The sequence below is a fragment of the Platalea leucorodia genome (genome assembly GCF_965183815.1).
Source record: "Platalea leucorodia genome assembly, chromosome: 13".
In the NCBI taxonomy this organism is placed as follows: Eukaryota; Metazoa; Chordata; class Aves; order Pelecaniformes; family Threskiornithidae; genus Platalea; species Platalea leucorodia.
The window spans coordinates 11,699,941-11,768,710 of NC_138835.1; the positions used below are offsets into that span (position 1 = coordinate 11,699,941).

The window sequence follows — 68,770 nt, forward strand, 5'->3', positions numbered from 1 at the left end:
GGGGGGAGGCAGCCCTGCCGGCGGGCACGGCTTCGCCCAGCTCCTCGGTGAGCGCGCTGCACGCGGCAGGCACCGCGCCAGCATCCGCAGCGGCTCTGCGGCCCCAGGCGGGTCTGCTTTCCATCCCCGGCAAAAAAAACGCCTTGCGCTGCTCTGTGTCTGCTAACACCACCCCGGGGCGGGAGGTAGCTCAGCACCGCGTTCCCTGTGGGTTTTCCAGATCCTGCTCCCTGCAGGACCAGGGGAAGATCTTCCCCGACGGTGATTTTCTCAGCCCATGGGCTGGTTTCTCGTTTACCCACCCCAGGCAGCACAGAACAGACAGGAGCGAATAAATAACCCAGCGTGGTGCATCTCTCCTGGGGACTGCAAGATGCCGGGTACCGCTCGCTCGGGTGAGGCTCGGGCACCTCCTCTCAACACGCGGTCCCCGGGGCGGGAGAGGGACGCATCCGTTCCCAGACACTGGTGTCAGAGGGATGCTGGGCTGCGGGGACCCCCTGCACTCACCCCTGGGGTGGCCTCAGGGTTTTGTTTCCCTGGATTTTGCTCCCCAGCCCTTGAGCAAGGCCGGGGGCTGTCCTTAAGCCGGAGGTCACCTGGCTGTTGGCTGCTGCCTGTTCCTGGGTGGAGGATGCGGCTGCCCCCTGAATCCCGTGGGATGCGGGGGGATCAGTGCTCCATGCTTTGGGGGAAAACCCCTTCTCCCAGAGGTGTTTGCTAGGGGACACCCCTCCGCAGCCGTATGATGAACACAAGCCAGGGCATTTCTTCAAAATGTGTCTGACCCACTGCGGACCAAAGCCCCGGTAGGGTAGAGCGGGACAGGATAACAGGAATAGGATGGAAGTTGCTGCTGCCCTGAGGGGCCGGGGGCGATTGCCCGCAGCCTGGCGGGTACAGGAGCCGGGACCACCGAACGAGGCTGGCAAGCAGCAGACAGACAAAAGCGGTTCTGCATGCTGTCAAATTAAACTGTGAAATTCCTCGGCGTGCAGCATCGCGGACACGGAGAGTTAATGCAAGGCTAAAAAGTGATTAGTTAAACTCGGAGAAGAAAGAATATCCATCGTAGACACCGCATCGCAAACCACCGCCTCCATGCCCTGACCGCCCAGGGCTCCGGGGCCGGGGAGACGCTGCGATGGGTGCTCTCTGTCAGCGTGAACAGGCGGCATTTGGGAGTGAGGGAGTTACCTTTTTTGTTTCTTCGATGGCCACGCTCCCTTCTCAGGTTTTGCCCTCAAAAACAAGGGTGTGCCCGTAATGCTCAACTATTTTAAGACCACTGGGAGCCGGCTGCTTCCTGCCGGTCCCAAGCGAGGCCGTTAAACAAGCAAGGAGCGACTTTCCCGGCGGGAGCGGGGCAGAGGGTCCCGCGCCCATGGCTGCGGGCTCACCTGGCCGCCTCGGGGCTGCCGGCAGCTCTGCCTTAGCTGAGCGGGTCCCCAGCGTCCTGTCACCCCTTACCGTGCTCTCACACGCTGCTCGTTTTTATAAGGGCAGGTTTAGGTTCTTATCCCAGCGTGTTTGTCCTTGCCTGTCTTTTTAATGCCCAGGCGTTGGGTAGGACCCTAAACAACCATGGACCTTGTAGGGCGGCTTGTGTGTGTGCACACGTGCACGTATGTGCCTGCGCGTGTCCCTTTGGAGGCAGGCGGAGCAGCGAGACGGAGGGAGCTGCTCGCGTTTGGGGTGCACGCGGTGATGGGTGCCTCACTGGGCAAACGATGCCCCTTCCACACCCGCCCATGAGCTAGAGGGTGAGATATGGGCTGCTCAGCCGCACGCTGCCATGCCATGGGCCTGCAAACACACGTGCACACCTCTGCATATGTATGTGTGTCTATGTATTGTATCCATACACACATATACAAATATCTATACATTAATATATAGGGGTACATCCCCTCCAACCTCTCTCTGTGGGAAATCCCTGCTTGCACTGCTCTGCTGCAGCAGGGCCGTGCTCGCCCTTGGGCAGGCCAGCTCCTGGCCAGCGTCGCAGCAATGCACCCGCCACCGCGCCTCGGTGTTTGCACCGGACCCGGGACGCTGCCGTGCCCTGATGGGGAGGAGGGCACGGGGCGGCGGGGAGGAAGACCAGCAGCGCAGAAAGGGAAATTGCAGGCTTTAACCACATGAATGGAGCAAACCGCCCTGAAACGCTTCCCAATTCAACCGCTTATCCCCTCTCTAACCCCGCTTTTGTGTGGTCTCCCGCACGGGCCTGAGCGGGGCTGGAGAGCCTCCCGTGACCCCCAGCTCCCCACAGATCCCCTGGGGACGGGATGCCGCTGGCTGCCCTGCAAACCCCGTCCCGCTTCTCCGGCCGGCACGGGCCCAGCCGTGATTTACGGGGAGGAAGCTGTGGCAGCCGCAGGCCTGGCTGCAGTGAGGAGCCATGCCACGGTGCCAGTGGCAGCCAGGCAGAGGGGACTGTCCCCAGGGAAAGCCACCCCGCTTGGCCTGTCCCAGCGCAGCAGGGCTGGGGATGTCCCCGGGAGGGCAGGGAGAGGAGAGCGGCTCCCGGGGGCGGCTCCTGGCCCGGCCCGTGCCCTGCTCCTGCCCGTGTGCGCCCGCTCGCCCTGCACAGCCCCCGCGGTGGGCGCGAGGGCTGGTGGGGCAGTGGCGGGAGCCTCGGGGGGCCGAGCCCCGTGGCTGTGCACCGGGGGGCGGCCCATGGGCCGCAGGCACCCCTGGGACCCCACGTGTGCCACGCCACGGGGTGTGTTGCCCCCCCCCCAGAACCCCACGCAAAATGCGGGGTGCCAGGGCCCCATTTGCACCCCGTGCTGCGGGGAGCGCGGCACAGCGGGGAGCGCCGCGGGGAGCGCCGCGGGGTACAGCCCCCCCCGGGGCCGGCAGCAGCCCCCCCAGCGCTGCCACCCCGCGTCCCCGCCGCCGCCCAAACGCGGGGTGCGCGGCCCCGCGGGGCGGCCCCAGCCACGCAGCGCCGTCTCCCGCGCCCGTCCCACGCCGCGGGGCCGCGCTCCGCCCCTTCCCCTCCCCTCCTCCTTCCTCGCTCCTCCTCCTCCTCCTCCCCCGCCTCCCGCAGCCGGCGGCGGGCGGGCATGGGGCGCGGCGGGCGGCGCTGAGCGCGGCGGCGGCGGCGCTCCGGGCGCTCCCGCTCCCCTTTGTTCGCGGAGCTGATGGCGGCCGGGCCGGGCAGCGGTCCCGGGGCACCCAGCGAGGCGGAGGCAGCCCACCTCTGCCGCAGCCTGGAGGTGGGCACCGTCATGACCCTTTTTTATTCTAAAAAGTCGCAGCGACCCGAAAGGAAAACTTTCCAGGTGAAGCTGGAAACGCGGCAGGTCACCTGGAGCCGCGGCTCGGAGAAGATCGAGGGAGCCGGTGAGTGCGGGGAGCGGCCGGGAAAGCCGGGAGGGAAGGGGAGGAAAAGGGCTCCGGATCCCTCGGGGCGATGGGTGCGGGGCGGCCCCGGCCGGAGCGGTCCCGGGGGGCCGCTGTTCGCCGGCTGGGAAAGCGGCGTGAGGCTCGGTGGGGAGAAAGAAGGGGAAAAAAACCCAAAAAAGCCCCACCCGCAGCCTCTCTGTGCCCGGCGTCTCCCCGCGCAGCAGCCGGGGGTGGCGGGGAAGGTGGCGGGGAAGGTGCCCGGTGTCGCTGCCCGGGGCCGGCTGCGGCCGCACGGCCAGCGGCTGCGGCGGGGGATGCGCGGGCCGGGTACCGCCATGGCCGCCCCCGCCTCCCAACTTTCTGCATCCCTCTTCGGCGTCAAACTTGCCCTGGGATGAACGAGGTGCCTTTTCCCGGGCGGTACCTTGGCGAACAGCGCCTCAAAGCCATACGGAGCCTCAAAAGGAGGCAGGATTGGTTGGAGCCCTTTTGGGGTTGCATCTCGGAGCAACAGATGAGATGAAACGGAAAGGGCAAAAAGCAGAAAAACGAATCCAAAGTATTATAATGCAATTCCCTCCTGTCCCCTTCTCCCCTTTGCGCATCTGCCCCAGGAGGATGGCACGGGCTCAGGTGGAGCGCGGTCAGCGTAGAACCGGGTCCTGCAAACCCTGTTTGCAGCGGCGGCTGCAGTTACGGGCAGAGCAGCCCGCTGCCTTCGGTTTCCCGCGCGTGATGTGGACCTCTAGCACGAGGAGGGCAGGGGAAAAGATTCGTAAGAAATGTGAGTGTAAAACCACAAAGATGGGTGGGAAGGGGGAGAGAGCAGGGAGGCCCCGCACTGGGAAACTTTTAACCTCGGCGTTGGTTCCCTAGGTTACTGCTGTTTCTCTTAAATTACCTTTCCCGCCCCCACGCACGCCAGCGCGAGGACAGTGCCTCTGTTTGATGCTGGAGGCGAGGAAGAGGGGACGCGCACGAAGGCGATGTGACGTAAGTCCTGGCGCTGGCCTTGGCGCGGCGGCGCGTTAGCGCTGGCCTTCCCCGCGTTGAGGGATGCGACTGGGGCGCAGCGAGGCCCTGGAGGGGTTGTCGTCTCTCCTGGCAGGTGCTGCTGGCCCAGGGTGGAAAGGTTGGATGCTGTTAGTATCGCCAGGGGGCTCAGGTGAAGAAAGGAGGTGGAGATGACGCTCACGTCTCTATGGCAGGACCACAAAATGCTGGTGCTTCCAGTCTGGGGCTTTGGTTTGCCTTGAGACCCTTGGAGTCCTCTAGCTTTTGCCCAGCAGCGTCCCCAGGCAGATCTGGAAGGAGCCTTGGGCTCCGTTAGCATCACCGGGACGTGAAGCTCCCCCGTACTTTTAAGAGTGGGCTCTAGGAGCTTTGAGGCAGTGGGAGAGAGTGCGGCGCTCCGTTGGCTCTGGGTTTAAGTTGCTCTTAAACTAAGGCAAAGCACCCGTTTGTTTTGCTGGCGAGGCACAGGTTTCTGGCAGCGCCTACAGACCCCGTGGGTCCGTGGCCCGTGGTGGGACAGAGGTCCCCACCGATGTCTGCGTGGGCGATTGTTCCTGTGGGCAGACCTAAGCCCGTGCTGCGGTCCGTGTAAGGCTGGCACCTTAACTTCAGGGAAATATAGAGAACTTTAACTTCTGTTCCAAAACTGTGGTGGTTGGCGGGATGATAATGTCGTGGCTGCGAGGACTTCTTGTGCTGTGCAGACAGCCAAGAGCAGAGCAGTAAAAGCAGAGAGCGTGTCCCAGGGACCGAGATGATCAAATTAAAAAAAATAATAAAATCCACAGGTTTCTAGCAAAAGAAAAGCAAGAGTTGGGGAACATGGGACAGCCAGTTCCCTCGTGTTCCTTTAAATGTCACAGTGGAAAATTACTTGGGGCTCCTCTGCGGCGCCGCAGGTGAGTTGGCTGGCTGGTAGCCATGGGCTCTGGGCTCCCCAGCATGTGCCTCCCAACGCGCGTGGTGTTCCTGCGGTGCGTGCAGCCCTCCAGGGAGGCAAGGTGGGCCATGCTGGAGAGAGAGGACGTGAGCCCAAAGAGCCACCATCTCTTCAGCCCCGTCTCTCTGATGCCAGATGCTTTCCCCATGGCCTCCTCTCTGCACCTGAGCATCTCACCCTGTCCTCAGTCCCCTCCTCTGGTGTCACCCAGCACCCTGAGCAGCACCCGTCCTCTCACCCTTCTTCCTTCGCAGGGCTGAGAAGTAGAGCTTTGCTTTAACGCTTCCTGGACAGAAGCGTGGGAGCTCCAGGTGGAAATATCAGTTTGTGTACACAAATAGTGACTGTGTATCTAGGCAGGCGAGGCAAAGCCACGCGATCAATGGCCAGCAACACTAGGTTGTTGGCCAACTTCCCTATTTTTATCTGGATGTGCTTTCTGGGTGGAAAAAGGATGCCTAGGAAAACCCAGGTGTGTAACAGCTCTGCTTCACGTGGCAAATACACTGATGTATTCCCCTCATGGCTCATCCACCCCTTGAAGACCAGCATTTTCTGGCACAGCATTCACATGGCCGGGGTGGGAACCAGAGAGGGAAGTGATCTGGAGTCAAGCGAATCACTTCCAGTGCGGGGCAGTTTTAACCATGAGCAATGACTGACCCAGCTCTCCCCATGAAGACAAGCCATGCTGGCGTGGGGAGCAGGAGACTGGGGCTGGCAGGAAGACTGGGGTTTGCTTTTCATGGCGGTACTGGTTTGCCCCTAACTTGCAATGTGAGCGAGGCCACGAGCAGAGGAGAGCAGCCAGCTCTCAGGAGGTGAGATGTTCCTTCACGCGGAACAGCATCTCCACCAGACAATGTCTGGGGGTCTGCAGGTCAAAGGCTGCTCTGTTCATGGGTTGGTAGCGAATGTTCTTGTGTTTCTTGAGGTATGGAGACCAGCAAGGAGCTTCAGAACCCCCTGGACACAAGTTAGTTGTCTAAGTAGGAATGATCCTGGGTTTTTATCCATTTCAGAACCGGTGAGTATCCACGGTATATCACATATGGAGATCTCGGACTCAGGGCACGTCTGTGTAGATGGCCATGTCTTGGAGAGGTATCTGTCTCCATGAACACCCAGCATGGAGGATCTGCGCTCCTTTCTCTGCACCTGGTGGGTTTTGCAGAAACGAGATGCGTACTTGTCCCAAGGAGGGGTGGGCAGTGCTGGGGGACCTGGCTCCATCACTGACCCTGTTGGGAAGAGCACAGCCCCCATGGCTGCAGCTCGGGAAGCCTCCTGCTGCGCAGTAGGCAGTGCACGAGAGGACAGAGGGTCAGTTGGCTCATCCCCAGGTGGCCTCAGGCACGTGGGCTAAAGTCGTGGTGTGCCAGCAGGAGAGCGCTTCTGGGCGCAGTCACAGCCATCGTTCCTTGGCGTGGTGCCGCTCGTTTCAGAGCTTCGACATCACTGTGGGTGGTGTGGTGGAACTGCTGCCTCCCCAGGATCTGTGGGTGCTTGTCTGTCAGTACTTCTGAACTCTTCTGAACTCTGGGTGGTTGCAATAGTCAACCAGTTGTTTGCCTTCAGCTTCATGAAGAGCTACGTTTTGGTGGTGCTTGGCTTTCTGGTGCATGCTGACCTGGAGCTTACAGGGGAGCAGAGCCTGAGCAGGCTTCAGGTCACCCCACCGCTGGAGAGGAGCACGCCTGGAAGAACGTCCAGGGAAACCCCCATCCTCCGTGCCTTTGATGCCCCAGCAGCGGTGTGCTGTCGGTCTGAGAGCTTCTCGCTGACCGAACGGGTGTGTGGCTGCCAGCTCCACTGGCCGTGCTGCTTGTACTCGGAGGTGCTGGGACATCTTTTGTTTCAAGTTACTTACTGAAGCGAGCGGGATCTGAGCTGGCCTCTGGAAGGAGCTTTTGGCACATAAAGACAAAGCCCTTAGTGTTGAACAGCATCTCTCAACAGCGGTGAGGTTGGACCGGAGGGATGCTGACCAGGGAGTAGCTTGCGTTTGATGGGTTGGGTGGCATCACCACACACGCTATAGATGTCCAGGCAACCAGCCAGCCTTGCTGGCCACCATCAAACTGCCCAGCCTTGCCTTCCTGCTGCCCCCGAGCTGAGAGGTGTTGGGGTCGTGGTACCCTGGTGCTGAGAGGAGGGGAGAGCTGTGACAGCCCTCTTCTTCGTCCCCGTGCTTTGTGACCCTTGTGTAGCGCTTTGTGAGCGTTGCATAAAGAGTGACCTTGTGTGTTAATTGCCAGCGCGCGTGCCCCCCACTCCTCCCCGCCGTGAGCAGCTCTGACTCAGCCGCGGGCAGAGCAGGGGCTCCAGCCAGCTGCGCTCCCCGATGAAGAACCTCTTCTGTTGGAAAGGACCCATCTCCTGCTCTTCGTTAAGCTCTTCAGCTCGCTCCAGAGCGCTGTGGCTCTCCATGAGCAGAATCAGCTGAGGAATGGGGAGGAGGGGGCAAACTTATCTGTGCGGGAAGCCTTTTGCTTTGAAAAGTGGTTGCCTCCTTCTCCTGTACTTTTTCAAAATTCAAACTGTGCAAAATGCAATCCTGGTTTGTGCAAAAAAAAGTCATTTTTTTCAATTAATATTTGTTTTTATCCAAAAGGGTTTCAGCCAGCTCTAATTACCAATGCATTGCTTTCTTGCTCATCAACTCTGCAGAGGGCCTGGCTGTTATGATGGGAAGAGCTCTAATAATTTTCTGTTCTTTTTGTTAATCACCCAAAGCGAAGTAGAGCTAATCCCTCAAGTCCGTTGTCTTTTATGCATTTTTTTTTAAACTTCCTGTGTTACATAATTCTCTTTTTAATATAAAAGGGTTTTGCATTCATAACTTCACATGCTGGGGGGTTATAGGCCAGCTTCTAATTGATCTGTTTGCCTTGAAACACGTCAGAAAATTCAGAGAGTTTGCTCAGAGAGCGAGCTGAAAATTTGGAGCAGATGTTTGGTTTATGGGGGGGGAAAACCACCTCGAAAAAACCCTGGTTGCATTCTTGCTTTTAGTGAAATGAGTTCAGTCCCGTGGAGGTGGAGAAAAGCCGTCGCCTGTGTAAAAGAAAAGGCAGGAACTGTAAAATGTTAATACAAAGTGACTCTGAAGGGTGGCTCATACCCACCTCTTCCTTTCCAGCTATCTGCCTCTTTCGTTAGTCCACAGAGGCAGAGGGGTTTTTTTTCCTTTTTTTTGAGGCCATCTGAATAAGCTGAGGGGCTTGGAGCTCTTGAGATGCGAGCGAGCCAGAAATGGCTTTCAAGGATAAACAAGCTTCAGTGTCGGATCCTCTCGGGGTGCAGGATGGCTCCTGCCCCGGCGGGTGCCCCTCCGGCTCCGCCACCCCCCGGCCGCAGGATGCGACCCCTCGCAGGGGCAGGGGCTGGGAGGAGGGGAGCTCGCTCCCGCGGCGCCTCGAGCAGGGCGTGCAGAAATGGCTGGTGTGGGAAGGTGGGAGCGTGGCTTGTGACCATCGTAATGGTTAAAGCTTCCCCTGCTGAAGCTCTGCTCTGGGAGTTTCTTCAGTGAAGGGTTTTTTTTGGTTTTTTTTTTTTTTTTTTTTTTTTTTGTCGTTACCCGTCCCCTTCCTGCTTACTAGGGTATTTGTGTTAAACTGGGGAGAGCGAATGGGGTCTGCTCTGCCTTCACCTCCAAACTGAAATAGCCTCTTTCCCTCGCTTTACATCCCTTTGTCATCTCCTTTCCCTTCTTGGTGGCGTCTTGCAGGAGGAACAGGTTAGAAGACCCCTACTTATGCAGTAGTAAGACACGTCATGTATTACCTCCTCCCTTGGCATCTCAAAAGCTTCTCTGCAACCTAGAGGGCAGCTAGAGGTTAGCTGGCTGGGAGACCTGTGCTCCGCTCTGGTACCTGCACCCACGTTGTCTGTCCGTCCATCTGGTTCCTTCATTTGCCAGTCAGCCATGTGGAAGGTATTGGCTTATGGGTTTTAAGCTCACTAATTAAAACGTGCTGGAGAGGTTTTGCATAGGACTGATTACTTCTCAACTACGCCGAGGGCCTGAGCGCTCCAGGTTTTTCGGGGCAGAAGCGATGCAGCTTGGCTTTCTCCCTGCCTGCAGGCAGCCGCGTTGGCTGGACACCATCTGTGGTGAGAGGAGCATCTGAGTAAGCTGGATGTGAACATCTGGCTTTGCAGAAGAGCACCTCGCGTGCTCGGTGCCGTCACCTCCCATCTCTGGGAGTTTTGTCGTTGGATTTCATACAGGACTTCTAACGTGCCCCATCTCGGTGCTGAGCCAGCAGTCGCCCAACCCAATCTGTGATCTTTTTACTGCTCTTTGTTTTAGCTCCCTTGCCTGCACAGTGGGGGTAGTCATTCTTATCGGCAAACCGTTTGCTCAGCTCCATTATCTAATCACGGTAGTGTGCATTGCGAACATCCCGAAGACATGCTGGCTGTTAGCGATGCCCATCGCCCGTCCCTGCGCGAGCAGGCGTGTGACCTTCTGCATATCTTGCAGATTGCAGATGGAGAAGAGGCTTGCCTGCAGTCTCAGCGGGAGTCTTGGGGGGAGTCGGTGCTAAAGTCCCCGGCCCTGAACAGTGCTAAGGTCCCCGTCCCCAAGCGTTGCGTGTGGTAGAGCAGGCTTGACCACCGAGTTGCCCCAGGGGTGCAGCCTTCATTTAATTTTTTGTGATCCTGGGAACTTGGGCACTGCTCTTTGGGGGACCTTCCCCTCCAGAGAGTGCTGGGACTGTTGTGTCCCTCGGGAAGTGACCCAAGTGACACCGCTGCACCGTGATGGGCAGTCTGGCCGGGATGTAAAACTTGCCAACACTTGGGATGGAGCAGGAGCTCTGTGAGTACAAGCGCTCAGTTGAGACTGCCTTACAGTTTTGGCTACATCACCCAAGTTTCTGCTTGTGTCCTGCCCTGATCAACTGCAGCAGCTCAGCCCGTGGATGGTAACTTCTGAAGCTGCTGGAAGTGGAGCACGTTTGATTGTGTGTCCATCTCCTCTGTCTCTGCCAAAGTGGGATCCCACTGGGATCGGCGTTGCAAAGGGTTTGTGCTGAGCGTCTCATCCAGGCCATGAAACTGGCTGGCAGGAGCTGTGAGACTTCTTCCAGATCAGCCCACCATTGAGCGTGGGGATTGCCCGTCCTGCATGGCTGCAGAAATACAGCAGGACCACACAGTTGGTGGGCTGTAGTTCGTTAGATGAAGGGGCCACCAGCGATAGTCTCTGCTTAATGACAGGTCAACCAAAAGCTGGGCTGGTGGTTTGGGTTCAGAGGTGTGTGACAGTGCTTCTCGGAGCCGGGTGGCCTGGCTGGGGCTGCAGCGAGCCCCTTGTGCTGCGCCCTCGTTCCTGAACTGGTGCAGGTTCGGCCGGACCTGGTGTAAAGCGCAGGATGAAGGAGGGGTGCGGGGAGTCCAGGAAGAGCTTGCAGCATGTGGTGAGGAGGTGTGGGGCTTCGATCGCAAAAACCCCGTGCAGCTCGGAGTTTAAACCATCGACTGAACCTTGTTATACAATTAAAGGAAATGTCTGAAGTCAGTGGAGAAGACTCTTTTTCTTTTCTAGTGTGCTCTGAGGTTTAAGGGCAGTAGAAATCAGAAACTGGTGGAGCTTAAATTTTGAAGTCCTTACAATGCTTTTGAAAAGTTATCCCCCGCATCCTCCCTTCTTCCCCTCGGCCAGACAAGCTTGGAGAGTGGATGGTGGAAGATGATGCTGAAATAAAGCAACTGGAAGGATACCTGTCTAGAGAAGGATAAAAGAAGAACGGTTTGTGTGTTCAACAGATGCCTGCAGCTGTACAGAGAAAATGATTTGGTATCTGACAGCCAGGGATGCTCACAGAAACCTGCGACCGTCCCAGCGAACACGTACCTGCGCGGCTTGTCGGCTCACTTGGTCGCGGTGCTTGCTGCTGCTGGCTCTCTCCTGCCAGTATCGCCTATGAGATCGGTTTAAGATCGAGCACATCCTCTGCGCAGTGACTGTATCCTGCCGTGCACGGGGGCGGGGGGGTGATCTCATGGCTTTTCCTCCGCTCCGATGTCCCTGCTCATCTGTTCCGTCGAGCGTGGTTTCTCTGCCGGAGGTGTTACATCAGGCAGCGGCGGCAGGGTGTCTCCCAGACCGGCGAGAGCCCTCGGGAGGGGGACACGGTGACAACGGCTGTTCCCAAAGGGACTCTGCAGTGCTGCGGAAAGCTTTCCTTTGAAACAGTTTTAATCTTTAAGTTTTGAGGATATTCATGTTGCACAAAGAGCTGTTTTACATGGAAAAAGCTTTTTGACACTGATTCAAATGAGAAACTTCCTCATTTCTGAGAATTTTCTGCCTTTCTGAAGATCCCCCAGCACTTGGAGCTGCAGGCAGGGCTGTCTGCTTCTGCCTGACGGCTGTGCTGGGCCCATCCCTCCAGTCCCAGCTCTCCTTATCTCTGGGCACCTTGCTGCCTCTTTATATATCCCCATCACATATCAAACACCTTGATATATCAGGCGGTGGGAGGACACATGATTGTGGAGCACCCAAAAAGCCAAGGGCTGGTGTCTCTAGCAGAAGCTGGCAACTCAAAATCTGTAGAAGTCGGCAGAGCTTTACGACGCTGACAGCCCGTACTCTGGAAGTCTCTGTGATTTTTTTCAAACTGCTTTTCAGCTCCATCTCTGCTGCCTGTGTGGTCTGGTGGCTCTTCAGCTCCATTTGGACCTGGGGGTCCTGAACTGGGCTGGCTGGAGAGCCGTGGAAAGCCTTCCAGAGTCTGGAACGGACTTCTCTCTCCCTTGCTTTCCTCTGTGGCTCCTGCCTTCTGTTTGCAGACACTTGTGGTTATGAGGTTTTGGTCAATCGTGTCTTCTCGTGCTGTTAATACGGTGCCCCAATGCACGCCTGCCTGCCCGCAGGCAGGCAAACCCACATCGTTGTTTTAAAATTGTCCCGGCAAAGGTCGTGGTCCAGCATGTGAGCTTCCATGAACGGGATGCTTTGCTGAGCTGACTTCATCCGCTGGCCTTGAGGGTGAAATGGCTAACAGCCACGGCAGAAGGGGCAGGACTGTGCCTTACGGGTTGTTTTTTCTCCCTAACCCATTACAAACTCATTTATTTTCTTTTTTTTGGAATGTGACTTCTTTTTTCTGCCTTGACACATGAAATCATCATGCCCAGAGCTATGCTGCCTCGTGTTTGCAGCTCAGCCTCTCTGCTCACCACTGGCCTTTACCTGTACGAGGGTGCGTGCGAGACTGCTGCGTTCCCGCAGATGTGGTCGCTGCTGCCTCCCCCACTTGGGGGAGCGACCCATGGGGTAAATTGTCCTCAGGGACCGAGGTTGCCTCGGGTTGTCTTTCCCCTCTAGCTTCCAAACCCATCACCCAGGAGCTGGATGCTGTGGTCCATCCCGCTGTGCTGCTGGCATCATGGTGCCTGGAGGGATGGGTGCGGGAGGGCTACCACGCTCTCGGTGGCACACAGCGATGCTATGGCTGCTCCGCTGCCTCCTGACACCGTGAGCTGCTCCAATGTGGCAGTGTCCTGCTCTCCATCTCTGCTGGAGCTCCCCCGATTCACTCTGTGGTGTGTCTTGCTCCTCTTCTCCCAGGCTTGCGCTGTGCAGGGCCCCATCCTGCTCCATTTGAGCATCTATCCGTGCTAGGGCCAGACCGGCCAGGGTTGGAAATCGTTGTCACCGAGAGGGGATGTCAAGGAAGGCTGTCGCGGCAGGCTGCGCCCCGCGGGGACGCTGGGTAGAGCAGCTGCTTGAGAGTCTTTTTCCTGTTTACTTGCTCCCAGAAGTGCCGGGTGATGTGGTGATTAAAGGACATCCCTCCTGCGTGTGCCGGCTGCGTCCTTCATCCCTCCTCCTCACCTTCTCTGGGGGTGTCTGCACGTGCGGTCCCCAGTCCGTAAGCCAGGCCAGGTAACAGGGATGGCTGCAGGCAGGGGCTCAGCCGCGTTGGGAGCACGGGATGTCCAAGAGGACTTTAACCCCCTTGGCACCCTGCCCTGTAAGCCCTATAAATCTGTGCCCCATAAATCTGCTTTCCAGCTGGCGGAGAGGTGGGGTGGGGGCTCGCTCGGTTTGTTTGCTGAGCGTTTGGACTCTGCTTGACATGGTCCTTCTCAGCGCGAGTGAAGGGCAGGCTCTCATGCTCCTGGGCTGCATCAGAGCAGAAGCAGAGCCTGCTGCCTCATTTCTCTGAGCTGCCGTGCTCAGGTACCTCTGCCAGTGCCTGTCCCACCGGTGTCACTCATCCGCCTCTGGTTCCTCTGGCCGGGATCCCAGCGTACTTTGGATACTCCCCTCTCCTTCAAGCCTGCAGTCCTTGTCCTGCTAATCCTTGCCAGCTCACAGCCCTCCTCAACTTCAGAGGACCAAAAAGCTGTCCCAGGTCCCAGAGCAGACCCCGAGTGGTGCCAGGCTCCCCAGGCTTGCTGGGCAGCGGGGAGTTGGCTCTGCTGGGACACAACGGGCTTTACATCCCAGCAAAACAGCAGAAAATGTTTTATCTTTTTTTTTTTTTTCCCCTCTTCGGTGTCTCATATGTCACTTAATGCCTTGTGTCAGCCTGTTCTCAAGGTCTTGCTGCTGGTTGGAGTATGTTCCCCGTAATCCCCAGCAGCTCAGGCTCTGGGGCATGTTATGAAAAGGCCTAGAGGTGAGGGTGTGAAATTTTGGAGCATTGGCACATTGGGTTTAGTATGAACCATGGAGCAGGTCAGTGTGCAAGCAGTTGGAGGTTCTGAGGACCAAATAAATCCCAGGTGAGGTCATTAAGAAAAAAACAAACCCAAGTGGTAGAGGAGCCTGGTGTGAAGACCATCACCAAGAGCTCCTGCTTCTCCCACGTAAACTGAAGATAATGTCTCCTGCTAGGGTGGTGTGTGGCTTAGGTAATATCTGCTCAGTGCCTGGAGATCTTCAGTTGGATGGTGCTGTAAGAAGATGCTATTGACTGGTTATCAACCATACTCTTGCCTTGGCAATGGAAGGTGAAGCTAGCACCATCAGTGGTCCCATCATGGTTAGTGCAGATAGAGCAAAACTGGTGAAAAGGGAAGAGGAGATTAATTTTTTCCATTTTTAACCACTTTGGGACAAAGCAGGTTTGATTTCACCAGCAGCTGCTCTGGTAACTCTGCCTCTTTCTCTGGTTTACGGTGCGGTGGGAGGCAGGGACTTGCACGGAGAGTCCGAGGAGGAGGTGACACGAGGAGATGCCTCAGCTACTCCCTGCATTATCGGTGGAGACGGTACGGCCCTCTGGGGCCTCTCCCACAGATAATGGCACACAGGGAGATCTAGGGGAGGGCACACATCTGGAAATCACATCTGTGCTTCAGTGAATACTCAGTTCTTGCTGTCTCAAAACAGCTTTTGAGTTGAGCGTGGGGGGGCCAGAGGTCAGGCTGTTCTGGTGACCTCAAATGGCTCAGCAGCAGATGGGATCTTTATCCTATTCGTCTCTTCCCAGCTTTACCCTGACACTGAAGAGCTCAAGCCCTGGCAGGGACAGGAACAAGCCGTCTCCCTGCTGCCCATTGAATGTCCTGGCCAGCAGTCATCTTTGCTGTTAAATCACTGTCGCGGAAACTTGACTGCATTGACTGGTGGGATGGATGAACACTGAGTCGTGGCATCTGAACATTCCTGGCATTTGCTGCCAGTGTGACAAATCTTTTCTGTCCTTCAGTTGTCACTCCTCACCTTTGTGCCCTGTCCTGGGGACAGTGTGTGGTCACTCTTGTCGCCATTTGCTTTGTGGCGGGGCATCACTCCCCAGGCATGAAAGAGTCAAGAAGGCACCTATGTTGGGTGCAAAAACCCCCAAAGAGCTCCAAGGAGAGCTTGCTGCTGTTGGACACCCAGGTCCCCAGGTCCACCTCTGCCAGGGCTTCCTCGTTGGCCCTGCCAAGCTCCCGGCTGTTATGCTGTGAGCTGGTGAGCTGTGCCTTTGACTGCCTTGTGCACTCAGGAACTGCCGGATTGCCATGTCTGCCCTTCTTTGCTGCTTGTTTTTTTGCCAGTCTGCTTGGTCCCATGCCCTTCCCCTCCCAGGCAGCACTGGCAGTGGGTAGGAGTCCTCCAGCTGGCTGAGAGTCTGGGGACATCGGCGACCCTGTAAGCTCAAGGAGAGGGATGCGGGGATATTGCACGCGAGTGCTCCCTGTTGGGCCCTTCGATGGGAGACACTTGCGCAGGGAGCAGCTTTCTTGAGCATCTCACCCCCTTCCGTGCCGAGACGCAGCGCTGTGTCAGGTGCCCCCATCGATCCATCCCTGTCCTCTGTGGCGCCTCTCAGACCTCTTTACCGCTGCACGTCTGCCCGGGAGGGGGGGAGAGTGGGAGACGCAGGCTGGGGATGCTGGGCTCTCAGATCCTCAGCTTCTCCCATCCTCCCACCGTTTTATTGTGCTCCTGTAAGGTCATTACACCTCTCGCCCAGGCAGGGCTGAGGGGGATGGAGCCCTCGATGCCACAGAGGAAAAAAGGTCACCTTGGTGGTGGCTTGCGGAGCCATCCCTAGACAGACCGTCTGTCCAGAAGCACTGATGCCGAGCTTCCCCTTTCCATTTGAGTCAGTGGAAGCTTGTGCCTCTCAAACAGACCAGGCTGATGACTGAAGGGTGGCTCTGCAGGCTGCCACCAGCCTTATTTCATCTGGGGAAGGGACACGGACTTCTTCAGGGCAGCATCTGTGCAAGCAAAACTGGGGCTTTACCCTAGCTGGAGTCGCTCTGCTTGTATTTGGGGTGGAAACGTGCTCCCGTGTCCTGCGTGGTGACGGTGCAACAAGTGCAGGGCTCTCACGGGTGCCAGCCTTGCATGTGGGAGTGGATATGGCCAGCAGCCCCAGATGCCCAGCTTGGGATTCAGCACAATCCAGAAATCCCAGTACAAAACCCCACAACTTCACGCAGACAAAATTTCCATGGAGGACAAGAGAGAGCCCTGAAGCATCCCAGGAGGAGGACTGCTGGGGCCCTCACCTGGTGATGGCCATCTATCTGCCTGTCTCCATAAGCTCCCCACCGCTGCCCTCTCAGAGCTGTGCTGTAGGGACAGGGTGACACGTTGTTCCCTCCCCAGGGATCGCTGGTGTCCAGCAAGGGGGGATGTTCATGCTTCCCAGACCCAGCACTGAGCTGGGTGAATTCTGCACCATGAACGGTGACTCTGCTTTCATACTTTGCAGACTAGTTGTGCTGCTTGGGGTTCAGCCCTTCTCATACTGGCTATCCTAAAATGGGGTGCCTGCACCCTGCTGTAAACAGATAAGATAACCTCTAAGAGAGACCCTAAACTGCAAAGTGTTGGATGATGGGAGGGTATCTGGGGGGAGATATCAAATGGGCTCGCCCTGTTCTTTGCTCTTCCCAAGGTGTTCCCTGCTGGCTACCGCAGAGATGAGGTCTGGGCCAGATGTGCCCTCTCCAGTAGTCATGGAAGAGATGTGTCTCCTAAGAAGTTTCTCCCCACCTACCTTGTACACTTGTGTAGGGCTGGACTGGAGTCCCCATCCCTCCTTGGACTGTGAAGGGAGCCCCAGTGACTAGGTGGCATGGGATGCTCCGTTTGCATTGACACGGGAGAAAGCTTGGGGGAGACTGGGAGAGCCAGCAGAAGTGTAGCATCCCACGTGAGAAGTTCATCTGCTCGGGGAAGAGAGCCTGGCTGTGGGACCAGGGCGATGCTTGCTTATTGCACCCAGCAAGCTCCCCTGTGTGCCCTGCAAACACCCTTGCCGAGAGCAAAACAGCCTCAGGGGAGAGAGCGGAGAGCCAGTCCCTCCAGGGGCGTGGAGGTGTTCCCTGTAATAACCCTGCTAATTAACTGTTGGCCATTAGCCGGCCTTATGGCAGGATGCATTGGGGGATGTCTCCTACTCCCATTTCTCCCAAGCCTCTCTTCCTCCCTCCTCTTGCCCATGGGACGTGGAAGGATCTGGGGACCAGGGGGCTCCTGGTGCTTCATCAGGGGCTTGGGCTGTGACTGCAGCAAGTGACCGTGTCTCGGGATCGGTGTCCCGCCTCTACTCCTTTGCTTTATTTGGTGTCGTGGTTTCTTGTCTGGCTTTGGGATGGACATACTGGTGTGGTGTTTGTAGCAGAGCCCAGTTTGCTCTGGGCTCATAGGCTCCCCTGGTGACACTCTCTCCCTGTCCCCGCCGCTCCAGGGGTACCACCAAGGGGGCTGTGCAGCGGAGGCTGGGGAAGGAGCTGGAGTGCTTTGCCCGAGGCTCTGCAGCCCGCCAGAGGTAGAGATGGATCCAACGCCACCTTCTCAGCTGCGCTGGGGCCAAGCGGTGGTGATGGACATGGTGGCAGCGCTGGCATGGAGGTGGCTCAGGCCAGGTGGATCTGAGCATGAAGTTGTCCCTGGGAAGGCTGAGAGTGGAAACTGCCAGCCTTTATGTCCCTGGTCTGTGCTGGGCTGTGGGCAGAAGCTGTGAGATAGCAGCATCCTGCTTCGCTCACTTGGGGGATCAGCTTTAGTCTTTTAACTCATATTTTCTTGCAGCTGAGAGTAAGTGGGAGAGATGTGCTGACAATACAGAATAGGCAGCTGCCAGCCCGCAGCTGCCTCTGCTTCTAGCATCGGGAGGATTTTGTGAGCTCTTGAAAGCCACCTGCATGGCTGGTGGAGCAGCAAGGTCTGGGTCAGCCTGGGGAGAGGTCCGCAGTGTCCTGTAGGAACAGGGTGATGTCTGGGGAGGACCTTTGCCTCCCCGCTCCAGCTCGTAACATGGGCCTGTGGGATGGAGGAGGGAAGGGTGGCTCCTCGCATCCTCTCCTCTGACCCACAGAGCGATGCAGCTGTGTAGCATCTCCTAATCTCCCTGCGCATCTCCTCTAGTTTCCTCTGCTGTTGATAAGGATTTGGGGGGGGACAGGGGAGAGAGGAACTGGAGCTCAGAAGCCGCAGGACACGTGGCCCAGGGGCGCAGCACAGGCAGCGGCAGCCGGAGGCACGGGCAGGAAACACCGGTGCCCGCAGAGCAGCCGGCACGTCCCTGCGTGCCCCGCGTGGGCTGCCTGCTGCGCGCTGCCGGTGCCTGGGCAGAGGTGCTGGCTCCCAGGGCGGTGTTTAAGCTCTCTGCCAAATCATCCTGTTCTGCGCTGATTGACGGAGATCGTTGAGAGGTGAGCCAGGATCTGAGTCGGGATCCAGGCTAGTCCCAGTCATCCTGGCTAATTGGGAGTTCCCCGTCATCCCATCTCCAGCCCATTGAGCTATTTTTTTCGCAGCATCTTCTCTCCGGAGGTGCTGTCTGCATGGATGTTGCTGCTTCTAGGGTAGAGCTAATGCGACAGTTGCTTCATAGCAAAATGCAGTGGCTCGGAGCAAAAATTGCTGTTTGCTGATGCAGGTAGCAGGTGAGATGAAGCAACTTGCTGGAGCAACCTGAGACACAACTGGGCCGAGTCCAGAGGGGAAAATAGCTTTACCTGCATCTTCTGAGGCAGGAGAAGTACCTTCATATTGCAGCAACAAGAGCAGCGGGACCCAATGGGCCCCTGAGCACCAGGGTGGCTGTGTCCCTCCCTGGGACAGTAGTGGAGGTGAGACAGCTTTTTACAGGGGTTTTGGTGCCTCACTAAAAGGGCAGCATGGCCATTTTTAGTTCATAGAGGATGAGGGATTCACCGGGGCACAGGGCGCTGCTGGTTTGGTGTTTGTGTTGGCCTCCATGGATGCCTCAGCCATGCCTCCTGCCCTCTGAAAAAGTAGTAAGGTCAAATTAGAGGCCTCAGCTGGTTTCTCGTTGTCCTGTCTGGATAAGCCATCTGTTAATGGCATGGGGTTGTCCTTCGGAAACCTGATAGCTGATGCACAGCAACGCTGATGGCAGGCGCGGCAGCGAGTGCGGCCGGGAGGAGGACGCAGTAACCCCATCGCTGCGTTTCTGTGCAGAGGCGTTGAATTCACCATGACACTGTCTGCCTTAGTCTCCTCTATTAAGGGAAGCCTGTGGGGTTGAGAGGTTGAGCTATCGTCTTTCTCAAAATGTATACTAATGAGAGACGCATGGCTCTTCCCTCTGAAATAGGTTTCTAATCGGTGGGGTTACTGCTTTGCTTCTTGCGGAGGGGCTAGAAAGTGTGGGACCCCACTTTTTGCGCTCATTGTGGGTGCAATGTGCGTTTTGTAAGAGCCGCCTTAATTTTTGCAGTCCAGCCAAATTCAAGCTCAGATAGTTACTGTCTGCCCGGTTCCTCCGGCATCCCCGGTGGACGCAGGGATGGGTCCGTGCGGGAACAAAAGTGGGGTTCGCCCGGAGCTTTGCAGGCGGAAGGGGCTTGATAAATAGCGAAGGGCAGGCGGCGGGGCTCCAGACTGCGAGGTGCTGAAGGCTCTGGCCTCCGTCCAGCAAAGCACTTAGTGCACGCTCAACCATTCCCCTGAAATCATGGGGGATTTTGGGTCGTTTTTTTTTTTTCTTTTTTTTTTTGCTGAGCGGTGTTTGGTTGCAGTCAGCAAATCTGAAGCGTTGAGTGGGTGCGGAGCCTCCCCGGGCTGGGCAGGGTTGCTGGCGGGGTGAGAAACCAGCTGGTGAACCCCAGCACGAGCAGGCTGGCTGCAGTCCTCCTCCAGACTCCTGCAGCTCTTGATATCTAGTGCTGGCCTGAATATGCGTTTCAGGGGGCTTCCATTGAAATATTAAGAGGGAGATGGTGCTACTCTGTTCTCCATGCTGTTGCATAATAGATTTCTCTTATTTTTACCCACATGCACATATGACTAGTGTCTTTTTTCCCTCTTTCTCCCGTGGCAGCCTTTCCCTGGGAGCCTGACCACCCAGCGCCCCTTCCAGTGATGGGAAGCCTAGGGATGACCAGAGGGTTGTGCTCAGTGGGATCCACAATGTTAAGTAGCAGGAAGACTTTTTTTTTTTTTTTAAAAACTCTTTTTCTTTGCCAGAGTGAGTAGCCTGGAGGCTTTTCTGCTGCCCTGGGGCAGGATCAGTCAAGGTCGAGCTGGGCTGGGAGTGACCATGTGGCTGTCCCCAGGGAGTCACACTGCACCGAGCGATGCTTGTTGAGGTGGTGGGTGTTTTCTTGGAGGCTGTCCCTGATAAATCCATCCTGGAAGGTAATCTGGGCTAAACCCTTTTTTTGTCAGCTTTTTTTTTTTTTTTATTTAATCAGTTTTACAACTTTCCAAAAATCTGCTGGAGGTGGAGATTTTGCAACCCTTGGAGCCGATTCCAGGGTGTCCTTATCCTTACATGTTACAACACCCTATCCATCAGTGGTTAAACGAGGCTTGGACAAAGTTTCAGTTTTAAATGACTCTAAGGGTGGATCTGGTTTTCATGTAACCAGAGGGTAATTTGGTTTGGTTTGGTTTTGTTTTGTTTTTTTTCTTAAATGGTGCGGGGGGTGGATCTGGGGTCAGTTTTTTCTTTCTGATACAACCCACTCCTGCTGAAGGGAAGGCTCCTTGCCCAGAAATGTGACCATGTCCTTTTTTTTTTTTTTTTTTAACTGCTGGAGGCAAATGGAGGGCCAGGCCTTTCTGCTGGTTGTAGGATGGAGGGAAATTTGGGAGGCTGTGAAGGGCCCAACCTGTTTGCATGGCCACAGCACGGCTCAGCGTGCAACGTGGAACCGTGTGAGGAGCTTAGAGCATCTCCGGGCTGGATGGGCTTTGCTGCCTCCTTCCCAGAGCCTCTCCTGGCTGCTGCCTGCACGCCTGCCTGGGAGGGCTGGAGGACGGCCAGCGTGCTCCAGGCCTCCCGTCTCATCCGCTGCTCGTCTGTCCTCGCTTGCTGCTGGTCCCTGCTCTGAGATCTCAGCCCTGCCAGACCGCAGAGGGGTTTATGTTCCAGCAGAGATCGTCCTTCTACCTCTGCTGTTGCTGTGGCACCAAGTTCTTCCTCCTCCTGCCACTATCTGCATGGGATGAAGACCAGTTTCTACCTTCTGCTGTGACTGCTGCCTTCCACAGCATGGTCTGGGAGAGGGCAGCTCGGGGAGGAGATGTGGCTCACCCCAGTGACAGGGGACTTTTATCTTTGAAGGATTTGTCCTGAATTACCTGCCACTTGTTCCTCTGCCTGGGCATGCGTATGACCCACGGTGCTGGGACCCCACCAGATGCTTATCACCTCATCTTTGGCTGCGTCCCTGGTAGGTCTTTCCCAGCAAGGACCCATGGTGGGACTCGTGGGCTGCTGTCATGGATCCCATGCCACCACTCACCTGGGGAGCCTGCTGGTGCTGAGGGTGGTGGAGCGATGGTTAGATGTCATTTCCACTCTGCAGTTCTCCATTCATTGCACTCGTGGAGAACCTCTGCTGTGCTTCCAGCTCACCTCCACTCGTCTGCCCTGTCCTTTTTAATTTCCACTCCCTGCTCAAGGCTGGCTGCCAGGTTCCCCTGCCTGCCTGCCTGCCTGCCCTGGGGGGTCCGGGCTCCCTCCACAACCCTCCCTGTGAGTTTGCAAAGCCGCAGGGCTCTGCCCGAGTGAACGCAGGCGCTGGTGAGCAGATCCAAGTGCGTGGGATCAGCAGCCAACGGCACTTGCTGCAGCAACCGCGGTGGGAGCGGGCTGGGGGGGCATTAAAAGACAAAGGTGGCCCAAGGCTGGGAGGGCAGGGAGGCTGCCGCAGGCGCTGGGTTTCCTGTTTACCGGCAGGAGGGCGGCTGGGGTGTGTGGAGACAGCTGTGTTTGACTTGGGGCTCTTGCACACTGCGGTGGAAATAGTTACGGGTTGGAGTTTGGTTTATTGTCTGGAATAATGTGCCTGGCCGTGGCGGCGGTGGGAACAGGCGGGAGGATGGGGAGGGTGGTACCCGGGTGTGGGAGAGAGGAGTTAGCGCAAGCCAGGGGAGGGCAAGGGGAGATGGGGCTTGTAGGCTCTGCCTTCATTGCCTGCAGGCCCGCAAGCTGGTCGCAAGCTTGCCTTTCTGCCAGTAGCAAAGGTGAGGTTGAGCAGTGCTCAGCCCAGGCTGCAAAACCCACCCGCAGCAGGTTTTGCACTGCTCAGCTGTGAGCTGCTGCGGCAGCGGGCCCTGGCTGGTGCTGTGCAAAGCTGGGGTTACCCCCAGGAGCTGCAGCAACTCGTGGAGCTGACACAAGCAAGAGAAAACCCCAGCGAGACCTGGGGTATAGCAAGATGTCTTCATCTCTCCTTCCCCCACACGTGGTGGCTCCCTGTCCTGCGCTGGCAGAGGGGTGCTGGAGGGAGGACCTGGGGTGGGATGGAGGCAGGGGCCGGTGCAGGGAAGCAGCGTTTCGGCGCTTGCTTGGTCGGGATGGTGGTGTTTCTGCTTGCTGTGCTTCTTGCCGCGAGTCATTTCCTTCCATGCTGCAAGGGGGCCGGGAAGGTGTTTGAGGCAGTAGAAACAGTGGGGTTCGAGAGGCTGATCTGCTGCTCTGCGGCAAGAAGGAGGGCTGCACAAACCAAACCCTAAACCGTCTTCTCCCCGGCGCATGCAGGCATGTTTGGGAGGATGAGAGAGATGAGCAAGCAGCTGCAAGCATGCGTGGGCTGGAGGTTTTTACCCCGCTCCCTCCGGGTGTGCGGTCCTCGCAGAGGCTGCCCTTCGCCCTAGGAATTCCCTGCGTGCTTCTGTCTTTGATAAGCACCTTGCTTGCTCCAGGGCTCTCTCCATTGCGTGGATTTTAGGTATGCAGTTTGTAACAATAGCTCTGTCTTACTACTTATTTACTAACCCGCCAGTGCTCTGTGCAGCGAGAGGTGAGTGCAGGGCATAGTTAGCACGCTGTGGCGTCGCGAAGCGGAGACGAGACGCTTGCAGCGTGATGCAAAGGAAGGCCATTAATATTTTGGCACCTTCCTTCAGTAGTTATTTCCTGGTAAACTACCATGAAAACCCAGCTGCCAGTTCTTTCCCACTGCGTTGGTCAAGCCCTGCATCCTTCAAAGACAGGATTAGTCTTCAGCCCTGCTGTGCACGTCCTGGATGCAAAGACCTTAACTGTGATATGGGTTTTTAAGGGCTAAAAGAACATGCTGTGTCACTAAGGATGTGAGCACACGGGCAGGTTACAGCAGGGCACGTTAACGTTTGAACTTCCAGCCAGCTCATTTCCAAAGGGTAGGTGATGCCTTAAAAAGTCCCACCCTTGCTTATTTTAGGGAACTTGTCTGTCCCCCCTTTGCAGCCCCAAGGAACTGGGTCTTTCTGTGCTCTTGTCCCGAGCTGATGAGCTTCAGAGGGTTATTGCAGTGGTCGGTCTGGATACGCCCTGTGGCGGGCAATGAGCGGGCTGCCATCATCTCCAGATGCGCACCCACGGTGCTGCACGGTGTGTCCTGCCAAGAGGATCCCGCATTCCTCGTGTAGGGTTTACGAGTCTCCCTGAAGTCAAGCCCTGTGTCTGGCTTGCCGTGGCGTTCGTTTGGAGCGAGCATCGTCTCTCGCAGTGCAGTTCAGTGCTGTCGGCTGCTGCGGCGGGTGATGAGCAGGTCGCATTTCTGTCTAGTTTTAAACTGCAGTAAATCGAAATGAAAGGCGAGTCGATCCACAGTAAGTGCAGTAAGTGGAGTTTAATTGGGATGAATTACACGCCAGGTTTGCAGTAATCTCCGTCCCGCATTGCTCAGAAGCATCATCTGCTTTGGAAACGTGACTCAGAAATGTTGTTATTTGATTCCCCTGAGCATTTGAGAAACTATTTTTCCAGGAAGCGAAGATTCTTGGGTTTGGTGTTTTTTTTTTTTTCCCCCTGTTGCTGTTGTTGTTTTCTCTTTGTTTTATGGCAATGAGAGTCCTTTCCCAGAATTTCCTCCGGGGAGAGAGGCTGCGAGATGCTCCCTTACCAGGGTCTCTTCAGCTCCTTCTCCTCGCTTGGCGTTTAATGCTCCGGCATGCTCACAGCTGCCCTTTGCAGAGGAGCACAGCTCCAAGGTGGCTGGTTGGAGTTATCCGCTCCTCTCCTCCATGAGCCACAGCTGAAACTGCCAGGGTGATGTTGTAGCTGCACCATCGGATTCCCCACCCACGCCTGTAGCCAGGCAGGTCCGCCTCCTTGCCAGCCCCATGCCTGGATTTGCCCTGCCGTTCGCTGCCAGTACCTGCCTGGGTCAGCTCTCGCCACCCTGGGCTGTCCCTTATGGTCACACTGCTGCCTTACACTTGGTCACCTTTGGGTTGGCCGACCAGGGACAGCTGCTGAGGTGTGACACCAGCCCTGTAACCTAAGGTGTATCCTCAGAATGATGCTGTCTCCGTGTCCCAGAAGCCTGATGTGATGGTGGTGCCACCGGCCCTGCCCTAGCCATCATCTGGTGGGCACCATCTGGGGGTTTCATCTGACCATGGCTTGGTTGCTTGCAGTTCATCTTGCCCTCTTCAGCCATTCCCTGGAGGAAGCATGTTGACATTATGGATGTGCATGAGGATAATAAACATAAGCACAGCTCCCTGAAGTCACCAGCTCCAACTCTGGCCAGGGTAACGTGCTGTCCAACTGAATTACCAGCTTCATGACCCAGCACCTTGCAGTCTCCCATATGGCAAGAGATGCAACTTTCTGAGCTTTCCTCTGCAATCTGGGCTTGCCCCCTGACAATAACCCCCTCTGCCACTGCCACAGGTGCAAAAAGAAGCCATATTTTTTTTTTTAAATAAAGTCCATGGGACTCATTTTATGTGTACGGTACAGAACTGTGAGAGGTGGGTGCCCTGAGCTGTTATCCCACCTTCCTCGGCTCTAGTTCTGACCAGCACCTTGCATATGTTTAGGTTGTTGATACCAGACCTCCCTGGTGGTGTCTGTAATTCAAATGATCCAGAGATTTGGCTATTTTCATGCTATTTCTGGTGTTTTCTCTCAGGAAGTTGCTTGGCAGTGAGGTGGGGAGGGGGATTCTGCCTGGAAGCACGGCAGGGTCACTGCAGTCGAATCTGCTCCAGAGCTGTGCTAGATCCACCACAACTGGATCTCCAGAGGTTGGGCTTGGTTGATCCTTGCACTGTGCTTTCTTCTGTGGCCTTCTGAACATCACCCAGAGGTGATAAACATGTCATTTCTCTTTGGCTAGGGAAGGACAGTTTTCTTGGTGAAGATGGCGTGTGTATGAAGGCAGGGACTGCCCTGGGCATCCCGGTAGTGCTCAGAGGAGCTGGGAGAGGGGAGATGCCAGAAAATGCAGACATAATTTAGGGTGAAAGTGGGGAGGAGGGAGGCAGGGGCACCATCAAGTTGTTTAAACCAAGAATCAACTCAAGTTTCAGCATCTAACTTGAATTTGGAGAGGAGTGGATCTTAAATCTATGGTGTTTGTAAGACGCGGTAGCTGCAAAGAGGATTTCATCCAGCTGGGCAGGAGGCTGTGCCCTCAGAGGCTTCACCTCTGTAGAAAAGCTTTCTTTAAAAAAAAAAAAAAAAAGTTGCTGCCTTGAAAGACAAAAAAAAAAAAGTGCAGTTTGCAGATGTATGTTGGGAGGAAGAGGAAAGTGTGAAGTGTAAAGCTAAAAGGCGAAGGAGATTGCAGTAGCGGTAGCGCTGCCCTCTGCTCGTTGTGCCTGGGGATCGCCGCAGCTGAGACATCCAACCGTCCCTGGGGGACCCGGAGGCAAACGGGGGGGCGGTGGCTGCGGAGGCTCCCTAGGGAACCGGTAAGACAGGGCTGTGCTTACAGGCTTGTGTGTGTGCAGCAAGAGAGAAGTGCAAGGTAAGCGGTAAGGTCTCTGTGCTGCTTTGAAAGGTTGAGGAGCAAGCTGGGGCTCTTGAAGGGCTTGTCAAAGGTGAGAAGTGCGGGCAGCTTCTCTGGCAGAGTAGAGTCCCTCTACAAGGCACCATCCCCAGCACCTGCCCACCATCCTCGGACGTCTGGCAGCTCCCTGCCTGGGCCGGGGCAGCCGTCCCATCCTTGCTTTCCAGCATAGCCAAGGAAACACAGTTTGCTGTTCAGAGCCTGGTACCCCAGTGCCGTAGGCATGCCTGGGTCTGCCATCATGTAACGGGTGCTAATCCAGCTCTTCAGATGACTAAAATGCTTTCTTCATGCCCTTCCTTCTCCTCCATCTTCACAGGAATTTCAAGCTATTTGCTGAACTCCCCTTTTGTTTTCCCTTTCTCTTAGTGGATATTCGTGAAATCAAAGAGATTCGTCCAGGAAAAAACTCACGTGATTTTGACCGGTACCAGGAGGATCCATGTTTCCGACCAGACCAGTCTCACTGCTTCGTTGTCCTCTATGGCACAGAATTCCGGCTGAAGACCCTCAGCTTGCAAGGTAAAGCACTCGTGCCCCCGGGGCTGTGCCAGGGCAGGGTTGGGCAGGCACCTCATCCCCACAGGACCCAAACTTCCAATGCATCCTTCCACGAGTGAGCTGGAACATATCCCTGGGCAGATGCTCTTTTCATCACACCGAGGAGGTGTCTTTGGAAGAAGATGACACCGATTCTCTGAAGGGTACATATTCAACCCCTGGTTAAGTCAGTTAATTCGCCTGGTACACCCGAAAGTTGGGTGAATGGAAGCCCCTAGTTCAAATGCGTGCTTGAGATCAAGTGTTTTCTCTCAGCTTGGCATGTTGGCGTTCATCAGCTGCATTGTTGTAACCGGTCCCACGCACGAAGTGGTAAAATCTCGCTCACTTCTGCTTTGAAATTCTGAGCGAGAAAATGTTGCCAGCAGCAAACGGTAACTCACGGAGCCTCGGTACCTCTGAGGTGTTGGTCTCAGCTTTCCTCAACGCCTTGTCTGTTGACTTAAGCTGGACTTGGAGCACCCAGCCTTATGTTTTGCTGTTGAAAGAGGGGAGGTTTATGCTATTGAGTCTCCTCCTGTTCAGATGGAGGACAGGTGATTATAAAATCACGGGCTGCAGTTCAGCTGCTGGACAATATCTTTTTCTGCTAACAGTACGCAGTCTTGTGTCTTGTTTAAACCCATGTAGACGAGCACTGATGGAGGCAGTCGTGCTGACTCCTCAACATCCATGGCAAATGTGCCTTTTGGCTAGTGCTGTGGGACACAGGGACAGAGACAGCACTTCTGCCCTCGGAAAGGATGGAGCTGCTGACAGGGAGGCTATGGAGGAGCTGGCACACATTCCCAAGCAGGTGCTGGCCTGTCACCCAGGCCAGCCAGAGCATTACTGCTTGGGGACAAAGATAACCCGGCAGCTCTTGGGAACTGAAGGGAGGAGAGAGCATGACATGCAGGGACAAGGGGTCCAGCCAGCCACGGGCATCACACAGGAGGGGAGCAGGAGCTCGGCTGGGAGAGGAGCCGGCCAGAGCATCTGCACAGGAGCAAGCTGTTATCAGAAAGGGGATGAAGGAAGGAATAGGGGATATAAGATGCTGGGGACAGTCGCAGGAGGTTTGGGTTGGTGGTCAGCTTCTACATCCCTTCCTCCCATTTCTCCTGTGCACTTTCTGCAGCCACTTCCGAGGACGAGGTCAATATGTGGATCAAGGGGCTGAACTGGCTGGTGGCAGACACTCTAAGGGCTGCCACCCCCCTGCAGATTGAAAGGTGAGGAACGTGCCCTGCACTTGTTTTCTTTTTTTTCCCTTTTCTGTCCTTTTTTGACAGAAAAAGGTGAGCACAGTGACAGCGTCTCCTTCCCTCTCTGAGCCGCGCTGACCTGGCACTCCTGCCTCTGCGCTCAGGCTTCATCCCATTGACCTGCTGTGCTACATCGTCCGTGGCCAGAGTTTGATCTCACATGCATGCAGGGAGAAGGAGCTTTACCACGAAACAGATGTTTTTATGTGTGCGCGGCCTGTATTATCTGTAGCAATTCAGTGCAGAGGCATGTAGAAGAGAGTACCTTTGATTTTTTTTTTTTTTTTTTTTTTTTTTTTTTTGTCTTATGTGTGGACTCACTTTCAGGCAGGGACAGTTTTAAAGGGGGGCAGGTTGCCTGCATGAAAATAGGGTAGGCTGCCTCTGGAAGGGGAGCAGAGCCAAGTTCTCTGGTGGGAAGGAGGGCTGTGGGAGTGGACGGCGTGGCGTTGAGCATCTTCCAGAGACAGTGGCAAACCAAAGGGGCTTGTTGTTGAGGAGCCGGGGCTAAGCGTGTGCGTGTTTGTGCCCTTCCGTGTAGGTGGCTCCGGAAGCAGTTCTACTCGCTGGACCGCAACCGGGAAGACAGGTAAGAAGAGAGAAAACGCTCGCTTGCACAGACGTGCACATTCACAGAAGGGTTTGAGCCAGAAGGGTTTACTTTTGACTTGAAACCCTAGCCTTTGCTTTGGATTTTTTGTTGGGTTCTTTAAGTTTTTAATTTTCATTTCCAAGGAACCTTAATCCAAGTCCCAATACTTCCCTAGCTAATTTTCACTGAATTAAAAAAGCATAAAAAATTTGTCTTGTTTCCCTGACCTACTTCCCAGCTGTAACACCTTGAGAGCCCATAGCTGTGAAACACCTTCACCGCCCGCTGGCATCACTCGAGGAAGCAGACACCGAAGAGCCAACAGGCAGCTCCGGCCACCCCGTCAGGGCTGAGCTGGGTTGTGTTTGTTACTCTCCACCCTGTTTGCTTTATTCTCCTCCTCTGAGGCCCATGAGGCCATGGATCATCCCACTGCTCGGCTTCTAGGCTGATGGGCTGCAGCAGGGCTGCTGGTTGTGGGGTTCTTGGGTGAATGCTTACTGATGTCCTAGCAGAGGAAATGTCATGCTTGAACCCGTCGTGAGAAGATAAGGGAAGGGAATTGGGTCATGACCCATCATGAGGAGATAACCATGCTCTACTTTCTGCCACCGCTGCTGTCGCCTGCTTTCCCTGGCAGCCGGTCTCCTCTTCCCGCGGTGCTGTTATTTGCCTCCTTTCATCCCTGGGACACGCTTTTCCCCCGTGATGTTAACTGAGCCCATTAGCCTTTCAGCATTGATTGCCATGTTACTGTGCTCCCCCGGGGCAGGGGGATTCCTCCAGTCCTGCTCTGGAGAGGGCAGTGCTGGAGGCATCGCTCACACATCAGCTCGTGCCCCCGGCTGCGGTGGAGCACCTGGGTCCCATCTGCCCCTCTTATGTGCCCGGGTGCCCAGGCAGGGCTCACTGCAGAGCACCGGGCAGATCTCTGGGCTCCAGAGCATCCTCCGCTTGGTCCCTGCCAACGCCATTGATCTCATGCTGCTACCAATTTCCATGCTTCACCCTGAGCCCTGGAGTCCTTCTCATCCTTGCAGCAAGCTCCTGCCAAGAAATTCACCCCACAAACCAAGCTGTCTGTGCCAGGGGCACGCCACTGGGGAGCTGTGGGTGACCGCGGTCAGACAGGTCAGTCCTGTGGATCGGCAGGCGAAAATCACTGCTCTGTACTCATTAGGAGAAGCAAGCAGGTCTTCTCATCCCATTTTGGTCCCCGCTGCTGTGTCCCTCCTTCCCAGCCAGGACAGGCAGACAGCCCTGCTGCGGGCAGCCAGGGGTTAAATTCAACCTGTCTGCATCTCGGAGGGGAGCAGAAGTGTGTTGCATTGGGGAAATCCTGCTGCATTGGACATTTTTGCCTTTGCAATGATTTATATTGTGGCGTGGCGAGAGCACCGTTGGGTGCACAGGGATTTTGCGGAGGAGGGATAAACCATCGCAGAGCCAGAAAGGGAAGGAGAGGCGCCTTTAATCTATTGCAGCTGCTCTGCATGCGCCATACACCTTTCAAATCCAGGCTTGGATTTTATGTGCGCTGTACTGGTTTTCAGTGGTGACCGGGCGTAATATTTCCTAATTCAGCAACGGAGAGCGCTGAGGCAGGTGCAGGGGTGGCTGCGTGGGGGTTTTGGAGCATGAATGCAGGAGAAAAGGAAAAAATTGGTCCTTATCCTCATCCTCATCTGGTTATACAGTAAATTGATGAAATGGCATCCCAACAGGACAAAGGAGATGATTGCATGTATAGATTTGTCTGCCCGAGGCATGGTCAGCAGAGCTGAAAGCCAGCCTGTTGCATCTCTCTTTGTTTTTCTTAATATCATCTTTCTATTAGCACTTTGTGGTGGACTTGGCAGTGCTAGGTTAACAGTTGGACTCGATGATCTTAAAGGTCTTTTCCAACCTCAATGATTCTATGATTCTATGATTTAGAATTAAGGCAGCAAAATATGATACATTCCTTACCCGTCAACCAGGAGGAGGGGAGAGGTTTCAATGCCAACTGCTTAATTAGCAGAGCTGCTGCTCCAGCCCAGGCAGTGAAAGGAGCAAAGCAGCATTAGAGGGGGAATGCGGAAAGATTTTTGGGTCTCCCCATTTTACAAGCATCTGTGTGTTTTCTGCAAAGTAGAGGCAGCGGTTATGGGGCATATACATCTCTTGGATGAAGTCTTTGCCCTTATGAGGCATTTCAGCATTAACTTTGGTGTCGCTGGGCTCTTTGCTTTTGCTTCTCAGCCTCAAAATGGGTTTGAAAAGGGAACAGTGAGTTGTGTTTTTTTTAAAAAAGACTTCTTTTGCAAACCATTCTTGGTCCTTCCCAGAACGGGCAGGTTTTTGGCAGCTGAAGAAATCGTTCCCGGTGTTCGTGTACCCCGCGCTCGCCCCGCGCCCCAGCCTCCTGCGTCGGAGCCCTTTCCTTTCCGCCTTCTCCCGGCTGGGTGCCTGTGCATACCTTCCAGCACGCCGGCAGATGTTGGCTGTTTTCACTGGCTGCTGGGCCTTTGGGTATTTGTTTTTCCAGGGGAGGTTAGGTGGAAAGAGGAGGATAACAGGATGCTGGGGGTTTTTTCCTAACTGCTGCGGAGGAGAATGTTTCACCTCTGGCTAGGAGAGCTGCCCATGGCTGGGAGCAGAGTTACAGCACTGGAGGCCGGAGCGGGGAATGTTTTCATCCCCTGTGAGAGGGCTGGATCTGTCCTGTGGCCTGTTTGTCATGAAACCTTAAAAAACTTCCGTAGAAGAAATTAGTTTATTTATTTTGTTTTTACTTTCTGGTCTCAAAATACTACCAAGCTGTTTATCCAAGGTCTCCAACACTTCAACGTTATTAGTAACACACAATAAATAAAATCCTTCCATACCCCATCCTCCTACTGAAGCAGAGGGAAATGCTGGTCACAGCTTTTACAGGGTTTGCTCTCGCCTCTGCTGGTGCCGTCACATCGATGAGCAGGGGCGCGGTCTGACGCCTCCCTGCAAAACAGCCCAGCGTCACCAGAGCCGGGCGCCCGCTGCTGGTCCTGCTGCTGCAGCCCCTCCTGCTCTTTCTCCAAGAGCTTTTTTGCAGTCTCAGCCTCTCACTAAGGGGGGATTGCTGCTGGGTGGCCCTGGGGACTCTGGGTGTCCCCTCAGGGGTCCCACGAGAGCTGCCGCATGCTGCGGTCCTTGGCACACAAGGGCATCTCTCACGAGCCACCATTGCGCTCTTGGCTCGCTCCCCCCCGCATCGCCCCATTTCCCTGTCACCCAGGACCCCATAGCTGGGACTCCCGTGCCCTGGGGGTTGCACAGCACCCTGCACGTGGCCATGGATGCTGGGTGCGCTGGAGAAGGGAAAGGGCAGGCTCCCCTCCCCAAAACGCTCACCCTGAGCCCCAGGGGTAACTTCTCCTGCCAGGGGAGGTGGAGGTGCAGGGGGCAGATACCAAAGCTTGGGCTGAGAGCGTGTTGCTGGCTCCGTAGCTCATACAGCTGGGAGGGAAGGGGAGGCTGGTGCCATTTGCCAGCTTTTTTTTTTTTTTTCCTGTCCTGCCAGCGAGCGGCAGGACACTGCCTGCACGGTCCTCAGCCGGCCGAGTGCTGGCCTTGGGCACGGCACGGGAGCCAGGCCAGGTCCTCCTCTGGCCGTGCGTGCGTCCCGGCCCCCTGCGGCTCTGAGCCCAGAAACAAGGGCTCTCTGTGTCCCGCCGGCTGCGGAGGCTCTCGTCTCTGCAGCGCCTGACACCAGCCGGTTTCTCCCTCTCCTTGGGGCTCCCTCCGTCCCTCCTCCTTTCTGTGTCGTTTGATATCACTCCCATTTCCAGGGGAGAGCATAAAAGAGACGTGGTTCATGCTGCCCCTCCGCATCGCTGCAGATGACACCGTCACCCCTGCACAGGGCATCTTCCCTGTCATATTTATATTTGCGTCCCAAAGCTGTGAGCGTTCCCAGGGACAGACCTGCCCTACGCTTTGCGGGATGGAGGAGCATCCTGTAAGGTCCTGGGCTCCCACTCGCTTAGCGGGGGGCAAAAGCAGCATCTGTGATTGCTGGGGCGGACTCAGAGGACTTGCTTTTAAGGCAGGAGCTGCCAGAAAATGATTGCACGCAGACCTCTCGGCTTCTTAAATCCTGCAGATGGGAGGCATCCGTGTTTTTTCTCGCTGCAGGGCTGTTGCCCCATGGGGGAACAACGCGGAGCAGGCAGGGGTGGCCCAGGGCTCCTGCTGCCTGTCTCTGCCCACCTGGGTGCGGGATCCCACTCAGGGTTGGCACCGGAGCCCTCTCCGGTCCAGGAACGGGCACGTTTGGTGCGAAGGGCCTCGGGGGGAGGACAGCCGCGCTGGCTGCCCCGTGCCAGCAGTGCGTGGCAATGGCTGGGGAGCACAGCTGGGCACGACGGGGCAGCACTGTGCCTGTGGCTAGACACTGAAAATGGCTTTTTTCCTCTCTTTAGGATAAAATTAGCAGGGTCCAAACCACTTGCAAAACCTGCCCTCTTCCAGCTCCCTCTGCAGGCTAGGGAGGGGGTTTTGGAAGGGATTTGGTCACCCAGTATCCATGTTGGGGCACAGATAGTTGAAAAGTGCTTCTCCCCGGCCGTTCCCATAAAGCAGTAGGCAATACGCGCCTGTTGCAGCATCAGCTCGAGTGGGATGAGAGTGCTGAGACTCGCCCTGCAGTGCTGGGAGCTTGCAGGAGCAGTGCTTCCAGTTCCCATCGGGGTGCAAGCACCTCTCTCTGCTCCCCACGTGCGGCATAGATGCAGAGCTCGTTGGGGTGGAAAATGTTCTTCTGTTCTGCCTTTGGTCCCAAGCCCAGCATCCTTCTGGGGTCACGCATCCATCCTTGTGTGTCCCAGCTGATGCCCCTTTGGGCACAGCCGCTCGGTGCATGTGGTGTCCCGGTCCCAGGGTGAGACCACTCCGTCCCAGACCTGCTGAAAGTGTTTCCCCTCTTTCCCCTGCCGAGCCAGGATCTCTGCCAAGGATCTGAAGAACATGCTGTCTCAGGTCAACTACCGTGTCCCCAACATGAGGTTCCTGCGGGAGAGACTCACGGTGAGTGCGTGACCCCTCCGCTCTCCTCGTTCACTCTGGGGACCCTCAGCAGGCTGTTGCCTGCCTTTGAGCAAAACCTGGTGGTGGTTAAACTCCCACAGCACGTTTGCATATTGCAGAGGCTCCCAGCCTTTCCCAGGAGGGCCCCCACCCACGGTGGCGACTGAAGAGGTGCCAGCTCCCACTGGGTGCCGCACCCTGGCCCGTTTGTGGCCAGCGCCCTCTCTTTGCCCCACCCTGCCTCCCCCGCTCCCCACATTGCTCCTGGCTCTGGTCTGGGGCTTTGCCCTGGTGGGGTAGGGTGCAGGAGGACAGGCAGCGAGGCCAGCTGGTCCTACATCTCAGGTCCTGCATCCCGGGTCCTGCAACCCACTGCCATTGAGTGACAGGCAGCCGGCTCTGCCAGCATCCCTGCAGACCCGGGAATGAAGGGTCATCTCGTGGTGACCAGCCATTTCCACCAGCCATTTCCACCAGCACTAAACTCCAAGGCCAAAGGAAATGGTACACTTTGGGTCTTACAGTTTCCAGGCGCTTCAGGTGCTCTCTGCGAACAAAAAATTGAAATGATCCTTTTGTAACTATTCAAGGAAGCAGTAACCCTTTTATCAGCGCTGTGATGCCTTTATGTGGGTGAGCTTGGGGAATCGCGTAACTTGGTTTAGGCTGTGCCTGTGTCCTGGGCACTGCGGGGTCCCGCTGGCCCCAGCAGAGATGTGCAGAGGCAGGAGGCAAAGTCTGGCCAGGCTTTGGCCTTTTCTTCCTCCTTTTCCCCCGGGAATCGTGGTGGGAGGAGACATTCCTCATGCCGTGTAGAGTTGCCTGTGGCCCCTGTAAAACCTCTGGGTTTTTTTTTTTTTTGCCACAGGACGTGGAGCAGAGGAACGGGGATATTACGTACGGGCAGTTTGCACAGCTCTACCGCAGCCTGATGTTCAGCGCCCAGAAAATGGTAAGAGCTGAATTCTCCAGGGCCAGGATGGGGAGGGAGAGACCATATTTGTTATTGAGCATTCCCTCTTAATCGCCTTTTTAACCCTGCTGCCCTCAGCTAATAGCTCTTGTCTCCTACATCTGGGCCAGGGATGCCAGGGAGTAAAGAAGTTATTGCTTTAGGCTGGTTAGCATGGGGCTGCTTGGGCTGCTGGGGACGAGGGAGGTGGTGTGTGAGAAACGGCTGTAGGAAAGCAGGGCTGCACAGTGCTGGTTTGCTGTCCCCGTTACCTTCTTGATCAATTTGTGCTTTCACATACGTTGGTGAGATTGAGTCCAAACCTAATGCTTGTGCTTCTTTTGCAGATGGATGTCCCGTTCCTAGAAAGGTGGATAATTCTCTGTGTTTGCTGGGGGAAAGGCTGTTTTCTTTTGCTCCGTAACGTGCCTTAGTGCCTGCAGCAGCATGTCAGGGAGGAGGAATGCTGCACACCTCTTGCTTGCTGCTGCGGTGCTTGCGTTTTTGCACTCTAAATAAGCATCTTTGCTGTAGACACTTCAGCTCAGGTCAGTAAGGGTCTCTTCTTCCCAGAGATCCCACTGACATCCAGCCCAGGTCAGCCACCTCCAGAAACGGTCAGTTGGTTTATGTTAAATAATCAGACCTTGAGCCATCTCCCAAAGGTTATCCTCGCGGTTGGTGCCGGTTGGCCACAAGGCCAGGGACTGCACCGGCTGGGCACAGGGAGCCGCCTCCCCTCTGGCTCCTCTCCAGGCAGTGCCTGTGGTGCCCTTCACTGCCCTGTGCCCATCTCAGCTGTGACAAAAAGAGCTTGAATTTAGACTTGGAAGCTAAAGAGTGAAAGACTTGTTAACTTGTCCAGGTAATCCCCCATGGTTTCCTCTCTTTTTTCTTGTAACTATAGAAAAGAGAGTTGGCAGGGACCTCAGCAGACCATCTGACTCATCCTTCTGCCCAGGGCAGCCAGCCCTGCCCAGTCCATTCCTGGGTTTTTTGGTGTTAGTCCCCAACATGGCCCTGGCTGTCCATTGCATCTTGGTACGTTCATGGACAAGTCTTTTGAGATAATCAGCTACAAGCGCTTCCCTCCTTCGTTCCTTGCCCTGCCTCCTTGAGTCCATGTCCTTTGGATACCTGTGGCTCTGTCCTGTCTACAATCACCCCTTGACTGCCCTGCACCTATTTAGTTCTTTTGACTCTTGTACAAGCCAGACCCTCTATTTTTTTTTTTGTACAAATCAGTCCCTCTGATGATTTTTGCTGCCCTTCACCAGAGTTTCACATTGTTGTACCCTTGGCAGTGCGAATCCTGGACTGCTCCTGGAGCAGTCCCTGGCTCTAAGATGTGGACATATAATCTCAGCTGCTGTGCGTTTGCTGGCGTGCCCTCCTCAGCTTTCTCTGCTCATCCTACTGCAGGCTTTTGCAGCCCTGCTTGCTCTGGGCACGTCTTGGCTTGCACATGCGGATGGCATCTGACACGATGCCGATAACAGTTGGTCATGATGTGCTGCATGAGTGACCGAAGCTTCTCTCTCTCTGCTTTTCAGGGGTGGAGAAAGGTCTGAGCACTTCAGGGTGTCGCTGCTGGAGTTGCAGAAGTTCTTGCTGGAGTACCAGAGGGTGAGCTCGACACAGGCCCAGGGGAGGGACCAGGGGGTAGGCACCGGTATTGGTAGGGATGCTTGCAAGGGTGGCCTTGCCATGGAGCTGGGATGATTTGGTTGTAGGGTGCTCTGCCTGGCACGGCCGCGACCTGAGCGCATCCTTCCTAGAGCAGGAGGTGATGCAGGGGAAGTGCTGGTGAGGGTAAACCTGGCCTCAGCCAGGCACCCTGGTCAGAAAAGGGACCAAGAGCAGAAGACCTGAGAGGAGTGGAGGCCCCAGGAGGGAGGAACCGGTCACTGGAGACTGACCCAGTCCCTGTGACCTCGGCCGGTACTGCAGGTTTGCAGCAGCTGAAGTGTCGTGGTCCATCCTATCTGCTCAGGAGGTCTCAGCAGCTCCTGAGGAGCAGCCGATTGATTCGATTGCTGACCTTTCTGCTTAAAAGCAATCTCAGGTCATTCAGCAAGCACAGCATGCACGCTCGGACACACATGCAGGCACAAGCAGCATGTTCGCAGGCTGCCCAGACCCCTTATTTAGACTCTTGCCGCACTCCCATCTCGTTGCTGGTCTCCTTCTCCAAGAGGACAGGGGTGGCTCACAAAAGCACTGCCATGCCTCACGTGAGAGTGTGGGGCCTCCTGCTTTGCACCATCCTCCCCGTCTCCCACCGCCACCGCCCTGCCCATGGCCTGCAAGCGGAGAGTTAACCAGCGAAGAGAGGCAGCCGTTTGGATGGCCTAATGAAAGACACCCAGGGAGAGAGAGAAGCAAAAGGAAGCCGAGTTGGCTTCTGCTCCTGAAGGAGGAGGGATGGCAGATGTGCAAAGGAGCTATCAGAGAGAAAAATGCTTCGCATTGAGAAAATGAAGACCACTTAGAAACAGGGCAGATTTCTGCAGTTGCGTGCTATCCGGTGTTTGTGCTGACAGTTGAATTCCTGGCAGAGATGGTCTTACATTAAAAACTGCCTCCTTAATGGTTAAAGCTTCTAGTTGGATGAGCTGCACGTGGTTTTGAATAATACTTTCTGAAATGGTTTCTTTTTTATGTCTCTCTTGGGGCTCGCAGGAGCTCTGGGCTGCAGATACCCTTCAGGTACAGGAATTCATGTTCAACTTTCTGAGAGACCCTTTGAGGGAGATCGACGAGCCTTATTTCTCCCTGGACGAAGTAAGACACCTTGAATGCTGGTGTGTAGGGAGGGGGGTGGAGTAGGGTGTGACATCCCCAGTGCGATGTGCTGTGGTCTGACACCTCTACTGTCGGTGTCTTCACTGCGGGGTGGCAGTGCTTAAAGGCTCACAGCTCCTGTAAGCTGCATTGCTGTGCGAGATGAACGTGGTGGGTCACCACCTTGCACAAGAGCTGGCTGGCAAAGGGAATGACTTCTGGGCTCTTGTGCTGAATGTGTGCAGCTGGGAGTGCTCATCAGGCACTTCATTTGGAGGAGGAAAGGGGCTGCATTTGGCTTAATGCCCCTTTGGGGCATTTAAGGATATTTTCAAAGAAAGAAGAGCTGAAAACAAAAGAATAAAAAAACCTGGAAATGACCACATCACTGGCACTCTGCACCAACTCCCACACAAAGGTCCCTTGACCCACATGGCCTTGGTGAGCTATTGCCTGCCATGTGAGCTGCAAAATAAAATGCAGAGCAATTCATTTGTCTCCAGCTGGGTCCAAGGATTTGTACACAGATATCTGGCACAGCTCAGAGGATAGGTGGCAATGCCTAAGCTGTGATTACTTGAGCACGCTGGGTCAGGTAGCTTGTGTGCTGTCTTGGTTGCCTCTGGTCAGTCTGTGCTGAGCTTAGAAAATAGCTACCTGCTCGGTACCTGCTGGCACGGCGGGTGAGATGTGTGTGAAGCTAAACCACAGCACCTGGCTCCTCCGCACCATTAACACGCTTCTGTTTCTTCCTGAGCAGTTTCTCACCTTCCTGTTTTCCAAAGAGAACAGCATCTGGAACTCACAACTGGACATGGTGTGTCTGGAGAACATGAACAACCCGCTCTCCCATTACTGGATCTCCTCCTCACACAACACGTAAGGATTAGGGGATGGCTCTCTCCTCTTCCCCTGTGCCAGGGTGGGATTCTCCTGATTCTTCCCGATCCCAGTTGATGGGTCAAGTAGACTTTTCCAACCCGGGGTCAGTACATCAGAGACCTTCCTCTTGGTGCCCCAGTCCTCCCTCCATCATTTAACCACCAGTGTTGTGCTCTGGTCTTGTCAGCGCAGCACACATCTGCACAGACTGTGCTTTCGGGTCCCGGGCTGTCACTCTGGCGATTTCTTACCATTAGCAGTGTCATCTTCCACAGCCTCTAGGGACAGATGTGATAGAAACCTGGCAGGCTGAAATTGGCCATTTTCCTTCTCTGCTGCTAGAAGAATCTTGCAGGAACTGCTTTCTTTGCAGACAGCCTCTGTCTGTGCTCCCTGTTCATGGGATGCAGTGGCAGAACCTTAGCCCAAATTCAAAGGACCAAGAGCCTAAGCCAGCTGACAGCCTGGAGGGCAGGCAGCGAGCTCCTGTCTGCCTACAAGAGCTGGTCTAACTCTGCTCTCGGGCTGCTTCTGGCGGGTGCAGGGGGCTCTTTGTGTCACCAACACTGATATCGCTCTTTGAGGCTTATCTCAAGAGCCAGCCGCAAGGCTGGACCTCAGAGTAGTGCTTGCAGCCCCTTGCAGTAGGGGCAGAGCTGAACCCCTCCCCGGGGAAGATGGCAGGTCTGGGGGAAAGTCGCTCTCGCCGTTCCTTACATTGCAGAGGCAGGTCCACGATGTCCCAGCAGACATCCATGCCTCCATGCCCGTGGTGAGCGTGTTGCTTTGCTGATGTGTTCTCTCACATGAAAGGTACCTGACGGGGGACCAGTTCTCGAGCGAGTCCTCGCTGGAGGCGTACGCCCGCTGCTTGCGCATGGGATGCCGCTGTATTGAACGTGAGTACCCGGAGCCGGCACTTCTGTCTCCGTCGTCGCGGTGGTCAGGGAAGGCTTTGCGTGGAAGGCAGGGCTGAAGGTTGATGTGCCGCTGGCAGCATTGTCACCATGATGTGCTGAAAGGGCTGAGGTCGTTTGCTTCTGTGGGACTGGGTGGTATGTGCCCAAGCTTTTGGTCCCCCAGAAAGATCTGGACTTTCACCTTGCTCCTTTATTACCATCCAACACAGTTCCCGGCAGCGCATAGTTCAGTCCATCTCATGTCCGTGTCCTGCCTATATTCCAGCCTTTGGGATAAGTTTCCCCTGTGGGTCTCTTTCAGTGGATTGCTGGGATGGTCCTGATGGTATGCCGGTGATCTACCACGGACACACCTTAACCACCAAGATCAAGTTCTCTGACGTCTTGGTCACTATCAAGGAGCATGCCTTTGTCACCTCCGAGTGAGTACAGCAGGGACTTGGACTTCAGCTAGCAGAGCTGCCAGGAAGGCAAAGAGAGGGTAGAGCCAAGGCTGTAGCAAAGTGAAGCCCACCTTTATCCAGCGACCCCACACAAGACCACGTGCCTGGGATTCGGTGGAAAGCAACCACGTTGTGTCTCCCAGCCAAGGGGAGATTTCACCCAGAAAAAAAGTTGTGGGAGGGAAGACCTTGGGTAAACCCCAGTAGTTTTCCAGTCCTTTGCCACCCTGTGCATTGCCAGCAGCGTTGGGGAAGCCTTGCTGTAGGGTGGTGACGTTGAATGCTCAAGACAGCACAGATCGCTGTTGATGCAAACTGCTCTTTGAAGGCACAGAGGCCAGGGTTTGAAACAGAGCTCAGAAGGTGTTGGTTCCATCCAGACACCGTGCTGGTTCTGACGGCTCTTTTCCTTCTGCCAGTTTCCCTGTCATTCTGTCCATTGAGGACCACTGCAGCATCGCTCAGCAGAGGAACATGGCTCAGAATTTCAAGAAGGTCTTTGGAGACATGCTCTTGACCAAACCAGTAGATATTTCTGCTGATGGCCTTCCCTCTCCAAACCAGCTCAAGAGGAAGATTCTCATCAAGGTGAACTCCCTTGCCCAGCAAGGCTCCTCAGTGGAGAGAATGGGGGCAGATGGGGTGAGGGTGTGGGACCAAGGGCAACTGCTTACTTCTGGAAGGGGCTGGTTGGCAGTGCAGGGTTGGAAGTGGAGACCTGGTGCTAAAAACAATTGAGACAAAGAGCTCTCTTGCTTCAGAGGAGCTGCTGGGAAATGAGCTCAGCAGCTGGGTGCTGCCTTTCTTGAGAGTTTAGGGGATGTTGGTGTTTCTGCTGCAGGCATCCCCTCTGGGAAGAAAGGGTGGGACTTTAGTGCCACATGATGAGCTCTGTGGCATGGGTCTTACCTTGGTCCTTTTAGTCTGGAGGAACCCACTGCAGCAGATCTGGAGTTTTAGGGTTGTTCACCAGGAAATCCATGCTGCTTTTGGGGTGCCTGCTCCCCTCAAGGTGCCTGACCCGCTCTCTCATCCCACAGCACAAGAAGCTGGCAGAGGGCAGTGCTTACGAGGAGTTACCCACGTCCGTAATGTATTCAGAGAATGACATCAGCAACTCCATCAAGAATGGGATCCTCTACCTGGAAGACCCCATCAATCACGTACGTCTCTCTCTGCTGCTGTCACCCTGGCCCCGCTCTGTGGGCTCCGTAAATGACGTGGTGACTCCGTAAGGCACTGTGTGGTGCTGGAAGGAAGGGCTGCGGTGCAAATGATCTAAGAGGCCGTTGGTCTATCCTGTTTCTTAGGAGTCTCTGAAGGCGGGGGGAGTTTTTATGCTGGCTCTCTCCTGTGCTCTTCCCGTAGGCATCTCCTGTGGGCCCTTGTTAGAGGCAGAAGGCTGAGCTAGAGGGAGCTCTGGGCTGATGCACTGCAGCTGCTCTTGTGTAGTCCGTATAGCCTGTTATCTGTTGCTGCAGTAAGTCCTAGCGATGGCCTGCATTTCTAGACCTGCCTGCCTCCTACCAAGTGGCACTTAACCCACCTAAACGAGCATTCTGCTTTGTAAAGCACCGAGCATTCATTTTACTGTGTGCATTTACTTATACACAGTCCACTTCTTCAGCTGCTTTGCTTTGCTGAGGATCTGTCAGGCAAAGGCACGCGTGAGTGAAACAGGTTTTTGGGAGATGGGAAAGTGCAATGGTAAAGCTGCATAACCATCTCCAATATCCTCATCTCTGATATCCCCCATGCTGAATCCATGTCAAATGTTTTCTTTTTGCATTGATTTGCTTATCATTTGGTCATCTTCTTTTAATACGTGCTGGGGTGTTTGCAGTGTGATCTGCAGCCAGTTTGTATGTAAGACCTATGACATGCCAGTTTTTTGCTACTGATAAACCCATGCTTCGGATCTGGGAGATGTCTTGGAAGCTCCTGTGACTCCACTGAAATCAGTGTTGTCAGTGACTGTCTTTCGCAAACCCGATCACCCCTCACTGCTTGTGCTGATCAGGAAGGGAGGATCCCACGGATGGGTGGTGGGCCAACTTGCTGCTTCATCAGGGGGTCTCTTTGCCCAGAGTTTGTTTCCTTGCAGGAGTGGAACCCGCATTACTTTGTCCTGACCAGCAGCAAGATCTATTACTCTGGGGAGACCACCAGTGACCAAGGAAATGAGGATGAGGAAGAGCAAAAGGAGGTGAGGGCTCCCTTGCATGATGGTGAGTTGTCCCCTAGAGAAAGGACTTGACTGCCCAAGGGGATGAGCGTCTCCACTGCCAGCTGACTTCAGGGGGAGATCCTGTGGTGGGACGGGTGGGAGCTGCTTCAGAAACTCCCTGGTCCTGGTTGGAAGACCCCTGACCAGAGCAGACTCTGGCACCATGACCCTGCCCTCAGTAACCCAAGATGGTGGGTTCTCCCCCTGCCAGGTGAGCAACAGCACCGAGCTTCACTCCACGGAGAAGTGGTTTCACGGCAAGCTGGGAGCGGGACGTGACGGGCGGCACATTGCGGAGCGGCTGCTGACGGAGTACTGCATCGAGACAGGGGCCCCCGACGGCTCCTTCCTTGTCAGAGAGAGCGAGACCTTCGTTGGAGACTACACCCTCTCCTTCTGGTGAGGGCCACAGGCGCCAGCCCACTGCTCGGTGTCTCTCCCGGGGTAGTCTTCATCTTGACACCATCTTCAGTGGTGGGGTCCCATTCTCCAGTGGTCCACGAGCAGGTTTCTCCCCTTTTTCTGTGCCCCAGCATCATGTCAACTCACTGTCCCAGTGCAGAATGGTCAGGTCCCTTGGGACCCTTGCACGATGGGTCTCCCGTGGGCTCACGCTGGAGCCATGCCCAAGGCAGATGCAAAATCTCCACAGATGACGCTGGTTTACCCCTTCCCTGTTCCACAGGCGCAATGGGAAGGTGCAGCACTGCCGGATCCATTCCCGGCAGGATGCCGGCAGCCCCAAGTTCTTCCTGACGGACAACCTGGTGTTCGACAGCCTCTACGACCTCATCACCCACTACCAGGAGGTGCCGCTGAGGTGCAACGAGTTTGAGATGAGGCTGACAGAGCCGGTGCCGCAGACCAATGCCCATGAAAGCAAAGAGTGAGTGTGTGTTTGGGGAGGTGGGTCGTGTCCACTGGGCAGCTGGGATGCCATGGGAAACCTCCCAGGTCGTGCTGCAGTTCTTTTGTCCTTGCTGGGGCTCTCTGGTTCCCACTTGTGTCACAGCAGCCATGCTGGACAGCTTCATTGTCGATGGAGCTGTTTGTCCTGGAAGCTCAGCGCAAAGAAAGGAGGTACTGGGCTTGGTTGGGATGCCCTCGCCCATGCCGCGTGTCACCAAATGGCTCTGTTCCTGCTTGTCCCACAGAAAAGAGAAGACAGCCCTGTTGCAGTGTTACATATATGATGATCTCTGCTCCCTGTCCTCCTTTTGAGGATTCAAGGCAGTCTTTTGTGGGCTGGAGGGGAAACAGTGCGGCATGGCAGAGATGTGGGATGAGACGGATGTGTGGAGACCCGCGCACAGTGACATGTCTTTCCTGAAAGGTGGTACCACGCCAACCTCACCCGGGCCCAAGCCGAGCACATGCTGATGAGGGTGCCGCGCGACGGAGCCTTCCTGGTGCGCAAGAGGAGCGAGCCCAGCTCCTACGCCATCTCCTTCAGGTGCGTCCGTGGGCGGTGGGTGCAGGAGGTGGAGCTGGGATGCTGCAGTGTGTGAAAGAGCAGTAGAGGGGATGTGAGCCTGATGTGAGCCCTCCCAGAGCTCTTCTCTCTCCTGGGCGGCCCTGGATAAGCCTTACAGCCCCGCCAGAGCCTTTGGCACCCTGCTCCTCCTCCCATCTCCCATCTTCTGATGGGAGATGGCTGTGTTAGCAGCCAGCTTGGGGGAACCTTTTGCTTGGGTGTCTTTATTTTGGCTGAAACCCTCTCTTGCCAGGCACCAAGTGGTTTCTCTCTGTCTTTCCACCTGCCAGGGCGGAAGGGAAGATCAAACACTGCCGAGTGCAGCAGGAGGGCCAGACCGTGCTGCTCGGCAACTCCGAGTTTGAGAGCCTGGTGGACTTGATCAGCTACTATGAAAAGCACCCACTGTACCGCAAGATGAAGCTGAGGTACCCCATCAACGAGGAGACGCTGGAGAAGATAGGGACAGCGGTGAGTGTGGGCAGCCGTTGGAAGAGCTAAGCCAAAGGGTGATGGACAGGTCTGTTTTGAGCTGGTGCCTTAAAGTGGTGTGACCCATCTCTGTGCTTCACAGTCGGCATCTCTTGGGGTTTCGTGCCCTGTTGGAAACATTTATTGGCTTGAGTGAGATTTATTGCTGCCCCTCTGCCCCAGGTCAGCAGGGAGTGTGGGCTGGGCATCTGTTTGCTGTGTGCAACATCATCTCTGGCGTTGTGCCTTCCCTGGGGCACTCTCCCTACCTGCCCCAAGGTAGGGGACCTGTTCTCCTGCAGAGCCACTGTTGTAACTGCTGGCCCTTTGCTTCCACAGGAGCCAGACTACGGAGCCCTTTACGAGGGACGCCATCCCGGGTTCTACGTGGAAGCCAACCCCATGCCCACCTTCAAGGTACACTCTCACTGCCTGGCATGAAGCAACCTGCAGGGCCTGAGGGTTTAGCAAGTGTCTCTTTATTTTCCAAGAGCTGTATTATTTTGCACGCTCACTTCTAGACCACGCAGGAAGACACGCTGTAGGCTGAGCCTGCAGGTTCCCAGGCTGGGCTGCCTCTTGTTCTGAACTCTCCAAACTAAACCCATCAGTGGGTCTGGTCTGAAGGAAAGTGCCTGTGCAGGGCCATAACAGACTTGTGGCCTCTGGTTTGGCATAAACGGGGGCCTTGATTCGTTCTGCAAGGGTCACTAGGGTCCGGCAGCAGGTTGGATGCTGCCTGCACACGACGTGCCTGACAGCCCTGCCAACAAACATGTCTGCGGTGGGAGGTGATCTGTCATCCCGTGGGCTCGTTGTCCATGTGTCCATCTGCTGCCTGGACTCATGGGACCCCTCCTCATTGCAGTGCGCAGTCAAAGCCCTGTTCGACTACAAGGCACAGCGGGAGGACGAGCTCACCTTCACCAAAAACGCCATCATCCAGAATGTGGAGAAGCAAGAAGGAGGCTGGTGAGTTGGTCCTGAGCTTTCTTTTTCCCTCAGGGACACAGTCAAACCTTGGTGTCACCTTCCATACCAAGGTGTGTCCCCTCAGGGGTGCGTCTGTTTGGGGATTGCCCACAAGCTGCACAGCCCCATGAACCCTAAAAGCAGATGATGGAGGAGATGCCTGTCCCCCATGACCCGCAGTCAGGATGCTCTGGGATCCCGTGGTGGGTGCTGATGCTGCCTCTTCCCTCTCTTCCAGGTGGAGAGGAGATTATGGTGGCAAGAAGCAGCTGTGGTTCCCTTCCAACTACGTAGAGGAAATTGCTGGTCCCGGTAGCCTGGAGCCAGAGCGGGAGGTGAGCTTGTGGCTGAGCGGAGCAAGGAGGGGTGGTGGGGAGGAGCGTGTGTGCGCAGACCCCGCGCTCGGCCGCGCTGCCCGGTGCCGTGCCCAACGCCGTCCTGCCTGTGCTTCGTTCCCAGCAGCAGCTGGATGAGAACAGCCCCCTGGGAGACCTGCTCGGAGGCGTCCTGGACGTGCCCTCCTGCCAGATCGGTGAGCGCCAAGGAGGGATGGAGGATGGGGGGGTGTTACAGCCCTGTCGTGTGATGTTTGCGGATCTTCAGGGCCGAAGGGCTTTGGTCTCTCTCTGTCTCTAGGCACCCCTGTGCCTGCTGCAAGTGAACACCAGTCTACGGTGTGTGCTTGCCGTGCGGTGATGCACTCGGCTGCTGCTCCCGGCACAGAGGGTGCCTCCAGGTTTGGGGCTCAGGCGTGTCCCTGCAGCCCGAGTACGGCTGAGGAGCTGCTCCAGCATGCCTTCAACCTGCTCTCAGGGGGCAGCTGCCCCACGGGCAAGGGAGCTCAGACCGATTTTGTAGGTCACTGCTTTTCTGTAAGGATTTGTCCTCCCTCACATACGTGTGGTCCGGCCTCCCTGCCAGGCTGCCGCAGGCTCTGGGGCTCCTGGGTGCTGGTCGAGCTGGGTCCAGCCTGCAGCTCCCTGCCATCCCTCTGCTCCCCAGAGCCCAGAGGACACTGCGCTCCAGGTGGCTGTTACCACCTGGGCATTTTAGGGCACAGAGCGAGGAGGATGCAGGAATGGGAGGAAGATGGCACTACAAAGGCCCCATGAGGCTTCTCACCCCCCTCAGAATACACTCTGCATCCTTACCTATCGCTTCCCAGGCTCCATCTGTTGCCTTCAATGACAAGAAACAGGAGCTTCTCCTCTTAGCTGAAGAGTCCTGGGGCAGCCATGAGAGTCCCTCAATGTCTGTCCCCTCTGCCATGTGAAGGACTTGGCTCAGCTTCTGCTTGTGACCTTGCTCTCTGCTCCCTCTCCCCACACAGCCATCCGCCCCGAGGGGAAGAACAACCGCCTCTTCGTCTTCTCCATTAGCATGGCCTCGGTATCACGCTTGTCCCTTGACGTGGCAGCCGACACGCACGAGGACTTGCTGGACTGGGTGAAGAAGATCCGGGAGGCAGCCCAGACAGCTGACGCACGGGTGAGTCTGGAGGGCCCATGGCAGGGGAGACGTCTCCTTGCCAAGTCCTGGATTTCCCAGGAGCCAAGGAGCAGGTGGAGGCTGGTGGGGAGGGTGGTGAGATGGCAGCCTGCGACGACTGGCAGAGCAGTTACGAAGATGATAAAGCCAGAGTCATCTTTGACAATATAGCAAGGGGTGGTGGCCACACATTGTGGCTTGAGAGGTTCAGGCTGGACATCTGGGAAGATTGGTCCATCAGGAGGGTGTTGCAGCCTTGGGAGGTGGGGGTTCTCCATCCGTGGAGGGTGGCAAGGCTCAGCTACAAGGCTATAGCTGCCCTGTGCTGGTACCAGTGCCAATCCTGCTCCTGGCGGGAGGTGGGACCCACCAAGGGCCCTTCCCGTGGGTGCTTCTGTGGTGACCCCCATGCAGACCCAGCAGAACTGCTGGTGGTTCCCACGCCGTGGGCAGGAGCGGCCACACCAGGCCAGCACTGCCATTGAGCGCAGTTGGTGAGCTGGGTCATCCAACGCTGCTGCTCCCACCTGGCCCTGACACCTCTCTCCCTCTCTTGGCAGCTCTCCGAAGGGAAGATGATGGAGAGGAGGAAGAAGATTGCGCTGGAGCTTTCGGAGCTGGTTGTCTATTGCCGACCTGTGCCCTTCGATGAAGAGAGTGAGCATCTGCCAGTCTGGTGTCCACCACAGGCAGTCACCATGGCGTTACAGACCCTGTGGTGTGCCCTGAGGTGCTGCTTTGGCTAGATCTCAGCAGAGGGCAGGTGTCCAAAGCAAGCTGGAACCAGTTTACATTGGAATTCTGAAAATCTCCTTCTCCAGAGGGTGGAAGTTCCCTTCCCCATCCCTCTGTTGCTGGGATCTGTCACCATCCAGAGCAGCTGCCGGGGGAGTGGGGCTGGGGAGCATCATGCCCCATCATCAAGAGCAGTTTTGATGCTTTCAGCCCTCAGCAAACACCCGCCAGGGCAGTGCAGGGTCTGCACGACCTGATGGTGGCTGAGCCAGAGGAGGAGAGGACAGTGTTAGGAAGGGAAGAAAGTGTGTGGAAAGGGAATGTGCTCCTGGCTTATGCTGTGCTGTTTCCTCCCAGAGATCGGCACAGAGAGGGCCTGTTACCGAGATATGTCCTCCTTCCCTGAGACCAAGGCGGAAAAGTACGTCAACAAGATCAAGGGCAAGAAGTTCCTGCAGTACAACCGCCTGCAGCTCTCCCGCATCTACCCCAAGGGCCAGCGCCTCGACTCTTCCAACTACGACCCCCTGCCCATGTGGATCTGCGGCAGCCAGCTGGTAGCGCTCAACTTCCAGACCCCAGGTGAGGGCAGCAGGCAGGGAAGGTGGGCAGGCTCCTGGGGTACCCTGCACCTCCTCCTAGCCACCTGCCTGCACCCCTGCTAACCTGGTTCTGGCAAACGGGGGGGTCTAGGAGGGGCTTTGGGTTTAGGAGGGGCTCTGCAGGGAGCAAGACCTGGTGTTCATGTCCAGGCACGTGATTGCCATAGGAGAAATGTGCTGCAGAGGGCTGGGTTGACGCAGGGAGCTGGGCTGAGCCAGGAGGTTGTGGTGCCATGAGGACGAGATGAAATGGAGACGAAGCAGGGCGTTCCTCCGAGGTCCCTGGTGACAGGCGGGGCAGGCAGGGGGGGTGCCAAAGGGGACGGTGCAGTCCCAGCCTTGGGACACCAGCTGGTTGCGGGGTCTGAGTCAAGCTCGCTGCTCTGCTCACCTTTCCCCAGCTTCCACTCCCGCTCCCGCCGTGCAGTCCAGCCTTCCCCTTTCCCTGGCCCTTGCCAAACCCTGCCGTGAGCCTGTTCAGCTCACCAACCCACCAGAAAGCTACCTGCCTCTTTTTTCCTGCTGGCTTTTTCATTCCTTTTGTGAATTCAAGCATCTGGCAGGGCGGTTTGGCAAACGCTAGAGCCAGCACAAGGAAAGCTGAAAGGAGAGGGAGGAAAAGAAGGCAGTGACCCAGGGAGCACTGGGTAGCTGGGCAGATCATGCATGAGAAAGTCACCCCATGGCCCCAGCACGTGCACAGGCTGCAGTGAGGCCATGGTGCACGAGGCATTGCCAAGGGATGGGCCAGGTCCCCTTGCAAAGGGCTTCCCGTGAGGCACCGGTAATCCAGGTGATCTGGTTTGTGGAAAGGGCACAGGGTCTCCTCCCTCCATCTCCTGCCTGTGCTCTCCAGACAAGCCCATGCAGATGAACCAGGCCTTGTTCATGTCCAACGGCCAGTGTGGGTACGTCTTGCAGCCGACCAACATGCGGGATGACATCTTTGACCCCTTCGACAAGAGCACGCTGCGGGGCGTTGAGCCGCTCTCCATCTCCATTGAGGTCAGTACCTCCTCCCAGCGTGGGAGGAAGATGGGGTCGGATCCAGGCGGTTATACCGAGCTTGGGGTGATATAATGTTTTTCCCGGGTTCCTGGCCTCCGTCTGCAGCTGCTGCTCACCAAATCCCTCAGCCCCTGCCTAAGAGCTGTCCTGCAGCGCAGGGGTGGAGAGCTCTTGCTGAAGGGGGAGACCCGTGGGTGCTGCGGAGGGAAGTGCCGCCAGCCTCCCTGGGTGCCTGGAGAGGAGTAGCAGGAGCAAAGCCTGGGTGCTCCCCCCGGGACCCCTCCCGCCCGGGGCCCCGTGCCGGCAGATGGCATCCATGAGCCGCAGAGGTGGCATCCCTGTCCCCAGAGCTTGGCCAGGACTGCCCGAGCGCATGATGGCTGCCAATGGGATGACAGAAGAGCTGTGCCTTGTCCCCCTCCTTGTCACTCAGTTGCTCCGGGCTCGATGGTTCCACGTCCCCTTGCTCACGGCCCCTCTCGGGAAGATGCTCGAGGTTGGAGCTTTTCAGCCCGTTTCTGTGTTGCACTGCTGGTGATAAGAGAAGGGGGGGCTGCTGCTGGGGGGTAGCGGAGGATGGAGTGCGGATGCTCGTTGAATCTTTTTCTTCCCGGATGGTGGGACCCGGGCTGGACCATTCCTGTGTCAGCTCACGGAGCTGCGCAGCAGAGGTTCTGCAGGGGTACGGGGCAGCTCGCTGGACAAAGCTCCTGGAGGGATGGGAAAGCTGTGGCTGTGCCAGAGCAGATGGCTCTCACGTTTGGCTGCCCACAAGCCTGTACAGGCATCCCTAGTGGTCTCGGAGCCTAGCTGTGGGCTGGCAGTCTCCTTTGCAAGTCCCTTCAGCTCAAGCAGACCTCGGGGAGGAGGCAGCGGAGATCCTTTAAGTGCTCACAGGTTTCTGATAACACACAGAAACTGCAGCTCCTCTGAGGCCACCTCTGTGTTGGAGTGATCCCACCTAAGAGAGCCCCAGCCCTTCTCAGTGAGGACACCCCATCATGTCCCATCTGCACCATTGACCCTGTATCCACCGTCTCCCTAAAAATCCCTGGCACCGTTTCCCTGCACCATCTGTTTTCCAAACTCTTCCTGCATCTCGGGATGCAGCTGCAACCACGGGGTGTCAAGAGTCACTGTGCCATAGCCTGTCACCGTCTCCTTTAAGAGACGGCCTCAGCCTTTTGTCCTCTGGCAAAACTGCCCGATGTCCGCACCAAAGCCAGCTTTCACGGATGGAGAAGCCGTCTCGAGCCCAGCATGACTCAAAGCACATGATCCAGCGTTGGCAGCGCGTCCTTCCCCTGCAACAGCAGCGTGCCGACAGCACGCTGGAGTGACATATGGCTGCTGGCAAGAGGGAGCTGGGATTTCTTTCTCCTGCAAGGAAGCAGGTTGTCATTTGCGTTGAGCACAGACTGTGCTACGAACAGGAGACAGCAGCAGCAGAGAGCAGCTCCTTTTCGTCCTCAAGCCAAGGCAGGAGGGCTGAGAAGTTTGGGCAAAGAGGGGGGTGTCCAGCGTAGCTCTCCAGGCAGGGGAAGGCGGCTCGGCTTGGCAGCCCAGCTCCGGCTTGGCAGGCTGGAGGAGGGATGCTGTGGTCCCAGGCCAGGCTGTGCAGGCAGCAGACAGGAACCTGGGGCAGTTCAGCTGCCTTTTTTTTAATGGCTTACACATCAAATCAGTGATCGGTAACACCATAGCAGCTTCCAGGGGTGGGAACTGTTTTTCTCCGAGAGCAGGCTGGGCTGAGCTGGCTGTCAGTGTCTCTTCTCTCTCCAGTTAGCAGAGCCAGGGTGATTTATTTGGAAAGAAAATGTCTTGGTATGCAAGCAAGGTAGGTTGGTTTTTTTTTTTCCTTTGCTCCCATCACTTACCAAGTTTCTCCTCCTCTCTGCCCAGGTCCTGGGGGCCCGGCACCTTCCCAAAAACGGAAGGGGAATTGTTTGTCCTTTCGTGGAGGTGGAGGTGTCCGGCGCAGAGTATGACAACGCCAAGCAGAAAACCGAGATCGTGGGTGAGTGGGTTAGCAAAAAGGGAAGGGAGAGGGAAGGCATCCCCACGCCTGACCGTGGTGTGAGCCGTGGGCACTGCAGCAAAGCCTGGCCCCGGGGTGGGGGCTGCTCCCGTGCTGCCTGGGAGCTCAGCATCAGCCGCGGTGGGCAGCGGCGGGGGCACGGCGCTCGGCAGGGGCTGCCCATTGACCGCACTGTTTTCTGACTAGCGGACAACGGCCTGAACCCTCTCTGGACCCCGAAGCAGTTCCACTTTCAGGTCAGCAACCCCGACTTTGCCTTCCTCCGCTTCGTGGTGTATGAGGAGGACATGTTCAGCGATGAGAACTTCCTGGCTCAGGCCACCTTCCTGGTGAAAGGCTTGAAGACGGGTAAAACCCTTGGGGAAGCAGGGAGGGGGGTGCCATGGTGGGCCTCACCAGTTTGCTAACTGCATCATCAGCCAGGGAGATGCTGAGTTTCATGGGAGGACGCTGTCAGTGCCCCTCCTGGCTCAGTCCCTCCTGACTGGTCACATCCCTAAGCAGGTAAAGGAAGGAAGGAGGCATTTGCTAACATCCCTTGGGGCCGACGGCCACCTGAGGGGAGCTGGGGGGGTTGGAGAACACCCCCCTTGAGTTCTGTGCCAGGGACTGACGTGTCACTGCCTGTGTCGTGAGTAACGCCGGGGCTCTCTCTGCTGTAGGTTACCGAGCTGTACCCCTGAAGAACAACTACAGCGAGAACCTGGAGCTGGCTTCCTTGCTCGTCAAGATAGACATTTTCCCTAGCAAGGTAAGGACAGGAGAGTGTCCTGCTCCTCTCGCCCCTGCAGCGGCACGGCTCTGCGCAGCAAAGCTCAGCATTGCCTGGCCTGAGCGCGTGCAGGACGGCCAAGGGTTCAGCGCTGCACTGTAGTGATGCACGGAGGGCTGGCAGGATGGGAAGCGCCAGGCTCGCCTCCTGCAGCAAGCCGGGGTGTTTCAGGCAGGGTCCTGCCTGGGCCGCGTTTGACTTGCCTGGAAATCCCTTCAGCAAAAGCTGAAGGAGGCAGATTTGCTCCATCCCAGTCCCTGTCTGCACTCCGGGGAAGTTACAGCTCAGTATCACGGAGCCCAGCTGGCCCAGGGCTATCCGCGTTGGCATAAGCGGAGGGCAGAGCTCTTTCAGAGACAGATGTTTCTTTTATTTGTTCATTTTAAATCATGTTGGAGAGAGCCAGCGATGTTTGTTAAAGACAGAGCAGCTGCACGTTGCAAACGCCGAGACCCCTGCACACCCTGCGTGGCAGCTCGCAGGGAAGCGGGGCACTGCAGCAGGACCAGACATACACTTTGAAATCCCAAGCCCTTAACTATATATTTTTTTTTTTCTAATCCAAGCAGGAGAATGGTGAAATAAACCTTTTCAGTGCTTCAACCCTACGGGAACGAGCAGGGGATGCTTCCAGTCAGCTGCTGGCGAGCAGAGGCAGAGAGGGGTCCTTCGACTCGCGGTACCAGCAGCCCTTTGAGGACTTTCGTGTGTCACAGGAGCAGCTAGCTGATCACTTCGAGAGCCGGGAGCGAAGGTACGCCAGTGCTCACTGAGCTCTTCCCAGCATGGGACCCCCCCCAGCATTTAGTCTCCGTGGTGCAGGCTGATAAACGCAGCCTCCCACTAACCCAGAGCAGAGCTGCAGCCTTGTTTGCTGCGTGGAAACCCTAAATTTCAGCGTTAAAGTTGTGCCAGTCCTTGGGGGGAGTCGCTGCTTTGGGGTCTGTGGGAGCAGGGTGGGACACGGAGCTGCCGCCCCGCAGCCGGTGATGCTTTCCCCGGCGTGGGGGACGTGCTGAGCCCCTGCCTTCCTCCCCCGGGGCGGCTTTTGACACCGGAGCATCGCCCTTGCTCATCCCTTGGCCAGCCTCAGCCGTGTCCCCTCTCTGTGCCCCCCTGCAGGGTACTGCGGAGGACCCGGGTCAACGGGGACAACCGGCTGTAGCCCATCTCGGCGGGCGAAAGCACCTCCAGTGCTTGTGAATCTCACGGCACGCTGTGAACTGGTTTCTATGGAAACGGCACTGCTATGGCCTACTTTCAGGCAGCTTTTCCAGTTTCTCTGCTGAAGGGTGTTCCAGTGGAGAACTAAAAAAAAAGAAATATCGGGAAAAAAAACCAACCACCCGTAACCAACCCCAAAGACCCACCAACCTTCACCATCGAGCCCTTAACGAAGCGCGTCGGTGCGTACAGCCTGCCAGCCGCCGAGGTGAGAGGCAAAACTGTCTATAAATCGCGAGGAAAGAAACCCCAGAAAAACCCAACCAGCCCTCTGCCGTCGCTGCTCTGCCTGCATTCCTGGAGATCCCGCTCCCGCGCAGCCACCGGAGGCCCTCTGCAGCCATCTTTTGCTGTACCTGTTCCCAGCGCGCCGGGCAGGGGGGGACTTAAGCGACCAAGGCAGTGCATATCTCTGTCCTGGCGGCATCGCATCTACCTACCTGTATAGCCACTGCCTATGGGTCCAGTAGTGAAACTCTACGTTTACAAGGCCGCTCTAGCTTTAAACGACAATAAAAGCGTCAGTATTAACACGCGTGGTGGCTCGGGTGTCTGGCGGTTTGCCCCCCTGCGGACCCGGGGGGCTGCGCTGCTCCCTCCTTCCTCCTGCCTTTAGGGAGTTTGCAGCTACTGGGGGAAAAAATAACCAGGGTCCCTCACTCATTAAGTTGTCGTGCTTTTAAAATGAATGTGAGGGTTGTAGCTGAGCATTCCCCGCACCTGGACAAGCAAACATCCCCCTGTGTGGGGCAGCTCTCGCCATCACCCAGCATTAACACCGGGCATAGGGCATCTCCTGGGCACTTCAGCACCCCGTGGGCTTCCCCAAACCCGGGCGCAATCATCACCAGTCCACTCGCATTCGTCTTTTACGCTCTTTATTTAGGAACAACCAAAAATGTCTGGTTTCATTTCAACAAACTGTACAAGCAAGCTCTTCCCCTCGCCCACCCTCACATCCACATATACAAAAGGAAGGGAAACTTGCCGTTCACTTCTCAGAAGTGGCATTGTTGCTACAGGGAGTTCTTGCCCTCAGAATAAGAGCAGGTAAAGTCCATAGCAGGTACAAGCTACCCTAGCCCTAGTAATAGCCACAGCCCACAATCACAGGCAGCTTCACTTTTTTTTTTTTTCCCCCTCTTTAAAACCTTTACCAAAAGTAAAAACTATTTCCTCTCTCACACGATTGCCAAGGTGACCATCTAAAACTGTGGTCTTAAAAAAAAACACAATAATAACCCCACTGGAACCCCCCACACCTCCCCGGTACAAAGACGGTTTACACAGCAGAGCCCTTGCTCTGCTCCCTAGCTGCACGGCCACCCTTATGAAAGGTCCCGTTACAGCTACAATTACATTTTCCTTTGGATAAATCCAAGCAAAAATTCCAGGTCATTCAGCACCAGCATGATTTCTAAATAACAATAATTAAAAAAAAAAAAAAAAGACCCCATTAGGCTGACTTTGTGGTCTGCTGAGAAACAAAGTGATCAACACGCTGTTCCCAAAGTCTCTCTTTTAGTGCAATGTTAGTATGTGCAAGGGGAATCACAGCCACGTACCCATAACACCACCACGAGCCAGATGGGGCAAAGAGAAAGTGCAATTTTAGCAAGAAGTTTTCTATGCCATGGATTCCTAGCCCAGCCTTCACTAGCACCAGTAAGCAAGAGTCCTCCTAATACCACCCTCCATCAGTACAGGGAAAAAAATAGCTTTAATTGTGCCATCAAAATATGGCCAATGTCAGCCAACAGAGCACTCTTTACTGGAACAGGCAATAACAAGAAAACAAAAAGAAAACAAAAATCACTGCTTAGGTCACAGAGCTCCCTTGCTCTGCTTTAAAGTTTTGTGCTGCCAATCCAGCCTCCCTGGCAGGGACCACTGCCAGTAAAATATACAGCAGAAACTAAACTTGCAAAAAAAAGGTACAGCTTGCAAGTGTCTTATCCCCCACCTCCACTTGTAGTGTTGCCTAATCTTACCCTGCGGGTTCTGTGATGGACTGAGAAATTACAACAGGGGTGACTGCAGTGAGCTTAATCCCATCAGGCCACCGACTGATTTGAAAAGAGGAAAGCCAAAATTATCTGGGCAACAGGAGAAGTTTACAAGCATTTTAAATACTGTCAACTTGACAGGAAGGTGCAGCAGCATGTGAACTTTCTAATTTGTGCCTAAGGGCTGTAAATCATCTTTCTCTTCTGATTCCCAGTGACCCAGCTTCCAAACATCACCTTCTGATCAGGTTGCCTCTGTAATGACTCTAAGAGAAGGGTTGCAGGGAAGACAGAATACAACACTTCTACCTGTGACCAAAAATTGTTGCTGTTGATAAAAAAAAAAAAAAAATAAAAAATATACCCCAAACCCTAAATGGAAAACCAGCCTTCTACATCCTCCTTTTCCTCTTGAACAGACAGGGGACAGCTAGCGAAAATTAACCAAGCAGATATCTTGCAGCTCCAGCTTCTGTGCGAGGTTAAGGTTCTGCATTCAGCTGTGGGCTGGCTACGGGGTTTCTCATCACAGCTGCCATCAGCTACTGCTTTTGCCGGTGGCTTCTCGTGGTGACCAACGCAAGCCCCTGGCAGGGAGGGGACGTGCAGCCGCGCTAAACACCTGCAGCTGGAGCTCCGCAGGCGTACGCTGACCACCGCACGCCATGCGTCGAAGCGAGCACCTGTGCCCCTTCCTCTTGCCATGGCTGCGGGCCTGATGTGCAGCAGCGCTCAGCTCTCAGGCAAGTGGAAACAGGAGCCTATAAATCATGGTTTGTTTAGTGTTCTGCTAAAAAAAGAAAAAAAATAAGAAAAAAAGAATGATTTCCAGGATGCTAATTAAGGAGCTGAAAAATAAGCTACCCAAATGAAACACAGAGCCATGTCCAGAAATCTCATGGCAGGGTCTGCTGATAATGAATAAAGTCAGTCTGTTCCTTGCATCAGGAGAACCAGCAGCCCTTTACATGAGCGAGCCAGGTAGAGCACAAATCAGAGTTTCGGGTTATTAAGCAATTGGATTGTGCTCTTAATCTAAGCAGCGTCAGAGACATAAGTAACAAGATTCACATGGATTAAAAATGATGGTTACTACTGTGCCTGTGAAGCCCAAGCTCACACACAGTGGATGGAGGTGAAGAATTTAATTTCCCTTCCTTACTGATGCTGGCTACGTAACCTCTATCTTACACCCCTCCTTTCAAGTCAAGATAGTCATCTTTGATTAGATGATGATAAATATTCACACACTGTGTAGAATTGTGGTGACACTTCCTCTTAACACCAGAAGAGCTGCTGCTGGGACTGTCAAGCCACCTCTCAATTTTTCCTTTCAGTTTCAGATGCAAACACATTTCTAATGTCCTGCATCAAAACCTGAGTCTATTTGGAGATGACACCTGCTTCTCCTCAGCTTCAAAAACGATGCAATAGGGAAACAGAGGACCACAGAGCTAAATCCTCAAAAATATTCAGCTTATACTTTCATGGAGATTTCAAGTCAGCTAAAAAATGCAGATAACAAGGAATGTAGGAGTTAGAAAGGGAACTCGATTACTTTGTGATTTTTTTGTCTCTAAATCTTACCCTCCCCACGCAACGGGGCTTGCCAGCCCCATCACTGCATCTGAGGGGAGTCTGCATGGAACCACTTTTTTAAATTCCTCCAACCCAAAAGAAAGAAAACTCCTGCTGTGCTTGTATGAATGCATGGAGACAAAGCTCAAAAACCTCAGCAGCTTCCAACCCTCAAGGCTGGTTTTTCTGTGTACACCGGGAAATTCTCCCTCTAGCTCACAAGACTTCTCTTTTCAATTTTTCTGGAAAACTGGCCAAATACAATCCAAGTGCAAAAAATTTCAGCTACTGCATGGAAAAATGGTTTGAAGGGACCAGTTCATACCATAGTCCTTAAGCATTTCTGTAGATGGAGCGGGGATCACTCTTCCAATTAGCCATAGGCCTTTAAGTGTACACCAAAAATCCCACAGAAAATCACCTTGAATGGGCAAACTACACTTCCAACATAATTATATAGCAAGTAGTTAGTAAAAGTGTACATTTTTAATGTACATCTTAATGCAATAAAGAATCAATGGCATATCTGAACTGTATATATGTGTACTTAAATAAACCTGCACGTACATAGACACTAGAGAGTAAATTGACCTACCTGTATTTGTTCTCTGAAGGTAACACTGTACATACACTCATACTCTCGGGCCGCATGACTCCCAGATCTGCTATCTCCGGCTCTAGGACCACCCAGATTCTCCCATCACCTTTGATATTTGGGGGTTTGCAGGATTGCACTCACAAGGGTGAACCCCTGGGGCTCTGGCTGTCTTCGCAGTGCAGCCACCCCTGCTCTCCCGGAGGAGAGCGGCGGGGATGCTGCCCGGCTGAGCCGACACGAGGCCGAGGTGGGATTGCTGCCGGTTATGCCTCCAACCACGGCATGACCGCCAACAGTGCTTCTAAAGAGAAAGAAATTTAGGGAGCCTGGTGTCACAGGAGGGTGCTCCGGCTCGACACCACCCCTGCCTGCAGCATTTTGGGGAGGGCTCGCCTGACTGCTAAGGGAGGGTTGCAGTGTGGGTGTCTGCATCTGAGCGCGTTGCCCCGGCTCTCTTTAGGGTGCAGGTCATCTCCTCCTCAAGCAGACGCCGCGCTTGGCCCGGGGGTTACACTGCGTGCCAGGGCAGCTCAGGCGCAGGCACCCACCACGTAGGCACGTACCGCCAGGCGAGAGGAAGCCCTCTCTCACAAAGCACTGAACAGATAAAGCCCCTCCTAGTAGTTGAGCAAGGCGGCCTCTTAAAGAGGGGACGAAGAAAGAATTGGAAAAGCAAGGGCAATTAAAGGTAGAAATCAGACACCATCTTTGGAAGAGGTTCTGAAAGAGCTTTTTTGTTTTTAAACCAGATTTTTTTGTAAACCTCTGGATCTGATCCTTTGGGGCTTGCTACCCACCCTTCTAATAAATATCATTTACCACCAACAATAAAGTCTCCCACATTAAAAAGCTCTCACTAAATAAAAACCTTCTACTGAAAAAGCTTGTCTGAGTTAGCTTGGCAAAAATAAGGAGCTATGACTACTCTCCATAAATACATCAGCGGATAAACACCAAAAACTATTTAAGTTAAAGGACAATGTTGGCTCCAAAACAAACCAGGAATGAACCGGCCACGAATTAATTCAAACTAGAAATTTAAATAAAGTTTCTAACCATTCAAAGGCAGTGAAGTTCTGGAATAGCCTTCCAAGAGCAAAAGTGAAGGCAAGACATGGAACCAATTTTGAGCTGGGATTTGATTAGTTTGTGACAGAATGGTCTGACACAGCATTTGGCTGGACTATTCAGCTCAAGAGTTTCCCTTCTAGACCTTGTTTTCTATTAGAAAAGAATATTAAAAAAATCTTCAAGTAGTTGCATCACACAGCAACCACCCAAGACAACATGGGCACATTAAAAATGTACAGGTACCGGGAAGCAGGAAGGTTAACTGGGAAATTTATTTTGCTGTTTTGCCAGAATTATTGCAGATGAACTAGGGGGAAAAAAAAGGCAGAAAAAAAAAAAAAAAGAGACTGGAGCAAACACTTGAAGTTACCAGCGCTGCTGCAGGAGGATCTGTCATGTAGGGCTGCAAGAGGGAAACTTCCTGATTGCAGAAGAGCTGCTGCTTCGCCGATCCCTTGGAGACAACAATGACTTGAACCACTCACAGCAACGCTGCGTATTCTCTGCGTTTGTTCTCTGAAGAACAGCTTGTTCTCTCTGAACAATGAAAAGGATTCCAGGTCAGGATGGAAAAATTATTATGTGCTAGTTCTCAGTGATTAAAGGGAGACTTGGAGATTTAACAGCCTGCTTGCAGTCAGTCTCCAGGAGCGCAGGGGAAAATATTCTAGCCAGCAAGGGACAAATGACACCAAACTCCATCTCCTGGGTTGTCTGGGAACCTGCTACTTACTGGAGAGTATGCAATGCTAAATGTAACCTCATCCACAGGGATGAAAATCTCACTCAGCTCCCACTGGACTTTAATGCAAGACTGGCAGCTTTCTTCTCAGGTACCTTTCCTTTCCTAACACGCACGTACACATTTGTGTGCCCGCAAAGCCCTTCATTGCCAGGGCTTAAGGACCAGAAAGGGCGGAGAGGATATATGCAGCCATGCCAACCTTTAGAGAACAAACACCTTAACGGACAGATGAAAAAAAAAAAAAAAAAAAAAGAAAAAAAGTACTGTGCCATGATAGTCCATATCTAAGCAATGACCTTGTTTACACAATGTCTGAGATTTGTTATGCTTGTCTAGGCAGCTGTAGGCATCGGTATATGAATATGAAATCTGAAAGTCTGTCCACTGGAAAGCAAACAAGAGCATCCTATTTCCTGGGTGTGAGCTGAGCCCCCGCCTCCGCCAGCTCTCAGCCATCTCCCGGGCTGGGCCAGCGAGAGCTCTGCATTAAGTGCCCAGTTTTTGCACGCGCGCTCTCTCGTGTGCTGCGCTCAAAGGTCTCATTTATGGCAGTGCTTTATCACCACGTCCTGCTCCTGAGGTTTGGATCAGGCCGGCCCATGGGTTTCTTAAAGACCAAAAATTTCTTCTTAAGGGTAAGAGCGGATCCTCTGGGGCTGGTGGTTTGAGTTCAGTCTGTTTCTGAAAAAGAACAGAGGTGTTAGAGATGCTCTGGCTCATTGCAGGGGCCTGCAACCCAGGTGGGGTGCTGGGCGGGGAGGAAGGGGTGCAGGAGTGCCTCGGGATGGGCAAAACTGGGAGCCTTGAAGGAGTCAGCTGCAGAGAAAGGCCAGACCCATTCAGAGGGGCCAGGAAACCCAAAATCCTTGTGGGACCAGAGCTGGGCTTTGGCCAGTGGCAGGGCTAAGGCAGGACGCAGCCCACGGCAGTGCAAAGCTTTGCACCCTCGCTGAGCACCTCCTGCCTCTGTGCCATGAGGGGTGATGGGACTGCCTCGCTCTGGGTGGCATAAAGCCACGCTCAGAGGGTGCTAGCAGGGGCACGGCCATCGCCCTGGCCCGGGCACAACAGCTGGCCCACCACCCCTCCTCAAACCGCTCCCGCTGCAACGCCTCCCCAGCCCGCTCCCGCGGCCGCAGCCGCTCCCCAGCAAAGAGCACGGGGCAACGCACATCCAGAACTCTTGGCTGCAAGAAGGGCAGGGCCACATTCAAACCCACGCTCCATCTCCTCTGCATTACACAGGGGAGGGAAGCAATGAATTTTAGTGGCTTTTTTAAAAAAAATGTTTTTAAGGCCTGCAGCCATGGCAGAAATGTGTGGGAGGCTCCGAAGCAAGGCAGCGGGGCTGGAGAAGAGCCCGGCTGCCCAGCACGCCGGCAAGGGGCTGCATGCGTGGAGCCGGCGAGGGGCTGCGCAGCCTGCGGCAGGACAGGGCGAGCGCTTGGCCATCCCCATCTGGTGGGAACCCGGCCAGGGAGGAAACAGCCCCCAGCTGCACTTCTGAAGAGCCCGCGGAGGGCTTGGAAACCACCTCTCCTCTCCTCCACATGCGTGTGCACACACACACATGTGTGCCTCTCAAAAGCGAGTCCTGGAGGAGGGATAGGGCCAGCAGCTGTAAACACCAGCCCTCCATGCCCTCTCCCTCCCTGCAACCTCCACCTTCAGCACGCAAGCCTTGCCCTGCACCAAACAAGGATGGTCACATCTGGAGAGCTGGTGGCAGGAGAGGGAAGGGAGGAGGCTCTTGCCTGCGCAGGCAGGCAGGGGTTGCGTCTGCTGCCCGAGGCCAAGGAGAGGCATGGAAGGAGCCAGTGGCATGGGGGACAGCAGCCAGGCCCCTTCCTTCCCAAATACCCATCTCCTTCATCAATAAACCCAAGGGCCACCTTCCCCCAGGGCAGGTAAAGGGACCAGGCACTCCTGCTGATTTTACTTAGGCTTAAAATAAAGCCAGGATTTGGCTTCAGAGTGGAGCCAGCATCCAGTGACCCGGGCAGGCAGCTGCACTCGCCAGACACTCATCCCCCTTCCCTGACCCCCTCTCTTTCCAGGGGTTTCCTCACCGCTTCCTCAGTTAAATCCCAACCAGCAAGACCAGACACTAAACCCTTCCCTCAGTTTCCCAAATGGGAAACGCTCCGTGCCCCGTGCTCACCCCAACCCTCCCGCGGAGCCAGCCCTGCCCGCGGCGGGGACCTTACCGAGCCGCGCGGCCGGCGGTGGGCCGGGGGCGTCGGGGGTCCCGGCGCTGCCTTCCTGGCCACCCGGCTCCCACGACTCGCTGCCCTCCGACACCTCCGAGCCGGCCTCGCACGGCCCTTTCCGGCCTCCCGCCATCTCGCCCGCGCAGGCCTCCTCGGGGACGGCGGCCCTGCTCTCCTCCTCCGCCTTCACGGCAAACCACACCTTGAGCTGCTGGGCGCTGAGGTGGGAGCGCTCGCAGAGGCCGGGCAGGTCCTCCTCCCGCAGCCCCTTGTGCTTCTCGTAGTAGTCCTCCAGCACCTCCCGGCTGGCGGGGCTGACCTCCACCAGCCCCGGGGGGAAAACTCCCCGCCTGTAGTTCTCATACCACTTCAGCTGCCCGTTCTTGTAGCCATAGCGGCTGTCCCCGAACCAGCGAATGACCTCGGCCCGCGGCAGCCCTGTCTGGGAAACGATGGCGTCGTACTCCTGGTTCGTGGGCCGCTGGGTCTGCACGAACATTTGCTTCAGCAGATGCCGCTGCTGGGCCGTTTTTTTAAAGTTCAGTTTGGTTTTTGGAGGGGTGGGCGGCCGGCTGGAGCTGCCGTCCCCTTTCTCGTTTGCGGCAGCCACCGGTAACTCACTTTTGCCGTTGGACTCGGTCACTCGGAGGTTTTTCAGGTTGATTTTGATGGGACTCACTTTCCGCTCCACCGAGTTTGGGTTGTTGCTGGAGGCATCGACTGAGCCGTTTTCGCTCATGGCCCTCAGCTCATCCGAGGACTCTTCCCCTTCCCCGCCACCATTTTCCGCCTCCTCCTCCTCCTGCCGAGCCGCCTCCTCCACTTTCTTATTTTCCTCCGCCACCTTCTTCTTCCTCCTCTCCGAGAACCAGCTATCAATCTCCCTCCGCGTCATCTTCGTTTCCCCCCTCAGGCGGTTCACCTCTTCCTCCGCAGGAAGGGGATTTTGGGCAAAACTGCTCTCCAGGGCCTTCAGCTGCTCCGGCGCCCGCTCTTTGTACTTGGTCGGCGTGAAGTCGGGCGCCTGGTGCCATGACTGCCGCCGCGGTGGGTGGTGAGGGGCCGGCGCGGCCGCCGCCGCGGGGCTCAGCTCGGCTCCTCTGGGCGAGACGTCGAAGGCAATTTCGGGCAGGGAATCGAGAGCGCTGTCTCCAGGGAAGACAGCCCGGCTGCCTCTCACATTCCTGTAGTGGTACCTCCTATCGCTGAACCATTTTCGAATCTCCTTGGTGGAAAGGCCCGTGATTTTTGTCAGCCGCTCGACTTCAGCCTGGCCAGGGAACTGGTTTCTGCAAAAGCTGCCTTTCAAGGCAGAGAGCTGCTCATGGGACTTCTTGTTTTTGTACACATTGGGATCCAGGAAGGTCTGCGAGGAGATCGCCGGGCAGGCGGTGAGCAGCGACTGGCCACTGTTGACCACCTTCACCCCCGACGCGTTGCTGGAGCTCACCGTGCTGTGCTGTGCCGCTGGCTGCGGCTTGGGGACAGAAGTCACCGCCAAGGTGAAGGAGGAGCTGGTGCCCTTCAACCCGTTTGCCATGATGGGCTGCGTGACCAGCAGCCCCCCCGTCCCCTCCGGCTGCCCCACCACATGGCCCGGTAAAGTCGCCTGAATAAGATGGGGGACGCTCCCAGGATTTGCAACCAGCGGCGTGTTCAAAACTGTAATGGTGGGTTGCGGCACAGACTGAATAACAGTGTTGAACATCTTCTTCCTGGCATCTTCGATCTCCTCCGGTGACCAGCTGATGCCCTGCTTCAACCTCTGGGCAGTGAACCAGATCTTCAGCTGCTCTTCTGGGTACTTTGTCACCACGGTCAAGTAGCAGAGCTCGGCTTTTGTGGGGTAGGGGAACTTGTGGAAAGAGTTTTTGAGGAAGCTGTTGGAGTCCATGGCAGCATTGTACGTTGGAATGCTGCTCAGGGGGATCATCACCTTGGGAAGGGACTTGGATGTAGGTAGCTGCTGATGCAACGGGGGCTGCTGCTGCAGTGACACAAGTTGTGCAACACCCGCTTGCAGAACAGGCACGTTTCCTATGATGGAGCCATTCACTATATGAGATGATTTTGTTGAACTTGCAGGGGGCTGGCTGACTGGCACGGACCCGTTTGGGAATGAATGCTCCCCGTCTTTCACCTCCGACTCACTGCCCAGCTGACTTGACACATTCTCCTTCAGCGTGTGGATTTTTTTGGCCTCCGGTTTACCTTTCATTATCTTCATGATGGGTGTTTTGGTAATGATAATTTCAGACTGGCCGTCCAGCCCTTCTTCAGGGACCTCTCCTGCAAGGTCATGGCTGCTGGCGGGCTCACAGAGACTTTGCTCCACAGTTGTACGATTGTCCTGCTTAGCCACCCTCCAGGTGAAGCTCGTTTCGCCGGCGTGCGACTCTGCGTTGTGGTGCAAGAGCCCTTCATGGCTATTTGCCAGAAAGCTGCACGCAACACATGCAAACACAGGGTCTTTGCTAAAGTCTAAGTGCTCAGAGTCCAAGTGCCCAAAGAAATGATGAACGTCTTGAGATCCAAAGTCACAAGACTTGCAGATATAAGTGTCACTATCAGCAATACCACGGTGCCCGTTAGACAAAGATCCGTTATTACTGTTACTGGCACCAGCATCACCAGCTGCTGGCCCTTCCGCAGGAGCATCTTGTTGCGTTCCTTCACGATCATCTTCTACGGTGTCCAGTTCAGTCTCCTGAAGCACCAGTGTTTTTACTGGTATCATGCAAGGAGTTGTGGATTTTCTTTTGCTAGCCATCGCTACGATTGATCCAGATGATTATTTTCCTTTCGCTTAAATGAAATTAAAATTTAAAAAGCGCTATTGCAAGTGCTCTGTGGTCTAGATTCCAGCAAATTCATGATGTCCCAAGGAGCTGTTGTCAAATGTTGACAAATGTTCATATTTGCCACTGAACCTGAAGACAAGGAGAGGGAGGAGGGGTTAGTTCTCTTGGCATTAGACAAAGCACAACTGTCCTGGTATTTAACTGTTTCACTCAATAAATCATTTTCAGCCTCTTTTGCTGGAAAAATTTAACTTGACCTTGGATTTACTGTATTTTCACACATAGAACCTGTGAATTACCTGTTTAAAAACGAACACACAAACATGCCTCTTTTACAGCCTGCATCACATTCTCATCTGAGGAGGAAAAATGCCAGAATTTCCCCTCACCCTGCCCTGCCTGGACCCACCACCAGTATTTCGGCGGGGAGAGCCGTGCCTGGGCTCCCTGCGCGCCCAGGCTCCCGGCTCAGCAGCACACAGGAGGCGATACCAGGCAGGGTCACCCTGGGAAAGCCATCTGCTTTCCATCAGAAAAACCTGACAAAAAAATCAACACGCTCCCCACAGAACGTTTCGATTTCTTCAAAATCGGCATTTTCCAACCATCCTGTCGGGAAGTTTCTCGCCAGCTCAAAGCACCGTGCCCGTGCCAAGGGCCTCTGCCTGCAGAGACGCCTGGAGCTCTGCTGCAGGGAGCAAGAAGGCTGCAGCCAGGTCCCCGTATTTTAGCCCTCCTCGCTCAGCAAGCCTGCAAAGCATTCGTGAGATTCCCTCCCCACCCTGTGCACACTTCATTACTGTTTAACAGCATCGGTTGAGTCTTTCTCTGGAGCTGTAAGAGAACGTAAGGCCCCAAAACTCAAAGGCAGCATCACACACATGTTCCTGGCTCCCAGTCTTCCCCTCCCACCACCTTTGCAGCTTTCAGCATCCACACAACTCTGTGTGCTGGGGCTATTTCTTAAGAAAGTGTAACCTCTCTGCAACACAAGGCCATTTTGCTGGGCTTGGAGTGACCAGAGATCTGTCACATTTTACAAAAAAAAAAAAAAAAAAAGAGAAAGAAAAAAAGAAAGGAATAATTTTTTCTCTCTTTTTTTTTTTTTTTTTTTTTTCTCCCCTCTGAAGCTAAAGCAGTTCCCAAACTGCTCCAGCCTGTGGAAGGCCATGGCATTAGCCACAGCCTTATTCCTGGCCTGATGTAGCTTCGCCATCTGCGCAGCGGATGCTCCGTGCCTGAGATCACGACCCGAGGGCAGTAAAGCTGTCTGCTGTAGCTGGCACCAGGAGCCACTTGCCTGGTGACGGGTCCCGATGACAGGGAAGGCAGCACGTCGCAGCAAGCCACATCTCTGCCTTAACCCCTCTGTCAACCTTTTATACAGCAACTCTGCTTTTTTTCTTTTAAACACGGGGATAAAACAGTATTTTCCCAGATTGCAAGGTCACTTGGAAGCATATGGATGCACTGATTCGTATTGCAAACACTCGGTGCCAGATTTTCCTGGGATTTACAGTAACAGCGACAAGAGCTTTATAAAAAACACTCATAAAAACTTAAAAAAAAAAAAAAAAAGATCAACTTACCATCCTACCAGATGACTCACAGAGGTAACTCCTATCAGTTACAGCAGTTGTGCACCAGTAGCTTTCTCATATCAGATATTCTGAGCTGATCTCATGCACTGAGAAATGCAGATCGGGCAAATGACTTCGTGGTGCTTATGCAATACCTCCTCTGCTTATTTTTGTTGGTAGCTTTTAGAACAGAGAAATGAAAGGTCCTAATGCAAAAAATCAAAGGGAGGAAGTACAATTTGACCTCCCTAACTTCATTAGAGATTTTTTAAAAAATTGTTCTGAAAGCTGACATCATTTTTTCCCAACAGGAGAGCCTAGATGGCCGACTCTGGCCTCAGCAACTCTCGGGCACCGTTTAAAAGACTGATGGGAAAACGTAACTTCCCGTTAATGTGGGCTGATCTGAGATTACAAAACAGTCCTGTAAATAGTGTTAGTCATCACTGAACTTGGCATCAGAAAAGACTGTTTGCTATGCTAAAGCTTCGTGAAAAGCTAGAAATTATTACTTTAAAAAAAAAATCTATAAATAAAAAAGGTATTAAAGCTGTGATCTTGATTTAGACAGTGCGAATTGCATGCTCTCAATACTTGCTTTATGCCGCTCTCATTCCACCTTTTCGTGGTTAGTCTTTCCCTCTGCAGAGGGCCAGAAAGTTATTCATTAGCATTAGCAAGTCGAATACTTGGATGACTATGAATGGGCTTTGCTATTCAGAGGGGAACAGCATCCATTTGACACCAATCCCAAGATCCTAATTTTTGATGCTAAGTTAAATATTACAAAATCTAGCAGGGTACGATGACCTTTCCAAGTTGAGTCAATTAGGAAAAAAACCAGTAAGACCATCCTGAAGGCTACAAAATATAGCTTTAAAGGCTGAAAGGAGTTTCATGTCAGGGAAGCAATAGTAAAAGGGAATTCTTATTTAATTTTATTCTGCAGCTCTAACACAGGCCAGGGAGAAACTGCTGGGCCCTTTGCAAGCTTTTTCGTTTCCAGCAAACTCCTGATAGAGATCCAGTTCCAGAGTCTCCATTACCAAGACAGCTCAAGTCCCAGATGGATCTTACCTAGTGTTTATGGAGTCGCCAGATATCAAAATGATGATTTTTATCTGTCAACAGAGTAAATTTGATACAGAGCAATGGAGATACACAAAGATCCCCATTGTGCCACGTTAACGGAGTGCCCACGCCGCCACTGTTATTTTGGGTAAATGTGAATGGCCTGACCCACCTACGGAGAACCTAAAAGCTCTGCATTTCATTTACCAGCACATTTGCATCAAGCTCCGTGCTCTCCCCAACAACTTTTGTTAAAAATGCAATCAAAGCGGCCCCAGCCGCCACAGCTCTCCTGCTGGGGCTCCAATATTAATGCCACCTGAGAACACAGATTGCAAATTTAGCTGGAAGTGAATCACAGTGCCAATTTACTGGGGAAAAAAAAATTAATCAAGTGTACTGTTTGTCCATTTCATTTCCATGGAACAGTTGCATAACCACATGTTCGGAGCATGTTTTATTCACTGCTCACCTTCTGGAATGCACTAATACTTTAATACACCACTAACGTATAACAGAATGGATAATTCACCGATTTCTCCGGCATCAAAGTAAGCGAAGCTGTTTTAATGGCTAGGGTAAATTAAAGGCAGAAAAATTAATCAATTAGAAAACAGCCTTACAAGGGAGCTCAGTATACCACCACTAGAAACACCTCAGACCAATCTGTACAGCCATATATTATTTTATGATTAACTGGAAGAAAGAGACATTAGCTATATGGAATAGCTACCCAGCAGCCAGGAAGACAAAGTGATTGTATCTAGATTCATGGTTCCTATTTAATTTATACCTGCTAATTTAATAGTCAGGTAGCCGAGTAAGCAGGTCAAATGACCTGCGCACCTAAACCTGCCACTGCTGTTGGAAATTTGAGGGAAAACTGACTTAAAGCAGAGTCAAACCGATTCGGTCCCAGTGATGCTCCCAGAGAAACTAAGGCTGGAAGGAAAGGCAGCCCAAAGGCTGCTTTGGCCAGGTCGGATCCCAGCCCAGCACGTGGCTGGGGGTACGTTTCTCTCATATCTAAAGCACCAGGAACTGACCCTGGGGCTGATTTGTGTTCGCTCACACGACAGCGAGACAACTGTGCACACCCTGGCCTTTGCACGAGGCAGGCACGGACCCAGGTGAACAGCGTGGGTTGGCTTGTGGATCCCCATCCTTGATGTGCGGCCATGATTGCTTGCCTGCACAGCTCCCAACTTAAAACAGTTAAAAAAATCACCACGGGAAAGCTCTGCTCCACTGGTAGATGCAGTTTTACGCTGTTGTCACCACGTCATGGCTATAGGGACAGCCAGGTTGGTGGCCACCCATCAGTTTCTCAAGGGTTGTGGCTCAGAAGTGGCAAGCCCTGTACTCGGAGCCAGCGGGGAGGGCAGGAGAAGCGCAGGCTCCTGCGGTGCTCGGCTCTGCCCAGCTCTCCTCCGTGTAGGAGGCCCACAACGGCCACATGCCAGCAACCCACCTCCAGCTTACAACAAGTGGAAGGAGGACCACAAGACATGCTAGGCTGTGATTTCAACTACCCCTAGCGATTCCGAAAATAATAATAGAGGAGGAAGATGGAAACTGTGAAATCTGGGGTCCCAATCTCTGAAAACAGTGCAGCATTTCTGCTAGAGAAAGCCCAAAACCTACAATGCTGCTATGAGCATTCCCCTCCTGCAACACCTCCCGGGCCAGCCCTCCTTCCTCCCCAGCACAGGAGCCGTCCCGTCCCCATCGTTGGGTCCAGGTACACACCGCTAATCCTCTGCAGAGCAGCTTTGCCTCTGCTGAGGAAAACAATGCCGAGACCGGTCAAAGTGAGCTTAGCAATTTCAGAAAATTTACTTCTGCAGAGATTAACAAAGGGAGGTTTCGAAATCTGCACTGCTGAGTATGAACTTTCAGCTTTTTCCAGCTTGGCTGGATATAACTGGTTTGGTTTTAAATGTTTCAGTGAATTAATGAGTTAGGTTGTTAATGCAAAACATTCATTCCGCACAGTGCCAAGGTCCCCAGTTAGAAGATTAATTTTTGTGACCTTTTGCAAACCTCGCCTAGAAACAGCAACCAGAAAACCCACCAGGCAGCATCCCCGGCCAGCCAGCCCACAGCCGGGCACGGCAGCTCTGGTCCCACCGCCCAGGCACGGGGACGACGGGACAGTCGCCCTTCTCTGCCCCCTGCCCAGCCACCTCCAGGGTGCCCAACGCTCCCATCAGGGACAAGGCTCCACACGGACACGTAGGATGGCTACATACCCTACTGTGGGCTCCGGTGTGTGATGCAGCTCTGCTGAAGAGTAAATGCTCAGTTAAAAAAAAAAAAAAAAAAAAAAAACTACACCAAAATAGAAGTAAAATAACAGTTTTCTCAACACTTTCGGTGCCTGCTAGGCAGGCAGACATACTCCCCAGGTCAGAGACAAAGTTGATGTTTCTGTCTCATAGGAAGCCAAGCACAATATTGGCACTTTAAATAATAGCGGTTTGTTTTCAAGCTGAAACTCTGCAGGCCCCGGCTGATAGCATAATATGGGGCAGGGGGGGGAGGAAAAAAAAAAAAAAATCAAAGGAGGGAAAAAAAGTTGACATTTGAGAGGTTTTTGTCTCTCCCCTTTAGGATCTACCTCCAGCCAGGCCCAGAAGATGCACGTTTGTCTTTGGGAAGTCCACAGATGACTTCCGA

General features: G+C 54.7%; 2 protein-coding genes across 5 annotated transcripts; one reads left to right on the forward strand and one right to left on the reverse strand.

Annotated features, from left to right (window-relative positions):
* Positions 1–3,109: 3,109 nt before the first annotated feature.
* PLCG1 (phospholipase C gamma 1) lies at positions 3,110–52,916 on the forward strand. Of its 4 annotated transcripts, none has more exons than XM_082325762.1 (32): positions 3,110–3,354; positions 26,363–26,515; positions 27,675–27,768; positions 28,343–28,390; positions 33,355–33,439; positions 34,308–34,391; positions 34,739–34,761; positions 35,945–36,017; positions 37,074–37,175; positions 37,936–38,054; positions 38,871–38,956; positions 39,279–39,399; positions 39,840–40,008; positions 40,461–40,583; positions 41,525–41,626; positions 41,859–42,046; positions 42,333–42,533; positions 42,981–43,100; positions 43,412–43,592; positions 43,932–44,009; positions 44,461–44,564; positions 44,803–44,899; positions 45,024–45,096; positions 45,895–46,052; positions 46,613–46,709; positions 47,145–47,369; positions 48,246–48,394; positions 50,300–50,414; positions 50,622–50,783; positions 51,098–51,186; positions 51,774–51,961; positions 52,330–52,916. In XM_082325762.1, the coding sequence occupies exons 1-32, from the start codon at positions 3,153–3,155 to the stop codon at positions 52,370–52,372; spliced, it is 3,852 nt and encodes a 1,283-aa protein (XP_082181888.1). In that variant the 5' UTR covers positions 3,110–3,152; the 3' UTR covers positions 52,373–52,916. The 4 variants fall into 4 exon arrangements, with proteins under 4 accessions (XP_082181888.1, XP_082181890.1, XP_082181889.1 ...); XM_082325764.1 differs by having other exon boundaries at positions 51,777–51,961; XM_082325763.1 differs by having other exon boundaries at positions 45,027–45,096.
* A 6,129-nt stretch (positions 52,917–59,045) lies between these two features.
* Positions 59,046–63,409, reverse strand: ZHX3 (zinc fingers and homeoboxes 3; the record flags this gene model as incomplete). Its single annotated transcript, XM_082325786.1, has 2 exons — positions 59,046–59,110; positions 60,637–63,409. The coding sequence occupies 2 exons, from the start codon at positions 63,407–63,409 to the stop codon at positions 59,100–59,102; spliced, it is 2,784 nt and encodes a 927-aa protein (XP_082181912.1). The 3' UTR covers positions 59,046–59,099.
* Positions 63,410–68,770: the final 5,361 nt, after the last annotated feature.

Bases quoted from the DNA above. Each gene is read 5' to 3' on its own strand.
- PLCG1 (XM_082325762.1), top strand. From the start codon at position 3,153: ATGGCGGCCGGGCCGGGCAGCGGTCCCGGGGCACCCAGCGAGGCGGAG. The intron at 28,391-33,354 runs GTAAGAAGAGAG...CTGCCGAGCCAG, and splicing joins GACCGCAACCGGGAAGACAG to GATCTCTGCCAAGGATCTGA. The intron at 42,534-42,980 runs GTGAGTGTGTGT...CTTTCCTGAAAG, and splicing joins AATGCCCATGAAAGCAAAGA to GTGGTACCACGCCAACCTCA.